Source organism: Cupressus sempervirens, chromosome 10 (genome assembly GCF_028749045.1).
Source record: "Cupressus sempervirens isolate cs-2001-9-10 chromosome 10, ASM2874904v1, whole genome shotgun sequence".
NCBI classification, from domain to species: Eukaryota; Viridiplantae; Streptophyta; class Pinopsida; order Cupressales; family Cupressaceae; genus Cupressus; species Cupressus sempervirens.
The window spans coordinates 656841390-656913478 of NC_143127.1; positions in this window are offsets into that span (position 1 = coordinate 656841390).

The following is a 72089-nucleotide window of genomic DNA, read 5'->3' on the forward strand; positions in this document are numbered from 1 at the left end:
GACTAGACAAACTACCCTGTAACCTAGGCATAGCAAATGGAAATAAAAGTAGCCATTAATGGTACAACTAATGTCATGCATCGATCTTGTCATGTTTTAACTTAAATTTTATTGGTGGAAGTGTATGCTTTTGAGGGGGGCTGGTTTGTAAAGTTTAAATTTAAAATATTTTTAAAAAAACTTACCTCATTACTCTCTCCTTTCTAGCCTGTGAATTCCATCCTTTGGTCAATGTGAATGGGGGCTTGTTGGGGCTTGTGCCCAGGTGTGGGAAGAATGTTATGGGCAGCTAGCTAGGAAAGGGGAGTAGATGGGTTGGGGGTTGTTAGGTTGATTTATAGTTTTAAATTTAGATTTTTATTTTATTTTATTTTATTAGTTTGTTTTGTATTTTATTTTATTAGTGTAGTTTAATGTTAGTTTAGTGTTAGTTTAGTTAGTTTAAGTTTTAATTAGATTTAGTAATTAATAAAGTGTGTTAGTATATGTTAATATTAGATTTTTATTTAAATGTTAAGTTGAATGTAGTTAGTTGTTAATATCCGTGTTTTAAATATTAGTTGTAGTTTTAGATATTAATTAGTTTTAATTTTTATTTTTTTAATTTTTTTATAATATTGATATGTTTTAAATTTTTGTCATTAAATTTTATTTTTTTTTAATGTTAGAATTTATTTTAGTTTTAGATGATAGTCAGATTTAATTTCTTAGAAATTTAATTAATACATTTTAGTATTAGTATATTTCATTATTAAATGATTATATCATTTTACTATTTTAGTAAATATTTTTCTTTAGATTAGAACAATTGTAGTTAGTTGTTGATTATAGATTTAAACAAATTCTTATTAAAATAAAGTCTATGTAATTATGTGTGAGACGTTATTTTAGTTAGCAAGTTCTTTTATTTAAATGTTTGGAATAATAAGATTTATATTATTTAAATGGACACTCAAATCAAATAGTTATATTGTAATTGATATTTTTCTTAATAGATATTTTACTTGATTAATGTTAATATGATTTAAATTTAATTGTAAAATATGTGGACTACTAAGCTTAGTACTTTTGTTCTAATGATGTAATCTTTTAAGGGTAATTAAAAATAATAAAGTGTTAGGTCCTTTAATTAATTGAATTTAGTTTGTTTAATTTAATTAATTGTTTTAGCAATGAACATTTAAATTTATCAATCTATTCCTTCATGATGGTTTTAAAGACTGAGTTGTAGTCTTAAGTTTTAATAGGAGATCTCATATCCATCTTACAGTGTACATGTACTTTAACTTGTGGTAATGAACACATCTAAGCTAGTGAATTTAATTATTAACCTTTAAAAAAAAAATCTTGTGTTTTTCCCTTGTATTTTGGGCATGACATTTTGGTATTAGAGCCCATGTTTCAACACTAGGAACCTAAAACCACTATGCTTCTAAACTTAAACTAAACTTTAAATTGTGTAGGATGCCTCCTGTTACATGAAGCAACCAACGAGGCAGAGGTCATAGGGCAAGAGGAAGTAGAGAAGAACAGGAGGATGGACCACCACCACCACTGAACCTAAATCAAGATATTTTGGATGCCCTTCATACATTGATTGGTGTAGTCCATCAAAGGGTACTACCTATAGTATAGCCAAGGAAACAAATTTCCATAGTGGAAGTAGAGGGACTCAGAGGAGGCAAGGCTGGAGGTAGAGAGAGAAGTAGGAGTCCCCCACAGAGGCAGGTAGAGGGGTAGGGTGAGCATGAGGGTGAGTCGATACATCAAAGAGGACCACCACTCAATAGACCTCCCAGGCATATAGGAGATGATATCAAGGAGTTGATACAACTTGAGCTACCATTCTTTACCAGTTCCACAGAGGGGATAGTAGTAGAGGCCTGGTTATAGAGTCTACAGCGGTGCTTTGGATTACATCCTCATGGGAGTAATTTGAAGGTGCATCTAGCAGTCCATCAGCTAAGAGGAGATGCCTCCAATTGGTGGCATCAGGAGGAGACTATAGGAGGAGTGAGGATGGATATCCTCACATGGGAATCATTCTTGGAGAGATTCTAGGAGAGGTACCTGTCTATGCACTTCAGACAAAAGCAAATAGAGGAATTTCATTATCTATATCAGAGGGGTATCACAATATCTTAGTATGAGAGCAGGTTTCTCGAGCTCCTTCCTTATGTTGAATACATGAAAGATGAGAAACTATGAGTGCATCACTTCATTATGGGACTAAATTTCTCACTCTAGGGTCTAGTTTGTTTGGCCTTCCCTACCACCTTTAGACAGGTAGTGGAGATAGCACTAGTTGTTGAGGATACTCGGGGTAGACAAGAGTCATAGGATTTGTCTTAGAATCAAAACTCTACCTAGCAGAAACCCCATTGGAAAGGGAATCAAAACTATATAACAAGGTCCTCTAAGGGCCAACAGTCTCAGTAGTAGAAACTATAGCAGTAGCAGTAGAAACCTTCACATGGTTATTAGGGCTCCAAGCCCAAGCAGTAGCAGTCACAAGGTTCCAAATAGGATCAAAAGTATGGGCCACACAATCATAGTTAGCGAAGACTCAACAGTCTTCCAGGGGTAGATACAATGGATCTAGTAGGTTAGGAGGCCCACAGTAGTTTGGATCACAAGGTGCACGATATTATACCTAGGGACCATGATACACTTGTGGTGGCATGGGTCATATAGCTAGAGAGTGTTCATAGGGATAGTCATCTAGTGGTTGGAGAGAGGCTTTTTCAGAGCTAATATTTGGAGTCATGGGCAGATCCCACAGATTTTTTGTAGTGGTTGAAAACTATCAAGCTGAGCATCAAGCCATAGTTATCGAGGCTATAGGTATTATACAAGGCTATATGGTTGCAATTTTATTTGATTCTAGAGCTACTGACTCTTTTATATCTCCATATGTAGTAGAGCGATGTGGGCTAGTAGCAGTTAGATAGGATGTTAGTTAGGAAGTAGAGTTAGCCTCAGGAGCCAAAGTATCAGTTAGTTCCATGGTGCATAATTGTCAAATGCAGATTGGAGACATGACCACAATGTCTAATCTACACATTACCCCTCTAGGTTCTTATGATGTTGTTCTTGGCATGGATTTTCTTTATGCTTACAGCACCAAGATGGATTTTTGATAGAAGAAGATGGAATGTGTGGATGGAGATGGTATCTCTAGAGAGATCTTCAAAGTAAGGAGACTTGTATCTCTTCATATGATTTCTACTATGCAGCTTAGACGGTGCATGCGAAAGGGATGTCAGTTGTTTTCTATCACCATTAGTGATGAAGAGGAAGATTCAAAGGGAGAGCCATCCCTTGATGATTTTCCAATCCTACAAGAGTTTTCAAATGTGCTTCCTTCAGAGCTCCCTGGTATGCCTCCACCTAGAGCAGTGGATTTTCATATTGACCTTGTGCCAGGAGCCAAGCCAGTATTGAGAGCACTATACAGGATTACTACTCGTGAGCTCAATGAACTAAAGACTCAATTGGAGGAACTCTTGGAGAAGGGGCATATTCAACCTAGTGTGTCACCTTGGGGAGCACTAGTGATCTTCGTAAAGAAGAAAGATGAATCGCTAAGGTTCTATATTGATTATCAATAGTTGAACAAAGTGACCATCAAGAATCGATATCCTCTTCCCAGAGTTGATGATCTCTTCGATCAATTACAAGGTGCCTGAGTATTTTCAAAGATTGATCTAAAGTCAAGTTACCATTAGTTGAGGATTGTGGATCATGATATCCCCAAGACTGCATTCTGTATGAGGTATGGTCACTACAAGTTTACTGTGGTACCATTTGGCCTCACAAATGCTCCATCTCTATTCATGAGTCTCATGAATGGAGTATTCTATACCTTTTTGGATAATTTTTTGGTCATATTCCTTGATGACATTCTAATTTATTATCATGATGAGAAAGAGCATGAGGAGCACCTAAGACAAGTATTGTAGAAGTTGAGAGAGAATCAGTTGTTTGGCAGCTTGTTGAAGTGTGCATTCTATAGACCTGAGATACATTATTTGGGTCATGTCATATTAGGTGATGTTGTCTCAATAGACCCATCAAATATTAGGGTCATCATGGATTGGCTAGCACCCACCAGTGTCACTGAAGTGAGGAGCTTTATGGGACTAGCAGGATATTACCAATGCTTCATTACAGGGTTCTCTAGATTGGCACAATCAATCACATCTCTTTAGAAAAAGGGAAAGAAGTAGGAGTGGACAAAGAAGTGTGATAGAGCTTTTCAAGAGCTCAAGAGAGCCCTCATGAGTGCACCAATTTTTGCAGTACCAAATCCTCCTGTGGATTTTGTGATGTGCACCAATGCATCTTTAGATAGTATAGGGGTAGCCCTTATGTAGGATGGACGACCTATTCCCTTTAAGTCTAGGAAGTTGAAGACTCATGAACTCAATTACCCTACTCACGATGTAGAGCTTGCAGTAGTGGTTCATGCTTTAGTAAGGTGGTGACACTTCCTTCTAGGTCATAGATTCAAGCTTCATTCTGACCACCAGAGCTTGCAGTACATATTTACTCAACCGAACCTTAATGCTAGGAAAAGAAGGTGGATGGAATTTCTTTGTGAGTGCAATTTTGATGTTCATTACATCAAGGAAAAGGAGAATGTGGTTGCAGATGCATTAAGTAGAAGGTGTCATGAGCTTTCATCTATGACTACTTGCACTAAATTGAGAGAGAGGATCCTATAGCACTTACTAGCAGATTAGCTTTATGCAGAAGTTAGTCAGGTAGTGCATTCTCAGAGACCCTTAGAAGGGAAGTATTCAGAATATTCCTTGGAGTCTGATGGACTTTTGCATCATAGAGGACATATGTATGTACCTTCCATTGGAGTTTTGCATGAGCTCATTGTACTTGAGGCTCACAAAGCACCTTATGTAGCACACCCCAGTGTTAAGAAGTTACATGCAGATCTAAGATAGTTGTATCACTGGCCAGGCATGAGAGTGTAGATTGCTAGTATTGTTGTGAGATGCCTTGAATGTCAAAGGGTGAAGGCAGAGCACCGTCATCTCGGTGGGCTTCTTCAGCCTCATGAGATTGTAGAGTGGAAGTGGGATGCTATATCTATGGATTTTATTGTTGGTCTACCCATGTCATCTCATCACCATGATGTCATTTTGGTGATAGTTGACACGTTGACCAAGGTTGCCCATTTCTCACCCATGTATGCTACATAGATAGAATGAAACATAGCCCAGGTATTTTTGCGAGACATTGTCAAACTTCATGGCATTCCTTGTAAGATCGTCTCAGATAGATACTCATTGTTCAATTCATCCTTTTGGAGAGAGTTACAAGTAGCATTGGGCACCAAGCTCAATTTCAGTACAGTGTACCATCCTCAAACTAATAGTCAAATTGAGCAAGTGAATCAAGTTTTGGAGGACATGTTACATATGTATGTGATGGATCATCAGGTCAAATGGGAGGAATACTTACACCTTGTTGAGTTTGCCTATAACAATGGGCACCATTCCTCCATAGGTATGTTGCCTTATGAGGCCTTATATGGAAGACCTTTTAGAATGCCCTTGAGTTGGGATAGGATCAAGGATCAAGTATCTATTGTTCCTCAGTTAGTAAAGGAGATGAAGCAGCAGGTGACCCTGATTAGACAGTGCCTAAGAGAGGCACAGGATAGGCATGCTAATGTGAAGAGGATAGATCGAGAGTATCAGGTTGGTGATAGAGTTTTCTTGAGGGTGCGACCACACAAGAGTCCAATTTGATTTGAAAAGGGCTCTAAGTTGGCACCCTAGTTCATTGGACCATTCAAGATCCTAGAGAGGATAGGACTAGTTGCATACCATTTAGCTTTGCCACCTGGCCTGTCATGTAGCCACGATGTGTTTCACATTTTAGTACTTAGAGGATACATTTATGATGAGTCTCATATTATAGATTAGGATGCTTTGTAAGTGGATTCAGATGGGTAGCTAGTGCTGGAGCCTATCTATATTATTTCCTAACAGACCCTAGCTCTTTGAGGCTGAGAGCTGGACTAGGTTAGGGTCCAATGGGATTGTTACGATGAGGTCATGACTTCATGGGAGGATACAGCACAGATGCAATCTCAGTACCCTTATCTTTTTTACGAACTCCAGGAGCAAGTTCATGCCTAGTGGGGGAGGATGTGAGGCCTCACCCTAACCCATCATAGCATAGTTGATACATTATTATTTTGATACTCATTACTCAATATGTCAAGACACTATCAGATACACTAAACATATTATGTTATTTCATGTTGTTTGATGTTTACTTTCAGATATTTGATTTCTTCATTTAATGTTTTATGAACATGTATTTTGATGAAGTAAGTGAATGCAGAATTAACACTTTGATTATGCAATTTTAATGATTGATAATATGAGTAGAACGAGATAAGCAATTGATTTTTTTTGAAAAATTGATGTTTTAATTTGTGTTTTCCCTAATACATTATATACATAAATGCATGTGATTTTATTGAACTACTGATGTGTGCAATGAGTGTGTAGGATATTTTAGCCAAGAAATATAACAAAGAAATGAAACTAAACCCTATGTACTATTTGTGGAAACCTTGTTGTTCATATTTTATTTGTATCACGAGATGTATGAATGTATCATTCTGTAATCGGCAAATGTTAATATTTTTTAATAGTGCTTTTATAATGTCACTTGACACTTGTGAATTATATATGCACTCTAGCATGATAGTTAGGGTTAACCAAGTAACCTAAGGATCTAAGTTAGTGACCTTTTTGCTAATCAATTTTTAATCAAGATTAATTACCCCTAATCTGGATTAGTGTTTAATCTACATTCTATAGGTTATCTGATAGTCCTAAAATTTCCTAGCTTTTGTTAAGTCCCTATTTAATCCTAAAGGCCTAAAAATATGAAATCTAAGTACCCAAAGGGTATGGGTATGGGTTGGGGGCATTTTCCACCCCCCTAGCCCCTTTTGTTGACTTTTATGGTCACTCAAAAACTCAATTTTTTCTTTATTGCGAAAATTGATTGATTTCATCATGGGCTGGTGTCGTCAACTCTACCTTGAGGTTAGCCTTAGGTCTACTTGAGTTTAGAAGCCTCTAGAACTTTTGGGCAAGTGGGGGAGTTATTGCATTTTAGAGCTGGTTGAGTTTAGGATCTTATTTAGAGGCAATTTCGAGAGAGTTTGGAGTGTTCACCCAACCTCTAGTTTTAGAGGGAACTTCAGAATTGAAGTAGGAGAGGAAAGCAAGCTCTTCTCAAATTGGTTCATTGCCATAACCTAATATTTGAAGGTAGGAATACTTCACCTCATTTTGTTCATGTTGTACTTCATATTTTGATTTTATTGTTTATGTATGTTTGTGTGTGTGTGTTGAGTATGTCAGGAGGGTTTGAAATAGTTTTTTATTAAAATGTCTTTCCTTTATGTTTTGTTCTGAATTTTCAAAGGGATTGTATGCGTGTATTGGCATTACTCACCCTCAGATAGGGTAGAAATGGCCATGTATGAGGGAAGGTCTTTAGCTGGACTCCAACAGTGTAGAGTCTCTTCTTAGGATGAGAAGAGGGAGAGAGGGTAGGGTGTTATAGGCCCCTACTCGTCAGCACAAACCATGTATGAGTTTTGGAATGTAAGAATGAAGAACAAAATTTCTTCAACTATAGCCTCGAAAGGGCACCTATTAAGGTGTTCTGTCTGATGTCTCCTATTGGAAAAATCCACCTTCTCCCTAGTCTGGTTCACTTTTGAACCTATTGTGCACACTCGAGATGGGAGTGAATGTTTAATTTTTTGCCTTCATGTCTTGATCGGTTGTCTCCTGGTTAGTTTTTGTTCTCTCCACAATCACCGTGATGTATTGCAGAATTCAAAATGGATCCCTTGTAAGGGCCAAGAAGGAAATTCAACTTGTTATTTATATTTAGTTATGTTGAGGAGATTTCTCCTCGAGATTGAAAATCCTGTGCAAAAATGTATTAAAACTTATTGTTGAAGTGGAAATGATGTTGGATTTTCTTACTAGTTCTTTCTCAGTAGAGCCTTTGAATCAAGTGGTTTAATATTTTTTTTTAAAAAAAATTGATTGAGTAATATCATTGCTTATGAGGTTCTCGTATTTTCAGTTATATGCACGTGTATTGAAAAGTAGATAAAATGGTGATGTTCAATTATGCAAATTTCAAGTTCAAATATGTTAAGGAAAAAGTGATATGGTTGGAACTTCAATTTAAATTTTGTGCTTATTAGGAGATAAAATTAATCTTATATTATTGTGAATCACAAACTATTTAACTCTAAGCTATAAACCCATTTAGAAAAAATATATATATACCCCTTGAAGAAAAAGATAAATTGCATTGAAAAATTAACACTTAGCTAAATATGTCTTGAATACATATATACATATATACATATACATATATACATATATATATATATATATATATATATATATATATATATATATATATATACATATATATATATATATATATACATATCTAACTCTTAAAAAAAATTGCATTCAAAAAAAAAAATAACACTTAGAAAAAAAAAACTTTGCATCCTAGAGCCAAAAAAGCCTTTAGATTTTGTATGGAAGAAATATTTATTACTTTCTTGCAACAGAGCATCAAAAGATTCTTTGAAATATTCCTTTTTGATATTCTTGTTAAATTATATAATAAAATAAAAGAAACAAAACAAAAATATATACATATAAAAGAAAAACAAATATCCTACCGAATAAGCTTTATAACATAACTACACTACCTTGTAACCTAGGCGTAGCAAATGGAAATAAAAGCAGCTATTAATGGTACAGCTGATGTCATCCACTGATCTTGTCATTTTTGAACTTAAATTTTATTGGTGGAAGTGTAAGCTTTTGAGGGGGGACGATTTGTAAAGTTTAAATCTAAAAATATTTTTTTAAAAACTTACCTCATTACTCCCTCCTTTCTAGCTTGCGAATTCCATCCTTTAGTCAATGTGAATGGGGGTTTGTTGGGGCTTGTGCGGCTAGGAAAGGGGAGTAGATGGGTTGGGGGTTGTTAGGTTGATTTATAGTTTTAAATTTAGGTTTTTATTTTATTTTATTTTATTTTATTTTATTAGTTTGTTTTGTATTTTATTTTATTAGTGTAGTTTAATGTTAGTTTAGTTAGTCTAAGTTTTAATTAGATTTAGTAATTAATAAAGTGTGTTAGTATATGTTAATATTAGATTGTTATTTAAATGTTAAGTTGAATGTAGTTAGTTGCTAATATCTGTGTTTTAAATATTAGTTGTAGTTTTAGATATTAATTAGTTTTAATTTTATTTATTTATTTATTTTATAATATTGATATGTTTTAAATTTTATTCATTAAATTTTTTTTTTAAATGTTAGAATTTATTTTAGTATTAGATAAATGTAATTAGTATGTTAGTTTTAGATGATAGTCAGATTTAATTTCTTAGAAATTTAATTAACACGTTTTAGTATTAGTATATTTCATTATTAAATGATTATATCATTTTACTATTTTAGTAAATATTTGTCTTTAGATTAGAACAATTGTAGTTAGTTGTTGATTATAGATTTAAACAAATTGTTATTAAAATAAAGTCTATGTAGTTATGTGTGAGATGTTATTTTAGTTAGCAAGTTCTTTTATTTAAATGCTTGGAATAATAAGATTTATATTTTTTAAATGGATACTCAAATCAAATAGTTATATTGTAATTGATATTTTGCTTAATAGATATTTTATTTGATTAATTTTAATATGATTTAAATTAATTGTAAAATATGTAGACTAGTAAGCTTACTACTTTTGTTCTAATGATGTAATCTTTTAAGGGTAATTAAGAATAATAAAGTGTTAGGTCCTTTAATTAATTGAATTTAGTTTTTTTTAATTTAATTAATTGTTTTAGCAATGAACGTTTAAATTTATCAATCTATTCCTTCATGATGGTTTTAAAAACTGAGTTGTAGTCTTAAGTTTTGATAGGGGATCTTGTATCCATCTTACAGTGTACATGTACTTTAACTTGTGGTAATGAACACATCTAACCTAGTGAATTTAATTATTAACCTTTAAAAAAAAATCGTCTGTTTTGCCCTCATATTTTGGGCATGACAAAATTCAAGTTCAGAATGCATTAGTTAACTTAGAAGCATCTGTTAATATTATGACAAGAGAAGTTTTGTCTCACTTAGTATCATTGGCCTTAAAGCAACCCCCATAATGCTTCAGCTTGACGATAGCTCTACTGTAAAACTTGTAAGAATTTGGCTTAGGCCAGAATTCACCCAAGAACTAAAGAACTCAACACAAGTACATAGTAGACCAAAATAGATAGAGTATGATCAGAATGACGATATTCATTCAATAACTGGTTGAGAGTACACTAGGAGTGCCTGAATATAAAGGCCTCGGGAGAGCTTCTAGAATGCATAGAAGTCAGCATCATGATATGTCATACAACCAGGCTCATGTCCACTGTCATGCACAAAAGTAAGGGCAAAAAATACACAAATTTTTTTTTTTTTGAACTATTTAAGATGATAGGGTCAACAAATGTTCATTGGATTAACTAAGATTAAATAAGACAACATGGTCGAAAACGTTTAAGGGGTTTTACTATAATGGAACTAATCATGATCAAAAGTTACAACCTTAAGGATGGTCTAATTAGCTAGGTCCTTTTTATTAAATTGATGACTAGAACGTCATCACAGTTTTAATCCTTTACTACAGGCTTAATGTCATTAATTAACTTCTTTCAACTTCATTCTAATCTACGTTTTAAAGCTTTAGTCCAAAATCTATACTAGCCTTAGAATTCCCTCCAACATACTTATACAATCTAACTAATTAATTTAGTGTTTGCTATAAAATTGATGACTAGAAAAATTTCAAATAAAACTACAAGTTACTAAACTTCATTCAAACTTTATTATAATTTAAGGCACAATATAGGAATGTCAACATTACAATAAATCTAACTAATTCAAAAAATAGTATCAAACTAGTTATAAAACATTGAACCTATTTTAATTAAAATGTCCCAATATCAACTTAAACTTCTAAATTGGAACTTATAATAATCTACATTTAAATTTCTATTCCATACTAACTTTGTTATAACATTAAGGTTAATGCTTAACTATCCACCTAAGCATATATGCAATACATAAGATCTTAAATTAACCAAGCTCGTAAAAAAAACAATTTAAATGCTCCCTAAACTCATAATCTAATTAACAAATTAATAAGAATCTAATCTAAGCTAACCATAAAATCTACCCACAAAATAATGATAACAACTACTACTCATATTTTACACTTAAAGTAAAAACCTTCAAACACTTATCAATTAACTAACATTAATTTCTATTAACTCAATTTAACAAATATAATACTAAATTAAATTACAATGAAATCTAAGCCATCTTAAATCTAAAACTTCCATAATACTAAGCTGAATAACAACCTATCTCCAATACTAAACTTATTAACTTAACATAATATACTGACATAATTGACAACTAACCTTAAACAGAACTATAAAAATGGCAAAACATACTAACCTAAATCGTAACTAACAATATAATAAAAAAAAATCAAATGCTAAAACCATAAACTAACCTAAATCTACCAACACCTAACACCTAAGCCTATTGGGTGTGCCTCCACATAAAACTCTACTCACAGGGATGGCGTGTTGCCCCAGGTCTGCGCGCTACAGACCTGGCTCCTTGCCCTTGCGTGGGGGAGATCCCAAGCCAAGGGAAGCGTGCTTGGGAGTAAGGCACGTGGAGGTGAGTAGACGTGCCCAGTCTGAATACAATCTTTCTTTGTTTTAAAAAAAAAAAGACTTGCCTTGCTGCGAAGGATGACAAGACATTGTCATGAGTGGCAAGTACGATGGCAGGTGGAAGAAGAGCCCACGACCAGCCTTAAATAGGAAGGTGAGAAACAAATAGTAAGAGGTGTGGGGAAATTTAGTAGGTGAGCTTCCTCTCTATATTTAATTTAAATTTATTATAAGGGTTGTCATGGAGTCTTACGCAAGTACCTAGCTTCTTGTCACAAGAAGATTTAATGCAAAAGTTTTATTGGTGGAAGGATGTCAACGAGATTGCAATAAATATTTTAATTTTAAATGCACTAGATTATATATATATATTTTTTTTTTAAGATTTAATAATGATGTTTAGTTGAAATTCAAAATAATAATATAGAGAATATTCTCTGTGACTAGGGGAAATTAGAATTTCTTCCATACATTTTCCAGAGGGCCTTTTTAGACCTGGAAGTGCACATTTGTTTTTTTTTTTTTTTGAAAGCCAATTTTGACTAAGGGTTGGCATGTTTTCTTGCTAAAGTTCTTTGATATGCAAGATGAATTTAAACATTTCTAGAGGCAATATGGAGCTATAATCCTCTTGATCAAATTGATTCAAAAGCATGCAAGTATTATAATCCTCTTAATCATATTGGTTTTGTTCTTTATGAAACTTAACAAGGAATTATGATCCTATATTCAGAATTCAAAAGGGTGATGAATCATTCTTACCAAATTTAGTTGTATTACTAATGAAGCTTAACAATGTATGTGATAACTTGGTGATCACAATGTAGGATTATTATTACATGCTATTGTTCAAAACATTGAAATGAAACTTCAACACATCCATTTGCCTTTCATTATCATAATTGAAACTCAGAATTTCCCAATTTAAGACATTAACTTTCATTCTAATTTTCTCACATACATATGCCAAAGTTTGAAAATACATAAGAGCATTTCAAGAAGAATTTCATAATCTTTTTCTTTCCTCTATTAATCATCCTGGTTCAAGGCTCCATCGGGAAAGAACCAGTAAGAAAACTCGATATCTTTGCCACTACATCAAATTCCATTACGATTTACATGATATTACAATTCATTGAGTTTTCTTCAAGGATTCCACAAAAGAACTTTTATCAAATGCCTTCATTGCATCAAGGATAAACATGGAAGAGACAAGAACCAACATGGAGATAACATCACAAGGAGATAAGCAAATTGAACAAGCATTTCCACCCGGTTGCACAATAGGTCCAACAATGGACCAATATAGGGGAAAGGTGGATTTTCTCAATAGGAGAAGCCAATCACCATACCTTCACTTAGCCCTTTCGGGGCTAACACATCAAGAATTTCCATTCTTTCTCAAGGCCCTTTTGAGGCTATATCCACAAGGATTTTCATTCTTTACCACATTCAAGAATTCTCAATAACAACAAGGTATGGGATGACAAGTAGGGGCCCATACACCCTACCCTTTTCTCCCTCCTCTCTCCATGAGAGGAGACTCTACACTATTGAGGTCCAACTAATGCCCTTTCCCCAAGCATGGCCATTTCTTCCCTATACAAGGGTGAGTGTTGCCAAATACATCCCCATGAAAATCTCTCAAAACAATCAACACACCAAGAAGGCATAGAATAACATCAAAGAAAACAAGGTAAAATCCCTCCCAATACCACCCTCAACACACAAGCAAGGAATGCATATCTACACAATGTCTCCAACATGATTCAACAAGATTCCAAAACATGAACACACCCAAGAACCATTCATGGAGTGAAGAACTCCTACCTTCATAAAAGAGTTATGGCAATGGTAGTTTGAGAAGAGCTTCCCTTTTCTCCTTCCTCAATCTTCAAGGCTTCCTCCAAAACTAGAGGATTGGGTGACAAAACTCAAGTTTCCTCCAAAAGCCTCTAAGTATGGTCTCTAACCCCACTAAGCTTCAAGTAACTCAAGATGGAGGTTTGGTTTCACTAACCCAAGTAAAGAGCAACCCATTTTCGAAATCAGCCTATAATAGGGTTTTTAAGAGACCCTAAGAGTCAACCTAGGAGGCTAATGGGTTGGAAAGTACACCCACCCATACCCTTACCCATAGGGGTACTTAAATTTAATGCTTCTAAGCCTTTAAAGGCTTATTAGGAATAATTACAAGTTAGAAGAATAGTAAGATCAAATTACAACCTTTAAAGAATTACAATATGAATTAGCACAAAATTAACAAGAAATTTAACTCCTTTTCTTCCATTGGGTTATCTTGGCTAATTTTCCTGCACACTCATTGCACACATCAGTAGGTCCAAAAAAAAATCACGTGCATAATGTGAATATCATGCTAAAGGAAATTATATATATAATTTAAAGCATCTACTTCTTAATAATTAGTTGTTTATCTAATTCTACTCATATTTCTAGCCTTTCGACTTGCATAACCAAATGTGTTAGCTTGCATACATTTTCTTTCATCATTATACATATTTATAAGCATTAAATGGAAAAAATCAACTAACTGAAGTAAGCATCACACATCACAAAATAGCATAACAATGTTCAATGTATCCAATAATGTTCTGACATAACAAGCATGAGTATCAAAATAACAATGTATCATAGGTGCTAGGATGGGTCGGGGTGAGGCCTCACATCCACCAGATATGAGTTATCCTCCATTTAGCATGGGATTAAGTGTGATGATGTAAGGATAAGCCTACAATGGTGTAGCATGCAAATCAATGGTGTAGACAACACGTGCTAAATGAGGAGTGTGGATAATTGTGCTATCATCATGACAACTCAATGAATGATGTGAACTCTTGTGTTGTAGACACCATGTGCATAATTAGAGTTGCATAACTCAATGGGAGTACACAAACTCCTAAGTATCTCACCTAAAATAATAATAAAATAATGCAAAATAATTAAATAATGTATTAATCTAAGTAAACTTAAGTAAGTGTAACAAGTAAATACTTATTTACACCAAAACCCCCCCTTAAGTGCAACTTAGGGTAATGCCCTTAAGATTACAAAATCTAGGATGAAATGCAATATGGGTCCTGACTACTAGGCCATGTTAGGTACCCATGTACATAATGATATGCAATCTCCCATAAAGCAGGGAAAGAGGGAAAACCTCATGGGAAAAACCCTCCCCCAAAAAGAGAGATAAATAGGGATGCATGGATGGATGGAGTAATCAAGACCCCCCCATTATGACATACATCTAGTATATACATAAGAGAATGATGAGAAGAGGCAGAGAGACAGGATGGGCTCCCCCCCCCAAAGAAGAATGTTGAACAATGATTGCTCCGATGAAGAAGTTGATCCAAGACTGTAGAATGGTGTTCCTCCCCTTAGGAAGAAACAATGCCAAGGGTAAAAATGAGATGCTTCCACTATGTGTGGAAAGAATCCCATGGAAAAGTGATGTCTCTGAAACCTACTCAACTGGCTGAAGAACCTGTCTCAAAGAACTGTCTATCTCTGCAACTGATGAAGAACCCTGCTGCAATTGCTAATCATAAGTATCCACAATCACTTCAACCTATGAGGATCGATTATGTAGAGAATGAACAAGAGAGTTTGGAACCCTCATGACAACTGAAGAAGGTAATTCTGGATCAAGAAGAAGATGCAAATCATGAATATTGTCTCCCAAATTTGTCACTAAACCTATATCTGCAAGACTGGATGTGCCCTGTTGTTCTGGACCTATCACTGTGGCGATGTATGCATGTGGATTAAACTAATGAAGTAACCTCTCACTATAACTATCGAAAAAGCCCCATGTGTCTGAATCTGTTGAAGCACTATTGCCGATGTCACTATCAGTATCCACACTATATGATGTGCGGAGAGGAGTAGAGGACAAGCTTGGTGAACTTTCCTCAAAATATACATCCTTCTCCACAAAAATTTGATGTGTCTCAAGATATAGAAGTCTGTATGACTTCACACCATCTTCATAACCAATGATAGTACAAGGCTGAGATGGTTGTGCCTTGCATCCTCTAGAAGATCTCTTTGCCCATGCAGGACAACCGTAGACTATGAAGTGTGTCACAATAGGTTTTCTGCCACACGATGCCTCAAAAGGAGTTTTGCCATCTAAGGCTAGATGAGGAGAATGATTAAGAATGTAAGTGGCACTTTAGATTGCTTCAACTTCTAATGATGGATCTAGAGACTTGGCATGAATCATGCAACTTTCCATAGACTTAAGAGTGTGGATCCTCAAAGCTACAACATCTATCTTATGCGGACTGAATGCTGGTGGAGTCTAAAGATCAATTCCTTCATGTTTGCAAAAGTCCTTAAGTCTTCTGTTCACATCCATGTTTCCATTGTCCATGCAGAGTACTTTGATGGCCTTTCTAGATTTTCATTGTACATGAGCCTTCAAGTCTAGAAACTTGTCCAACACTTCATTCTTGTTATGCAAAAAGTAGACCCAAGTGAACCTTGAAAAGTCATCAACTAAGGTGAGTATGTAGCGACCCTGTCTTAATGCAAAAGGACCTACTAATACCATGTGAACCATTTTTAGAACACCAAGTGCTCTTGAAGACTTCCCTCTTTGAAACTTTCCCTCTAAATGCATATCCACTAAATCTTTTGAACATTCACCCTTAGAAAAGTTGATTTGACGTACACCTTTCACCATGTGTTATGTGCAAAGTTGTTGAAGATAGCGGCAGTCAAAATGACCATACCGCTCATGCCATAATTACATATTTGAATTTGATTGTGATAACAAGGCCTTTAAAGGAGACTTGGGTACAAAATGCAAGAAAGAGTACAACCTCTTGTTATCATTCACTTTCCCCACTGTAACCAAGGAATCATCTTTAAGACTATGCATTTGAACTAAATCTAGAAGGAACTAAACTCTATGTCCATCTCCGAGGAGAGTGATTTGGTAGATTGATAGGAGATTTGAACTTAGGTTTGGAACATAGAGAACCTTTTGAAACTCTCCATTTTCCATCTCCTTGTTTCCTTTTCCTTCCACTTCCATTTTGCTATCATTCCCCATGAAGATGTGCAGTACCTTTGAGTGATTCAATGAAGAAAAATCCTCCTTTGAAGAACCCATATGATATGGGACACCTGAGTCAAATATCCATTCCTTTGAAGAGTTTGCATTTTCCATGAATGCTTGCTCTTTCCCCTTTGAATCTGATGAAGACCCTTTATCCTTATAAGCATTAGGAAATGAAACATTATGTTTCTTCATGATGTTGGTCAACTCATCAATGTTTCTAAGATAACACTCATGCTCTTCATGACCCATTTCTTGCAATAAGCACTCTTATTTTTCTCCTTATTGTTGTCCCCTTTCTTGTTGGAATTCAAGGACTTTCCTTGTTGATTGGATTGTGGTGTTGTCTTTTCTGCATCCTCTGATTTACTCTTCCATTTCTTCTTGCCCTTTCCTTTATTTGAAGACTATCCAACTGAAGGTTGAGAATCCTCATTGTTGGCCACCAATGCTTTAGACTAAGGTGATTTGAGAATCCCCGTTGATTTCAACTTCTTTTCTTCATAATCCAACAGTTTAGCATATTCATCAAAAGTGACTTTCTTGTAGGCAAACCCTAAGGTAGTCTTAGAGATGTTAAAAGAAGATACAAATGTGGAATATTCTGATGGCAGCTTGTTATGAATGAGATAGATCGGTTTGTCATCTTTGATAGAACTCCCATAATCAGTAAGCTTTGTCCTCAGTTCATTCACCTTGATGATGAAATCTTGTATTGAGTCATATGACTTAGGATCTAAGGATACAAGCTCATCTTCAATTTTGAACACATCCTCTTCAAACACTTTACCATAAAGGCTTTCAAGGGTATCCCAAGCTTCCTTGGATGTAGTACATTTCTTAATTTGATAAATGATCTTATCATCTACCCCCAAACATATATCACCTAGGGCTTTTGTCATGTCCCCTTTTCAAATAATTAAAAAATAATAATCTTTGCTAAGGCAGGCAGGCCCAAGAAAGTGAAGTTTCGAAAAAAGGGGATTAATCTTTGGAAACCGTTGGACTAATAAATGAAAATTATTATTAAAATATGTTTCATTAACCTCTCTTGGACGTGAGTTACATTTATGCCCTCTTTTAAGGGGTTTGGAGGCATTTTGGGGAGATTCCAGAACTTGATTTTGCTCATTTCTTTGTTATTCTTCAGAGGCTACCAAACCTGTGGAGAAGGAGACCCAAGAACGGGAGTTTGCAGGTTTCCAGGGAGACCCAAGAACAGGAGTTTGAAGGTTTCTAGGAAGGCTAAGGATGGGATTTTGAAGCCATTCCATGTGCATGCTCATACAGAGTTTGCCTTTGTGCTGAACAGTGCAGATTTGTGGGTTTTCGGGTGTGTTTTTTGTATGAGTTTGGTGTTTTCAGTTGAGTATTTCATATCAGTTTGGGTTGCTGATATATTTCAGAATTTAAGGTGTTAAAATAGAGCTGAATATATGTATTGGGACGTGATTAAACTTCTGACATAGATTATTAGTGTTTTTGTGGTGTTTCCGGGCATTTTTGTGTTAATTTCGAGAGCTCGATGAGCATAGTTTTTGTCCTACATTTGAGAACTGTTGTGTAAAGGCTATACGGATCTGGAAATTTCATTTTTTAGGATGTTATGCTGCTGAAATTTCTGTAAAAATTTCTACTTTTAGATTTATTAATAATTTGTGAAGCTGTGAAGCTTTTGGCACAATTTCTGGCATACCCGATTTGGGGTTTCTTGAGAAATTTGGTGGATATTTGTGATATTAGTTGTTTGATCTTGAAAATATGATTAGAGGTTGGAAATATCATATAAAATCAGAAAAGGGACATTTCAGTGGTATCAGAGCCATGATCTTGCCAGCCTGAGGGTTTGTAGAAGTTGCATGTCAGTTTTGACAACTACCCAGATCTTGCATTTCAGTTTTTAGAACTACCCAAATCTTGCATGTCATAATTTATGGTTGCATGTTGCTTCTAATCAGATGCATGTCAAAATTTATGGTTGCATGCTACTTCTAATCATTTTCATGTTAGTTCTTGGTGAATTTGGTGGTTGTAGAAGTTTGCACGTCAGTTTTGACAACTACCCAGATCTTGCATTTTTGACAACTACCTAGATCTTGCATGTCATCATTGATGATTGCATGTTGCTTCTAATTAGCTACATGAAAAAATTTATTGTTGCATGCTACTTCTAATCATTTGCATGTTAGTTCTTGGTGAATTTGGTGGCTACATGTTGCTTCTAATCAGTTGCATGTCAAAATCTATGGTTGCATGCTACTTCTAATCATTTGCATGTTAGTTCTTGGTGTTTGAAGAAGTTATATCCTATTGGGGTTACACTCTACTTTATCCAGAATGGACAGGTATAGTACAGAGTCTCAGAGGACACGATCTTGGACAATTGATATCCAGAGTCAAAATAGTAGAAAGGATGGTTATTTAGACATTTGAGATAAAATTATGAAAATAAGCCATGACATGTCTAAACAGTTGATTGAGCACCACCGTATAATGAATGACATGTTTTCTGACCCAACTAAGGTGGATAAGTTGACTGGATTTCTATTTGGCAGATTTTCTCATAGGGCAGATGACACAATTACCAAGAACTTGCATGAAGAGTTTGAGAAACTATCTGATAGCCAGGTAGAGGTCTCAGATTCTACTCTGCTACAGGAGGTGGTGGGAAAGGATATTACACAGATTGATAGTAATGGTCAACTTGATACTCAAATTGAGACAATTGTTTACAAGTTGTCAAAGGGTGATGCCACAGGTATTCAGGATGGTATAGTTACAACAGGCAGTGACTACAGTGTAGTGGGTTCAGATGATGATTATGAGGATGTTGTTGTGCAGGATGGTGAGATACCTGGTAGAGATGAGCAGACATTGAGCATTCATGATTTTGCTGAGAAAGAGTACCAGGCACAGTTAGATGCTTCACCACATGAGGTTGAGGCTGGTAGTACTTCACATGATTTGTCCAGCTAGCTGAAGGTAAACAAAGATAGTATTGTGACTTCATTATCTCATCATGACAGGTATGTGGAGTTAGTTGGTATTGGTCATATTACTCAGGTGAGGATTTTTCTTGAGTTACCAGTTGATTCTAGTTTACGGATATGGACTCGAGATTGTTATATTGGCATTTGGGATTCAGTTGACTAGAGATCTTTAACACTTTTTGGTAGCAGTGTTTTTTTGGGTGCTATCATGGATTTGATTAACAGATTACATGGTGTTGTCTTTTCTTGTGCCAGTATCTTGTCTGATGTTGGTATTAGTTTTTATACACCGATGTTGGGCTTTGTTCATATTTAGAATGTGTTGATGATATTTCATATTTGGCAGTGTGTATAGATGAGTCCTAGGATCATATTGGCATTGATGACATCCAGGAGGATGCAGTGGGCAGTTTTGAAGACTTAGTTTCCTTGGGTATAGAGGAGTTGGACATCAATGCTAATGTTTTTGATACTCCATATGTTGATATGAGCTTTAGATTTGATTCACAGGATATGGATGGTAATACTCTAGAGACTAGTAACTTTGAGGATACTCCTTTAGACAGTGCATCAGAGGAGGTTTGTAGGAGACAGTCAAGCCAGTGCCATCATGTGTCTAATCAGTTGAGAGTTAGTGACCGAGACATTGCTATCACTTGCCAGCATTTTGATGTTGCTCGTCAGTTGTTAGCAGTTTATGGATGGGGTTCTCCTACTAGTGATGAGTAGGAAGGCAGTTATCTTGCCTTGATAGAGATCCACTCTTTATGGGAGGCTATTCAAATTTTGAGATAGAATTATATGCAGTTGGTAGCCGACAGAGATTATCTTATGGAGTGGGGTAGTACAGCATATGATGCATTTTTGGTCAAGGAAGATGAGGTGAGTGAGCTTACTGAGCAGCTTGAGGTGACTTCTGAGATTCTTGAGAGTACACGGTTGGCTCTCAAGGAGTCATAGTTTCATTTGGCTAAGGTGACCATGGAGTTAGAGTGACTATAGTCTTTACCTAATTTTATACAGTCACAAGCTATGGTGTTTTGTGATCTGAGGATGTCCATGGCCGAGATTGTCAGAGATAGTAGAGATGGGGATGCATCCATCCTTGATACTAACATTGGCATACCAGGTTCATTCCCACTAGAGTCGGGTTTAGTTGAGTTGGGTGTTGTAGCAGATTGTTGTATGCCTGACAGGGTGGTGGCCTCTAGTATTGAAGGCATGGAGACTAGAGATGTATCAAAGATCATGTGTGATGTTGGTGAGTCGGCAGTTGGCATGGTTCCTGCTAGTAATACTACTCCCTTGGTGATATCTTCGGAGGTAGTAGTTAGTTCCAACATGGTTAATGATCAATTGCAGTTAGTTTCATCTGGATTATAGTCTGAGCCACTGATTGAGATTGGCGCATTCTATCGGCATTACACTATGAGGTACACTCATCAATTTACCTTTGATGACCATATTGATGAGATGATGATACAAAGATGTACTTTGGTTCCTAGTGCTTGTCGTTAGTTATGGGATAGTTTGACACCTCAGGATGAGGGTTGTGATGGGCATGACATGGTGATAGGTTCTATAGTTGATAGCTTGATAATACATGACTTAGAGCAGGAGTTTCAGAGTGATGCTTCAGCGAGTGTTGTTATTGATTCTACTCCTTTGGCTATGACATCTCCTAACTTAGCTGGTGATCAGTCACAGTGGGTTGTATCACTTTTTCATGGTGAGTTGTTGACTAAGGTTCATTTTTTTTATGAACATTATATTGCAAGGTATGTACATCAGTTAGTATTTGATCCTTGTGTTGAGGAGTTGATGGCAGGAAAATTTGGTTTGGGTTCCAATTCTTGCTATTTATCTTGTGATGGCTTTTCACCATCAGGGGTGCATGGTAGTTATGGTTATGAGATAGTGGTCGGTGATCTACAGAGTTGTGTTGGCTGTAGGCATTGTATAGTGTGTGGATTCTCCATACTTGGTACAATTTCATTCGGCAGCATTCACCATTGTTGCAGAGTTGGATTGTACTTTCCGTATAGGCCAGTGGAATGCATTGATGGTATTTACTGTGTTGGTAGTCAACTTTACTTGGGTTTTGATGTTCTAAGAGTTTGTGTCTCATGGGTTTTTGACTGTGGAAGTTGTGATTTTGGAGTTTGGTGGAGCTATAATTGTCCGTTTGATTATGGATTCCTCTTGGTCATATTGCAGAGGATATTGCAGGAGCCTGTGTTAATTGGTAGTAATATAGTTCATGACTACATTTGGGATCCAGGTGGATTGATTGCTTTATTGTTCAGCCATTTCTTGAGGACAAGAAATGTTTGGGAGGGGAGGACTTTTCATGTCCCCTTTTCAAATAATTAAAAAATAATAATCTTTGCTAAGGCAAGCAGGCCCAAGAAAGTGAAGTTTCGGAAAAAGGGGGTTAATCTTTGGAAATCGTTGGACTAATAAATGAAAATTATTATTAAAATATGTTTCATTAACCTCTCTTGGACGTGAGTTACAGTTATGCCCTCTTTTAAGGGGTTTGGAGGCATTTTGGGGAGATTCCAGAACTTGATTTTGCTCATTTCTTTGTTATTCTTCAGAGGCTACCAAACCTGTAGAGAAGGAGACCCAAGAATGGGAGTTTGCAGGTTTCCAGGGAGACCCAAGAACGGGAGTTTGCAGGTTTCTAGGAAGGCTAAGGATGGGAGTTTGAAGCCATTCCATGTGCATGCTCATACAGAGTTTGCCTTTGTGCTGAACAGTGCAGATTTTTGGGTTTTCGGGTATATTTTTTGTATGAGTTTGGTGTTTTCAGTTGAGTATTTCATATCAGTTTGGGTTGCTGATATATTTCAGACTTTAAGGTGTTAAAATAGAGCTTAATATATGTATTGGGACGTGATTAAACTTCTGAGATAGATTATTAGTGTTTTTGTGGTGTTTCTGGGCATTTTTGTGTTAATTTCGGGAGCCCGATGAGCATAGTTTTTGTCCTACATTTGAGAACTGTTGTGTAAAGGATATACGGATCTAGAAATGTCATTTTGTAGGATGTTATGCTGCTGAAATTTTTGTAAAAATGTCTACTTTCAGATTTATTAATAATTTGTGAAGCTGTGAAGCTTTTGGCACAATTTCTGCAATACCCGATTTGGGGTTTCTTGAGAAATTTGGTGGATCTTTGTGATATTAGTTGTTTGATCTTGAAAATCTGATTAGAGGTTGGAAATATCATATAAAATCAGAAAAAGGGACATTTCAGCTTTCCTATCCATGGCTACCCAATTTGAAATATCACTTGTTGATACATTATCACCTGCTAGTTTAGGAAGAGTATCATCTACAAATTGTGAAACTCCATTATGCATTAAGTGATACAACATTTTAATTGACCACGAAGCATAGTTATGAGGAGTTAATTTAGGAAACTTAAACTTTCCCATAATGCAAAAAATAAAATAAAAGTGCAAAAAAGAGAGAACACAACACCAAGAACACCCCCCCTTTTCACTAAATCAGGAAACCCCCCCAAAATAGATGCTTTGGGCATTTATCAGTAGTGTGATTACAATGGGCCACTTTCCAATATTGGCCTTTGTGGACTTCTAATTTTTCTTTTTACAGCTTCTAAATAGATTACAAATCTGAAGCTTTACAATGTGCTATAGTTCTGAAGCATTACAATGCAAAGAAAGGCCCTATTGCTGAAAGTGACAATTTTTTCCATACATCTCTATAATTTGATGCTAGATCTAGAAAGTAGATGAAAAAATACGCACTTTCAAAAAAAATGGAACCTATTTTTGACTCCAGATGTGCCCGTATGGAGCATTTGAAGTTGCAAAATGCAGGATTATCTAGGTACAGTCACCAAAAAATGTAAGTTCTAAATAATCCTTGCACCAAAACAAGAAAATAGCTACACCACTAAAAAAATTTAAAAATTCTACTCAATTTCAAAAAAAAATTGCACCTGATTTGTAGTCTGGATGTCCGAGTTATGGCCTCTTGAAGTTAGACTACAAAAACCAAAATCAATTTGGAGAGGGGTTGCATCAGCAAATCATGAGCTTAAATTTGATGGTCATATGGCCATCGCAGCAATTGTATATGGCCCTAGAATGACAGTCAAACAACCGTCAAAATTAGGTTATTGACTTGATGATGTGAGTGACCTCCAAGGCTACAATGACATCAGGATGACGTGTTGATGACATCACAATTGTATGGATCATACAAAAATTTTGTGTGGTTGATGATGTGTGCTAACTATACAAGTTGATTAGGTTGTAGACATGGCAGATGATTTAGATCTGACATGTCTGATGAATAGGTGTCCAGCATGGCAGTGACATGGCTTGCACCATTCGACCTGATAGGAGAATGACTTGTCACAGTATAGCGTGGAAAAATTATAATAGTCCACATGTTTTCTTGTGCATAGAAGGAAATAATTTTGCATGGATTTATGTCTACAATGGAAGAAAGGGCTATAGGTAGGAAGACGTCTGCATTCACAGTGCCAAAATTTTAAGATAGTCTTTGCCTGTTATCGTGGGTAATATCCCACATGCATGGGATCGTGGAGCACGCAGCAATTTAAAATACACTACTCTTTGAATCTCAACCAAAGCTGTGGCTTCCAAAGGAAGAAGAGTATCTGCCCGGCAAAGTATGTCGAAATAGATGTTAGTCAGTACTGGACTATAATGTGTGTGTGCCCAATGTGTGCCCAAATTTAAAATGCACAGGTATGGTCGCGTGTAGGTGATATAGCCAAATTTAAAAAGATGAAACCCTGTGAAATTAAATATCCACCAACTAAAATCGCATAGCTGAGCTAGGGTGTCACTGTCCAGTTCGGTCAAAAAAAATTCTCTGCTAGGTCAATTTAAAAATTTTCAAAAATACCAAATCTGGAAATAAATTACAGAGAACAAATAAATGCAGATCTGAACAATAAATAATTAGATCAAATAAAATGATCATACCCAATTGCAAATCGCGGCCTTCGGGTTCTAATTTGTCAAAAAAATTTGCCTCATGATCAACTTTCACTCAATATAGGCAAATTTATAGTCAATCTTTACCAAATCGATGCTCTAGATGCAACAGTGAAGTTAGATCTGGCTCTACACGCTACCAATTTTTGCAGATCCTCCAAATTTATGTCAAGGTGATGAAGCATGAACGGTCTCAAATAGCTATGTGATGAGAATCTCCCTCAGCTCTGATACCATGTAAGAATTTTGCTCGGGCCAGAATTCACCCAAGAACTAAAGAACTCAACACAAGCACACAGTAGGCCAAAATAGATAGAGTATGATCAGAATGATGGTATTCATTCAATAACTAGTTAAGAGTACACTAGGAGTGCCTGAATATAAAGGCCTTAGGAGAGCTTCTAGAATGCATAGAAGTCAGCATCATGATATGTCATACAACCAAGCACATGTCCACCAGATATGGGTTATCCTCCATTGAGCACAGGATTAAGTGCAATGATGTGACGATAAGCCTACAATGGTGTAGCACGCAAATTAGTGGTGTAGACAATATGTGCTAAATGAGGAGTGCGGATAACTGTGTTGTCATCATGACAACTCGGTGAATGATGTGAACTCTTATGTTGTAGACACCATGTGTGTAATTAGAGTTTTAACTCAATGGGAGTACACAAACTCCTAAGTGTCTCACCTAAAATAATAATTAAATAATGCAAAATAATTAAATAATGCATTAACCTAAGTAAACTTAAGTAAGTGTAACAAGTAAATACTTATTTACACCAAAAAAACCAAATGGAATGGTTTTATTAGATGCTTGGGAATTTTATGTGGACTTTTCCATTTTATCCCCTATGTCTACCTTAGGTGGCTATCCTATTATCCTAGGAAGACCTTAGCTTTCCATTTTTTATGCCTTTATAGCCTACCGATTTGGCAAGATGATAATTTCTAGTGGAATAAACACAAAGAAATTGACTTTGTATTCCTTTACTCAACCACTCCAGTAGATGACAAGGTTGTATGGCTTGACTTGGGACACAAAAAATAGAATCTAACTCAGTCAATCAATGTGTGGTAATTGATAGGAAGCCATTTATTGTATCACAAGAAGTGGATGATATCATTACAGCAATTTTGGCTATTGAGTATGGTGTTGACTCTTTCCCATGTAAGGATAGATATGTCTCCTTGTAAAATTCCTTCCACCTCCAAATGCACCTCATTATTTTGAGACATCTAAATATCTTTATACATTGCTACCTCATGAGATTAACTCACCTTCTTTTTCTAAAGTAGCCATATTAGATAAAATCTCCAAACTTGAAGTCAATCTAGGAAAATAGTTGAATATCAGCAAAACCTTTTCTCTAGTCCATCAATAAATTCCTCTCAAGTTGCTATAGGAAAACCAAAAATAATTTATATGGGACTGCACTGACATAAAAAGGGCTTGATCCTAAGATTTGTGCTCACAGAATTTATATCAGTCCAGAGAACCAACCTATTAGGAAACCTTAGAGAAGGATTAACCCAATCTTAAGAGATATAGTGAAAACTTAACTACAAAAGTTGGTAAATGTGGGGTTCATTTATCCAATTTCTAATAATCAATGGGTCTCTCCTTTGGTCATAGTGCATAAAAAGGGAGGCAAATGGATGGCTTATATGAACTATAGGGAGCTAAAGTTAGAAACTAAGAAGGATTATTTCCCTTCCATTCATTGATCAAGTCCTTGATTCCTTGGCTAGTAAGAAATACTTCTCCTTCTTAGATGGTTTTAGTGGTTATATCCAAATAAAAATAGCACTTGAGGATCAAGATAAAACTAACTTCACCTGCCCTTGGGGAACCTTTTCTTATTTAGTTCTACCTTTTGGCTTATGCAATGCACCTGCTACCTTTCAATGAGATGTTATTAGCATATTTTCTGATATATTTGGTAATTGCATGGAAATCTATAGATGACTTTATTGTATATGGTTCCACTTTTGAGGAAGCACAAGCTAACTTGGAAAATGATCTCAAATAATGTAAAGATAATAATCTCTCTTTGAATAGTGAAAAGAATTATATGATGATGGAAGAAGGAGTCATTTTGGGGCATTATATATCCTCTTTGGGAGTTCAAGTTGATCCAGCTAAGATTGAAGTAATTAGCACGTTGACAACTCCTAAAAAGAAGAAAGATGTTAGAAGATTCCTTGGACATGTTAGTTACTATAGGAGATTCATTAAAGACTTCAGTCAACTTGTAGCTCAATTATATAATCTCTTGAAAAAGAATGTTGATTTTTCATGGATTTCAGAATGTAACAAGTCATTTCAGTAGTTAAAATAAGTGTATACTACAATGCTTATTTTATGTGGACCTGATTGGAGCCTTCCATTCCACATACATACAAATGCATTTGATTACATTGTAGGAGTTTTCTAGGGTCAAAAAGAAGAATTTTTTGAACATGCAATCTCCTATATTATTAAGAACTTACAAGGGGAAGAATTTAACTATGTTGTCACTAAAAAGGAGCTGCTTGCAGTGATCTATGCACTCAAAAAATTCAAACACTACATAATTTGTTATGATATATTTGTCCATACAGATCACTCTACTATCAATTATTTGATAAATAAACCTAATATTTATGGGTGCATGGCTCATTGGTTATTTCTAATGCAATAATTTGATTTAACTATAATAGACAAGCCAGGAAAAGAAAATGTGGGAGCTATTTTTCTTTCTCATTTACATGTTCTAGAATATCTTACAACAATTGATGATAGCTTTCTAGAGGAACATTTGTTTTCTATGTTAGAAACAATAGTCTGCCAAGATAACTGAGAGGGGGGTAAATTGGTTATCCAACAATTAAAATATTTATCTTCTTTAAACAAACTTAACCATTCAACCAAAGTAAACATAAACCATAATAAGATGCACATAGATAATTACACCAAATATATCAACTAAGAAAACTCTTGATTAGAGGGAAAACACCGATGGGAATGATGCCCACAAGATGATGTACTAATATAAATATTCCTTGTTAGAGGATGGAACCTATTAGGAGTTGAATACAACATTTAGTACATAGAGTCCCTATTAGGAGACTTTAAATCCCTATTGGGAGATTCCAACCCTATTAGGAGTTGTAATACAATGTATGCAAGAAGAGCCCACCACCAAAACATGCAATTTCAACTACAATAAGAGCTCACTACTCAAACATGCAATTTACAGTTATGTTCTTATTTCCTTTGTTCTATTAACCAAACCAAACACTATCAGACCTTATAGACTAGGTCCCAAACCTTGGATCCAAATATCAAACCTCAGATCACTTAGGAAAGCCTCGGCAATGAAGTTTCCTTCACTTCCACTCCCCTCTGCTCAACTTCACATTCTGCTCTCTTTGCTTCTTACAAACACTTCTTTATCTCATCCACATATATATCATGATTAAGGAAAATGTCCTTCCTTTATACTAAGTCCATAAAAAAATTCCTTGAGTTGGTCGTTAGACCTTCTCAATTAATCATTATAGGACCACATCAAGAAAACATTACACTTAGTGATTACATTAATCTTCCACCTTTCAACTTGAATAAACTTTTGTACACACAATATTATGATGAGTGAACTTAGCCATGTCATCACAAAAATTTCTTCTACACATCCTCAACCTCAATTCTTAGAAAAATAATTCTGGTAAGAGATGTAACACGTTTACCAAAACATGCCTCTGTAAACTCTATCTCAGAACAGACATCACCAAAACTTATATAACTTCTTCTAGACTTATCATTTCTTCATTTGTATTAACTACATATACAAGATACTCAGAAGTATCTCCCACAACCTCAAATAGTGATAATAATCAACTAGTCATCCATACCAACTTGATCTTTCCAATGTTCTTCTGTCAGATACCACAAGAAACTACTATGTTGACATCAATGACAAACTCAGCCATGAATGTAACATATCTACAATACTCCCCCATAGGAATATCATCAACATTCATGCTTCAACAATATCTCAACACAAATATCATGGTATACTCATATTGCAAACTACCTTCATACAAGTACACCTACTCATTTCTCTTGTATGGAGCATAGATTGTTAGCAAGGAAAAGTTTTAGCTTTTATGGGATTGTTGGTTGTATGTTTTACACTAGAGCTGATCAGGTGATTTGAAAGTGTGTTAGGGAAGATGAGACTTATAACATCTTGAAAGCATGTCATGATGAGCCATGTAGAGGACACTTTGCAGCTAAGAGAATGGCATTCAAAAAATTTAAAATAGGTTATTATAGGCCCACTCTACACAAAGATGTAGTAAGGTATAGAGAAAAATGTGATAGATGTCAAAGAATGGGAAGGCCTACTAAGTCTAATGAAATGCCCCTACCACCATAGGTAATTATCATACCTTTTGATAAATGGGGAATAGATTTTGTAGGACCCATGGAACCTTCATCAAATGGGAAATCATACATTTTAATTTTTATTGATTGTGTTACTAAATGGGCAGAAGCTACACCTATGAAACACATTAGGGGTTATTATGTTGCAAAGTTTTTGTATGAAGTAATATTTACTAGATTTGGTGTCCCTAGGGAGCTAGTAACTGATCACGATGCCCAATTCACTTCTAGTTTGATAATATCCTTCATGAATGAATATACCATTAAGCATGGTACACCTTCACCCTATCATCCTCAAGACAATGGTCAAGTAGAAATAACAAATAAGGAAATTGAACCCATTCTGAACAAAATAGTAGCTATCCATAAAAAAGATTGGGTATTTCATGTACCTAAAGAACTTTGGGATTATATAAGGAAAACATGGAAGAATACAACTAGTCTCACTCCCGTTGAGTTACTCTATGGTAAACAAGATGTCATTCCCATTGAATTTTAGCATCAAACACTAAGGATAACTTATCAGAACTCAATATTGATCTCACTAAAGCTCAAAGAGGAGGAATTATGTAGTTGAATAGCTTAGATGAGTATAGGAAGTATGTCCTACATAACATTGAAGTTATCCAATAGAAAAGGAAGAGGTGGCATTATAATTTTATTAAAGATAAACAATTTTTGATTGGCAATTGGGCACTACTATATGATTCACAACATCAACACACTCTAGGTAAGTTTCAATCAAGTTGGTTGGGGCCATATGAAATAATATCAGTTTTTGAAAATGGTGTAGTAAAACTTTCTACTATTGATCTTGTTCATTTCAAACTATTGGTGAATGGTCATAGGCTTAAGCTCTATCATAAGACATAAAGTAAAGAGGAGTTCTTGTAGCAATTTGAGTCGAAAGAACCTTTTGCAACCATAGAAGCAAGGTTTTCTACCTAGCCTGCCTCATCTCTTTGACTCCATTCAAAGACTCAATAAATTACCTCACATTCTCCATAATAAATTCAGTCCACCGTCTCTTTTTTCCACAATTCCACCTCATCCTTACTTCAACATTACCATATGTAGCAACAAAAATTTTATTAACTATATTGCCAGGTCAATATCATGCATTCGTACATATAATTATTATGTTTAATCTCATAGTTTAGTATTATAATGTATATAGTGATCTTCACTTATGCATACAAGGTGGGACCCACACTCTACTTTAAGTTTACGAGGGGAGGAGGGATTGTGTTGAGTCTTTAATTTTGCACATATTGTTTCACTTTTGTTGTTAATTCAATATTGGCATTATATTTAAAAGGCATTAAAAAGCATGACATGTTATAATTTCAAACTTAAAAGCACAACTTCTAGATGTGGCACTTATTCATACAAGCAAGAGGTATGAAAGAATGCATTTATGGAATGACAAGGACATGAGTAAGTTAAAATGATGACATGACATGATTGAGGATAGCTACACTTGAGTATACCATTTTATTTGCTTTATCTTGCCATTTCTTTCGAGAAAATTTTCAAATATTTCTACTCTACAAAAAATTTTATAGTCATTTCTCTGCCAAGATTGTGTTGTTCCTTGTTGTGGGTATTAGCTCAATTGGTGATAATTTAAGGATACAATCAGGGGTATAAATAAGATATAACATGAACAAACAATTAATGACATTATACTACAAAATATATATGTTGTCCTTTGTTTGAGAATTGTGGGTAGTTGCAATATTTTCTAAAGCTCATAGCATGGGATGATGAAGTGGCATTCCAATTTATGAATGCTCTAAACAATAATGTCAATATAGTAAAGGGTCTTAGAGTGGAATGCGGTATAGATATAATTGATGAAGTCTCTATTTTATCACTAGAAAGGGAAATTTTTGAAGATTTGGACCCACAGTCAGCTAGGGCTCGATTTAGCTATACACGGATAGGAACCTAGAAGTTGATATAAAATAAGGTACAAGAAGAACATATGTGCAAGAAACTTACAACCAATGTGCCATCTACATCATGGAATATATCACCTGTGAATGTAAGCATCAATGGTTGCATGACATTCATTTTATGTTTCTTAGTTTCCTTCAACATGAGAATATGGAAATGAATCTTCCACATTTTATATTTAGTTTTTTGAAAAAGAGAGCCACTTATGTTGAGGAAGGTAAGACCAATTTCACAACTAATCATTATTTAATTAAATTATTAATTGAAAAGGCTTTGAGAAAATAAATATATTGTTCCATGGGAGAATTTCTTATTAATGGATGAATATTTTCCTAAATTTTGAGGACCTAGAGGGTTAGGAATAGGAAGGAGGTTTTCTATAGCATTAGGTACTGTAAACATTGTATAATGGGCTAGCTCCTCTAAAAACCCTAGGTCATCTAGGAAGAAGAAGAAGAAGGTAGAGAAATCACCATCTATTTCTACCACAAGGAAGGGCAAGGAAAACTATGTTTCTAAAGAAAATCCTATCACTCCTCAACCCCAAACTAGTGTTACAACTAGGTCTTTTGCTGAAAGGTTCAAGAAAGAACCAGTCCAAGAACTAGTAGGAGAAAATTTAGAACAACTAAAGGAATTAGGGGATGTTGAATATGTTAATATCACCTCCTCATCTCCTACTAAGAGGATGAAATCCCAAAAAGGAACTCCTACAGCTTCTATTGAAGGAGAGTCTTCAAAGAGGAGAAAGTAGGTGTCAAAAATCTATTTGAAACACTTGTAAGGAGGAGTGAATGGATTGATATAAACCCTAGTAACTAATATTGCTACTGTTAAACCTATTCATATTGATATTCCTTAGGTTGGAAAAGAAACTCCTAAAGTTCATAAGGCAGAAATGTTAGAAAAAGATTTAGAAACTGTTCCACAAAATTATCAACATAATTTAGGTCAAGTCCAAGGTGATGAAGATATTGTTCATATAGAAGATGATACCAGTAATAATGAATCTAGCCCATCTAATTTTGCATTTAGGTGAAAAGGGAAAAACTTCTCATGTTGTGCATGACTTTGATGATGATTCAATTTTTGTTTTAGATAATAAACAAGAAAGAGCCACAAATAATAAAGTTAAAGACATTGATGAGGATTATCCTACACTTAATGTGAATATTGTTGGTCAATTTATGGAGAAAATAGTTAATGAAGGGTTAGATACTTTAGTTCAAGTAGCCCAACAAATGGAAGTAGACAATCCTTCACAACAGCTAGCAATTGATAACCTTGAAAGAGTAATGGTTTTATGGAACAAGAATCTAGTTGATGAACCTAAGAATAATGAGCCACAAAAATTTTATGGTCCTGGGCGTATTGATGTTGATAATCAAGGACTAATTCCTCCACCAGAGTTTATATCAGCAAATTTTGATGAAAAAGGCCAAGTGGTTGGAAGAGAAAAAGAAATTGCAGCATATTATTAATAACTAATAGAGGGAGTTGTTGGATAAAGAGGAGGATATTATAGTTCTAAAGGATAAGGTCACACAAATCACTGCACCGATACCTAAACTACTTCAATGTAGGCCTCCAGCATAAGTTTATACCATGTTCCTTAAGGAATAGATTTTGAATTATAAAATGACCATAGTTGTTCAAGGCCTTGGTACTTCTTTAGATACACCTCATGAATTGTATTATGCATTCCAACAATCTCCTATACTAATTAAGAATTTTTTTTGTGAGTAATATATGCATAACTTGGTACTCCCAAATGATAAGGATTGGAATCCCTTGATGCATAAAGGAGAAATTTAGCTTAGAGAATTCATATCTTAGGTCCAAAATGAAATTAACAGAGAAAATAAAGTTGGTTCATATGGAGAAGAGGAAATGGTATCACCATTGTATCTTAGGCCTGAAGCAAAGGATCTGAGAACTTATTACTATGATTGGCTTAAAGTAGCAAAAAGAAAAGAAGGGAAGAAACACATTAGACCTCTTAGGCATATTAATTTCTTATGTGGAATTTGAAGTATTACATGAAAGAGAGTTGCAGTTTGCAAAGAGATCCATTATCCATAGGTGGATAAGACTTCCCTATTATTTGTAAGTCCAAGAACCACATTCTCCTCATAACTTTGTTATGGAAAGTAGGCGGGCTCCATGGTATCTAATGTTGGATTAAACTAGAGATAGTTTTTGGATTCCATTGACCCCTCTACTCATGGATTCACTATTAGGTGTGAATGAATATGTAAATGAACATGATAGGGATGTTGAAATACATATTTGGGAACATCTAAGAGATTATAAGGGGTACTATTGGAGCTCGTAGAAAGGTGGAGTAGGAGAAAGAATTGCATCAAATTTTAGGATGAGAGCTCAGGTCATAAACCATATACTTGCTAGAGGACCAGCAAGAACTTAAGTTGGGGTGAATGATGAGGCTATAAAATAGTATAGTTTTGTAGGGTTTTATGGTTATTTAAAAGGTCTTTTCTTTTTTACATTCAAAGACTTTTTATTATATACTTTGTATAAACCTATAATTACTATGCTTTATTATAGTTTCGAAGACATCATATGGTTTCATAAATATAATTCTTAATTTAGAACTTATATTTGATAATAGCATCATGTGTGTATATATTTATAGATTGAATACTTTCTTCCTTTAAAAAATTTATGGGGTAAGTTCCTATAGCCATATACCATGAGAAAGGATTAGTCTATCTATGCATTTAATGCTTTCTATTAGTTATTGAGATGGATATATGTTTTGATATATGGAATGTGTACTAATCTCTTGTAGGAATAAGTTAAGGAGGACTAGAAGGAGAAAGATCAAAGGAAGTAATGACAAGTTCATGTAGTTGGTACCAGCGGTTCAGCTAGAATGGGTCAATGTATCTATTAACTACTTGTGTACAAATCCATAAGTTGTAGCATGCTACATTTTATGAAGACTTGTTCAATTGAGAATAATGTTCTCTACATTGATTAAAGATGTTGAATCCTTGCTTGTTGGAGAATCCTAGATTTTGGGAAAGTTAGTTTTCCTTGGATGTCATAAATAAATTGTAGTTTGAGCCTATGAGTTAGTGGAGGAGTGATTGTAATTCATAACAACATTCAATATATAGTTTGTTATTTTCATTTTGTACTGTTAACAGCTTTATATCAATAACAATGACATTGTTATTTCTCAACACTTTATCTTGATTTTGTAATCACTCACTCATCCAAAGGGGGCCACTTGGTGAGTCAATCTAGTTAGTAGGAGTAATCATTTCATTTCCATTAGAATAGATAGAACTATGTTGCTCCTACAGTAATTGGCAATAGAACTATTGGTTGTTCCTACAGTAAAGGAAAATAGTGTATATTTTTATTTGTAATTAAATTTGCATACTTAAGGTTAGTTTCTTAAATTATGCTCTTAGATTTAGTATTTCAAGTTCTATTAAGTTTGGTACTTTCATTATCATAGGTTAGTAATGACAATTAGAAATTTTTAAAGAATATATTTTGTAGATAATTTCAAGTCTACATCCCTGGTTGATAAATTAAATGAGTTTAATGAAGTATTTGGATGTTACTTAGGATTTCAAATCCTTGAGTATAAAACTCTAGTTTCCAAACTAATCATTTGACCAACAAGAGAGCACTTTATACTCTTAGATTGGCATAATGGAACCTTTATCATTGATGTCAATGGGGGAGAATAATACAAGAAAAAACTTATATATGAATGAGGGAGAGTAATTAAGGAAGAGTACCAGTATAAGGAATTTATTCTAAAGAGTAACTAATTTTAATGGGGAGATTTATATGTGTAGGTGTGGGGGAGAAACTTTTAGAAGATAAATATGTTTTCAGTTTTATATTCTTTCGTTTATGGTTTTTCATCATATGTTGTCATAAATGAAAAACCAAGTCATGAATGCAAGACATAAGAAACTTAATCATCCCCAAAAACATGTTAACAATCTCTCCCTTCAATATTAATGATGACACATCTCGCATGTCCTCATTTTCAACATTAGAGTATGTGCACAAATATGGGGGACCAAGAAGGTGCAAAAAAATAATCGATCCCCCATTTTACATAGGATTTGTTCCCTATGACTTGACACACCCAAGGCTTAGGCTTGGGAAATGAAAAACATAGAATGTATGACCCATGCCCTATTAAAAATAAAACATTTTAAAAATATATAATGAAACCTAATTTTTTTCAATTGAGTCATAATGCTTGATATTTTTTTACTACATAAACTGCATACACCTTCAGTGGAGCTCAATTTTATGTGTAGATACATTTGATTAATTCAAAAATATATCCATCACATAGAGGGGGTCAAAGAGGTCAAAGAGGTCAAAGAGGTAAGTAAATTTACAACCTATGTTTCATTGTTTTATTAAAATTGGAGTTTTATTTAGGTATTAAATCAATTTTCTCTTTGTGTCAAGCTATTAAATTTTTATTTCAAATATCATTTTAAGATTATTTTTATTTTTATTTCCAAGATGGAACAATCCTCCTCAAACGAAAGTCTCCACCTTATCCTGATGAAGAAACAAATAAAGAATTTAACAAAGAAAATAAGCACCAACCTCCTTCATTGATATAAAGACCTCTTCCTGGAACATAGGAAACATTGATGAACCAAATAGATAGTGGAGAAAAAAAAATTACAATATTTTATTAGGAGGTTAAAACCATTAATTAATATAAAGTTTTGAAGGGCAACACTTTCCAATTCTATAGAATCAATCTTGACCTACATAGGCTTGGTTAGTGGGAAACTTAACCTATTGCTAGATTAAAAAAGAAGAGAAAATATAAATTATGCAAATATTTCATCATATGAAGACATAAAAAAGAAAAAAAAAATTGAAAGGATATATTTAAAAGCTATTTGTAAATCCAAAAACATATGAGGAACTAAAGGATACTTGTAGAAGTTTTCTGATCCATTGGTATACGCATAATGAAATATATTTTTTAATTACGACAAATGGTGGATGGTTTTTTAAACCCCTCCTTGCAACAAACGCAAGGTTCCAATATATTTCTTGAGGAAACTATATTGTGAATTTATCCTCAAGGACATACCCAATTATTTTTTACTTTGTAGACTCTTAGGTTAGAGGTAGGGGGTCATCATTTGATAAACTAGGAGAACATTATGACCCTAATGCATATTATTAGGTGGCCATTAGAAATACCATTAGAAATGCATAGATTAAGCATAATACTCTTCATGTCATTCTAAAGGAATGTGTAGAATTTAATGCACTAGGCACAATTAGTACTCTAACAGAAACTCTCATTCAGTGTGCCATTTCTTTAGTGGATTATAGGCATGGTCAACCTTCAAGGACATATATATTTCTTTTATGTGGATCTATATGTACATTTGGTTGTAATGATGAACACACAAAAGATAATGGAAGATGAGTGATAATTTTTTTAATACTGCATTTGGCATTAATAGACAGGTAAGTACTTACAAGTTCATTTAATTTTTTATTATATTTAATTTATAAATATATACATAACTAAATTAGTACTTAATGATTAAGATCAAAATTTAGTGCAATAGTGTTGATGGTAGTGGTAATGTTCCCCCAACCTCATTTTACAAACGGCATCCTCAATCCCAAGGGTATATATCTAATAAAGTAATAGAGCGATTTTATTTGAGCACTGTTTAATTATATGAATTTTTTTTTATATGGCTTTATTTCAAAGTGCACCAATAGAGTTGATTAATTATCACTAAGCCCCTACACACTGGCCAATGTTTCCAAAAAAGAGTTTACCAAAGAATGATTCCTCCTAACTGCTAAGCAATTGGTAATCAAATCTTAACTATGTGTGTCCTAGCTAAGTCAAATAAGTGATTGTTAATAAGAAAGGCCTATTGAATATGTTTCATTATGTGCTAGGGACTAAATCTTATGGTGTTCTAAGAATAACTATCTAACAAGAACAAAGAAAGACAAAAATATAAAATAGGGCATAGAGTTTCTTACCTAGAACTATATTTCATTTTTACTTGCTTGTTTATCAATAATACATGCTCAAATAAATTAGTAACCTACTCTACACATATACAATCATAAACCATTAACATATAAAAGCATCAAAAAAACTATTCCATTAATGGAAATAATATTTCATTCTTACATAACTTAAGCCAAGGACAAAAATACAAATAGACAAAAAAGATCTCATTGTAATCAAAGACAAAGAAGACAAGATGTGAAGCACAAAGTGTATCCTTTATTCAAAAGTAGCTTGATGGGGGTTAGCATTATTGGTTTGTTTATACACCATGGACCCAAAAGAGAATCAACTTCCACTCAAATTACACTACTAAAAGAAAGAATTGAGAACACTAAATGAAAATACTAACAGAATATGGACAAAAAAAAACATAAATTTTGTTGACCCTTGAGAGGTCAAACAAACTTTTATTTATACACAAAGATCCCCTATTATATATCAAGATCTACAAATCCTAGCTATACCTATTTATATTATAGACAAGTAGGTACTACCTCTACAACTATATAATATTTTTATATTTATATTGTTGAATGGGATAAGAGAGAAGAAGGGGGTGATGGCCTGTATTTTCACCATTCTAAATTTTTGAGAAATACTATGGAAATTTAGGTGAATGAATAAAATTAGGGTTTCCATGTCTTTATTTCTAAGGATTTCCTAGAGAAACCCTAGATTTTTTACTTGTGCCCTAGGTCGAGTAATTTTTCTAAGTCATCTTTTGTAACCCAAATTTAAATTGAAAATGTTTTAATCATGTCAACACTTAGTCAAAAAGACTTTATCCAAGTTCTGATTTTAATTCTCCTAAGTCTTATGTCCTAGCAGGTGTTCATAAATGAAATAAGAATATTCTATATTCCCTCCCGATCTCAAGATCAAGTGTGAGTGTAGCATTGTAAGAAGGTTGTGGTCATGTTCCTATCTTATGCCTAGGATTAAGAATGTAAGATGGTAGGTCTTTTTGGTTAAGTTAAAGATTTCTCCTAATATTAGATCTAAGGGTAAAGTGCATCATCATAGGTTTAAATATGTATGCTCAAAATAAGGCATGATGATACACTCAAAGAGAGAACATAAAAGCATAAGCCATGTTGTAAGGATTTCCTAAAGATACGATCAAGGTATTGAGCATAATTTCATAAAAGGTTTTCTATTAAGATTTTTAGTCTGCTGAACTTGCATTCTAAAGGAAGGCATATGATCATAAGTATGTCTTAAGGGTTGTTATGATGCTATGATCTAATGACCAGTGTAAGGTCATAAGTCTATTTTTAAAGGTTCTCAATGCTACAACTAATTGTTAGATTTAACATCATAAGATTCATTCTGATGCTTCTTGAAGTTATAGTTCAAGGTAAGTGAACGAGTGAAGGTCTATTTCTAAGAGGTTATGATGCTACACTAAAGGATACTGATAGTTGAGCATAAGTTTGTGGTTGAAAGGTGACATAACTTTTAAATCTTTTGACTATCCAATAAGTTGTTGAGTGTAAGAGTAGAGGTCTCCCACAGTTAAGCTTGCAGACTTATAATAAAAGGGAAATCTAGTTGAGTGTAAGAGCATAACCCTAAAAGACAAAAGGTGTATAAAGAGGAATTATAGAAATATGAAAAGGACAAGGGTCTCAACCAATTAGATTTTTGGCATAAAATAAGAATTCTAAGCTAGATGCTAATGTCACCAAATTTCTGAAACAACACTCCAACTATAGAATTTGAATCCCCATGCATTCGGGAATTTAGTGAAATAAATGGAGTTTATGGGGCATGTTATCACATAAACACATTCTCTATAACAAAAATAATACCAATTGCTAAAGCCAAAATAATTATTGAGTTGCAAAGCACTTGAATTTTTAGATTGCAGATATATTTCTTGAGAATTTTAAAATCTGGAGCTTAGTTGCAGTAGAGAAAAAGTCAGAAGAAGGAGGTGATGAGGCACAATCTTATGAGGTGGAAATTTCTCAAGAATCATCTTCAAAGACATGAATTTCGAGGCAAAGAAATCCTTACAAGTATGTTGATGAGTGGGCTCTTTCTAGGATCATCAAATGAACATAGTTTTAGTGATCCCTACATAAATTATAGAGATGTCATCTATCCAAATACAAATGAGTATGAGTTTTTCATGTTCTTCTTTAGCAACAGATTCAAGAGGCCACTAGCTTCAAATCCACCGAGGAGGAGCTTAGCGAAGCTTATTTTTTCTTGAGGTATATGTAGATGTAGATATATTGAAAGCCCTAATAAAAGTGTATAACCCTACAACCAAGTATTTCCATAAGAAGGATGGGAACATTCTATGCACATTGGATCATGCATCTTTCATCAAGGCTTTTTGACTTGAGGGGAAAATGAGTGTGGAAGTAGACATCCAAGACTTCCAAGAAAAGTTTGAAAGGAATATAAGACTTTATATTGGTAAGGAGATGATTCACCACATCCCATATGATTTGAAATAGTAGGAGAGATTCCTAAGAAGGTAGACAAGATGCTACTAGTTGACAAGTTTAAGAACTATATGCAAAATACATTTTATGGTCTGCATAAGGCTCTAGGAAGTGATGGATCAAAAATGGTGTGTGGAAGGCCCTACCTCATGGCTTTGAACATCTAGGATCCATTCACTGATATTGAATATGACTATGTGAGGTACATTATTGAGAAGATGCAAGAACAAATTATTACTTCTTAGAGGGGAGAATTTGGAAAATTTAAGTTTCATCAATACTCATTGTTGATGCATCTCATATTGCACAAAAATGTTGGCTATTTAAGTATTGATTTCATTGACCAAACATCAAACTTAGATGGAGCCTTTCCAATGAAACTATGGGCTCAGGTTTGGGACAGACATTACCGTCATTCTTCTTCTATTTCATTCTTTAATAATTTTAGTTATGTTGTCATGAAAATGTTGGGCGCCCTACCAGATAAGCTCCCTAAATTTTTAAGAAGAGTATTAAGGCCAACATGGTTAAAGTATGATGCCAAATTAGACCATAACTAGGAGGATTCTCTTCTATTTCAACATGTTTTAGTTATGAGATTTTGTGCATGCCCACAACCCTCGCATATACTACCAAAGTATATACCTCTTAGGTTGGGGATTATGAGTTTTTTATGGAAACTTATTATTATGGATAGGGAGTAATTAGGCCCTAAATTACACAAGGGAACATTCTTATATAGATGTTTCAAGAAAGGGGATTTTACAATTTGGAAAGAGTCAACTGACCAAATTCATCAGTACTTAAGGAACTACAATTTGTCCTTTGCCCCATATAAAATCTATGACCTTGAGAGTGTGATTAGAAATACATTGAAAGAAATAAGGAATTACACTATCCCCAATAATATAGAACTCCTTCAGGAAGACTTTATTGGGAAATAATCTAATTGAAAGTGATGTAGAAGATAGACTGGGGAAGTTTGAAGACATTCAGAGGGTAGAGAAAGAGATGAAGAAGAAGGATCCCAATTTTGAGGATTTTTGCATAGAGGTTACATATCCTTTTGGGCCTGAGAAGATGTTACAAAATTATTTCCATATAATGTCACAACTACCATAAGATTTGGGAGAAGAAGACCAGGTGGATCTAGATTCCCCTAAGCCAAATTTGGAGTTGGAGGAAAAACAGGAAGATCAACTTGAAGCTTATGCTTGGGTGGCTAAAGGAAACAAAAGGAAGAAAATTTTCCACATGCCAGAAATGGTAAAGGAAAGGATACTGTAGCTGATGCCTGGCAAGAACCACTATTTTCCTTATATGAGAAAATTTTTATACAAGAAATATTTAAGGTAGTAGAGAGCTCCTTAATAGATTTACAATCAATTGCAGCAAGGTTGGATGGTAGGATCATCCAAGTTGAAAAGTTCTTAGAGGATGATGATTTTATCAAGTCTCTAAAGATCAAGAGTTTCCTATAAAAGGTAAAATAGAGTGAGTTAACTCTAATGCTAAAACCTAGAGAGAGTGAAGAGAAAACAAAAGAGCTTATTGAAAAGCTTTTGTCTTTACCTTGATAGTGAGGCTATGACTATTACTTAGGCCAAAGACCTTGTGCAAAGAAGTGGTATGCTATTGTTCCTAGGATGGGATTTGGGAACATCCTTTTTGCTAGATCAAATTAGAAGACAAGATAAGGTAGTGCCTTATGAAGCCTTTGGTGCACAAGACCTATAAAGAGGCTCAGGTTTTAATATAGATAACAAGACATTAGTTCTGTGGAGTTTTTCTCCTAAAACCAATAAGCCTAGGCTTATGGATATTCAAAACATAGTTCAAGGAAGTGCCATCATATGGACCCTAGATTTTACCACTAGTAGTGATAGTTCAAGTGCTTTCAAGCACTTCTCCTTCATGATTGAAGAAAAATTAGGGAAGATTGAAGATCAACATGCTTAAATCTTCAAAGAATACATAGACATGAGAAATTTGTATGAGGAGGAACTCAAAAAGAGTTATGTATTTGGACAAAGGGTGAAGGAGCTAGAAGAGAAATTAAAAGTGCTAGAGAATAAAATTACCCCCTTGAAAGAATAGCTCAAGAAAATGGAGTGAAGTTGCATAGAAATGAGGATTGATGAAAGAGAAGGAGCCACTAAAGAAATGACTCCCTTGAAAAAAGATAAAGTAGTTGGAACTGAACAAGAAATTATTGTAATGGAGATTGGGGCTCCTACCCAAGACAACCAACTAAAAGTGGATGCATTAAAAGGGATGTTGAATCATAGGGTGGAAGTATTAAAGAGGGTATCCCAAAATGTTAATAGCATTTTCATATCCTTGCAAGGTGTAGAGCATACATGCAATGAAGCCCTAGCATGGTTAACCCCTATCTTTAATCAATGGGGTTCATATATTTAACTCTTTGAAAAATTGATTATTCTAATGGCTAAGAAGCTAGAGCTACCAGACAAAATCTTCATAGTGAAAGAGGCTTTGGAGTTAGTTAAAGAATTGATTGGATTTTTATAAAGAAAACTACAAGTGACACTAGGTAAAATGAAGATAATGAGTGAGGGTTTGGATGAATTCATTCCTTCCATTTTTTATAGTGATAATAAGTTAAAAGATTGGTAGGAATGGTCAACAACTTTTGATCACATTTTCACATTGGAAAATGTTATAACAATATTTGATGAAAATGTTGATGAAGTGGCCTTCTATGAGTTGATTGATGTTCTATTCAAAGTGGAAGTTGACATGAACCATTTTTTGGTTGAACCAAGAGTCATTACATATGCCAGTTGGAGAAATTTTTTTGGTGACTAGGAGACTGATAGAGGCACTAACTAGCCTACCAAAAGTGAGATATATGTGTCAAAGGGAGTTGGAGAGATCAAGGCTCTACCCATAAGAATTAGTTAGAAGATAGCTATTGAAGGAAATGAAAGCAAAATAGAGGAAGGATAGGATCATAGCATGGTGTCTTATCTTTTCATGTACTTGTTGTGGACACACTTGCATTTAAACAAAGACTATACTTAAATACCAGATATGCTAGCTATCAGTTTTGAGCTAATTCCCATAATTTTCAAGTTTAGAGAATATTTATAACTTTTTTTTTTCCTCTACATCTTGTTTTTTATGTCATTCTTTGACATGTGTCTTCCCAATCCGTTGCTTATTAAAATCCTTATTCTATAAAAAGATTTTCAAGATTGGGAAGGAGGGTCTGAATTCTTATTCTATGATGATACATATCATTTTGAGTTGGTCCTAGGTTTTGTGTTAAGTATTTTATGCATACAGCTTTCTTTTTATAGAAGTTTGGAGATTAATGGAAGTCTAGTTTTGATCCTATATCTATGTCATAAATTTTATATCAAAACTATCTATTATTTTAAAAGTTAATAAAGGAAAGTGTTGCAAGGTATTTATGTCTCAAAAATTTATCTCCATATTCATGCTTTTGTAATTTTGAGAATGAACAAACAAGTTTCATTTTATTCAAATGTTATTTAATTAGTTGTATATCATTTTAAAGTTGCTTTTAATTTAAAGAATTAAGTAAATGCTTCTATGGAATGATAGGATCATTGAGGGTATGAAAGGGATATGATAAGTATAGGATTTGGAGATCAACAGTTGATACATTTAGTTGCAAGTCAATTAAATAGATCTAAATGTTAATTGATATGACTTTGTTTTTCACAATGGATTAAGGCATTGGTCTTTAGGTTGAAGAAAGTCAAATAATGTCAATATTATTTTAGCATGAACATACTTTATAAATAAAAAATCATTAAATAAGTATTTTCATAATGGAGTGTAAAGTTGGTCATTACTTGTTGTATGAATCTATCAAGCTCATCATTCGCTACTATTGACTTGTCATTTAATTTTCAATTTCAAAAAGTTTCAAGGTCAAAATCTATTGTGAAGGGTTTGTATTACAATGCATTATTCATAAAAATTGCCAAATCCTTAGGTTAACCCACCTTGGTTTAGTAGAACCTAAAGTGTAAAAAGCATAAGTGCTTTATTAAGTTAGTCTAGGCCCAAATAATATATACCCAACATGGGAAGTAGCTAAACCCTAGGTAATATGCCATTTGGTGTTTCCCTAGTTTCAAATGCAAATCTGTTAAATCATAAACCAACAAGGGGAAGAGAAGAAAAGAGATAATTTTGAGCACTTAGTCTCTAAGAAGGATCACCATATGTGTGGATGTCTATTCTGTCAGTTTTGTTGTTCCTCAAGCCACCCACTTTATAAATGTAGTATTAACTCCATGTCTCCTATACCACCCTATACCATCAACCTCAAATACTTGATTGAAACCTCAATTAGTGGGAATAGATTTATGTTATATGCCTCAATATTTGGTTACATTAGATTTGGATTGTACCCTCCATCTCTAAAATAGTACCTCAAACATTTCTTTATTCAAGGTAGTAGACAATAGCCTCTAGGTAAAACATCAACATTGTTCGTCAAATGATTGAAAGAATCAACAAATTGTTGGTTATAGGGTCTAGAATTATAGGCTCTATAGAATAATGGATCAAGGAACCAAAAACCCCATCACCCAAAGGATTCCTTGAACTTTTATTATGCTTCAAAAATTTCATTAATGACCTCCTCATCAATGTCTTTAATAAAATTAAGGAGGGACTTTTCCTCTCCCATTTTATGGCCAATTTCTTCCACTACACTTCTCATTTTAGTAGCAACATTTCTAATATTGAAGTTCTCTATTACAAAATGGGTGAGCTTTATCATCACCCTTCCATCAAAATCTCCTGGATGCTAGAATCTTCTTGTCGAGTGCTCAATAGATTATATGAGTAAAGAATATATATGAGCATTTCCTTATATGGACCATTGATCCACCAAGGTGGAATCTTACATGTATTTTGTGAGCTCATGGATTGGGCCTTGGAGGGTCACATCCTAGGAACAAAGCATCTCTATTATGGGCCTTAATGTTTTGATCTTGAATCTCAACAAATAATATAGGTCCTTAAGGATGTCTAATATTTCCATCCTTAATCCTTAGGTCCAAAATGTTTCGAAGCAAGTCACATTTATTGGTATTCTAGTCAACATCTCCTTGGAACCAAAAAAATATCTCACTCAATTGGTGAACAATATCTCTCACTAAAAATAATTCTAATAGGAACTCTTCAAGAAAGTCTCATGTAATTGAAATCTTGTCAAAGATCCATTCATTTACTACCAACACTTTCTTCCTCACCATCCAATTTTATTTTTCTTTCCCTATGGTAGTGGTGCCTCTAATGTCAATGTTCTTGATATTCTCATTGAAACCAGTGATTCAAGATCTTTGAGGAGCTTATCCAAACTAATTAACCTAGCTTATGTTGTCTTCTCCTTCCAATATTATTTATCATACCACTCATGAATGACATAGTTGGTATCATCAAGTAGATTAAGTTTCTCTTCCTTATTTCTCCAACCCATGGGAATCTTTGCAGTTACATAATCTTCGAGTTTCGCATCAATTACTTCTCAACCTTTTCATGGCATAGTAATGCTTACAATAACCTCCCTAGAGTTCACTTTGGATTTTATGGAGTATCCATGCCCTCTTTTGTGCCTTAGGGGAAGGTTCCAGAATCCCTAATATCAACTCACTTAGTGATAGTAGGAGTGTCACATCATTTGATATATTCCTTTATTATGACTCCATGAGACATTGAGGTGGTTCTTGGAGTGCTTAGATAATTTATTTAGAACCTAAATTTGCATCCATTATTGCCCTTGGTGATTCTAGATCTTGTCCTCTATTTATTTATTTTGCGGTTGATCTTTGTGGTACTTTTATTGAGACCTCCACATGAGGTCTAGCCACTTCATGTTGTGCACCTCGTCCAACTACTAATACTCGTCATGGTCCAAGAGGTAGTGTGATGTTTTTTTCCCTTGATGGTGAAGTAAGATGAGTGTTGTCTTTTAGGGGTGCAATTGTTCCTAGTGGTTGGATTTTTCTAGTAGTAGCATCTTGTTCCTTATTGTGTTTCTTCTATTTTAATTCTTTTCTTTAGTACTCAAATGCTTCTATATACTTCCTATGAAATTAAAAGTATTTTATTTTACTATAGTTAACCTCTACTCATTATCTACTCTCTTTGTTATAAGCCTTTTTCTCCACATTATGTTAAGATTCCTCTTCGTGGCACCTTTATTAGAGTCTTTTAGCTTCATATGCATCTTCCTTTTGTTTATTCTACTTCTCACTAGAGTCAATATTTTTCCTCCTTTCAAAGTTTTACTTCTTAGTCCTTCTAGTTGCATTAATATTTTTTCTTGTATATTTATCTAAGCATCCTCAAAAAGGAGTTCATTTTCCTTAGCCTCCTTAAAAAGGTGTTAGTGGTCTTTAGTTGTTAGGACATCATTGATGTTCTTCTTTTATGGATTCTATAGATCCACAATCTTTGGGGGAGATCTTTGTATTAGTACTTATACATCATCCCATAGTGATGAGTTATCTTCTTCTTATCCTTCATTGGGATAATGACTAAATGCATCCTTATATATTTTATATTTTTTTTATTTTTCCTCTTCAAGTGATTGACTATAATATTGTCTTCTACATCCACACACCATCTATATTAAAATTAATGGGTGTTATAATTGGTGGGGTTTATCTAATTCTAGAAACATATCACTTAGAGTTTTAGCCTTGAGTCCAATGGGTATGCCTTCCTTTGAAATACCAACTTTTGAGAATAATCCACTTGCTCCACTAATTTCTCCATTATTACTTTAATAGGGGCTACAAGAAGGGGATAAGGTTAAGTCAAGAGCTCCCCCTTCTTCTCTTTTCCTTTCTCTTGGCCTTACAACTGATGGGTGGATGATTCCAGTGGCAAGAAATCCTACATCATAGACCATTTTGGTGGGTCTATCTATACACTTGATGGGCATTCCTTTTCAAATTAGGTGTGGCTCCATTCTACTACATCCTTGGAAATATCTCCAATCACAAAATTGTTTAGGGTTTCTGATTCCACCATAGGGAGACCCATCTTATCTATATCTTTGCTTTTATACTTCATGGACCCACATCTCCTATATGTTGTAAATATAAGAGGGGTAACTAAGAGTTACTACAAAAATAAATCCTAGATCCCTTAGATGTTAGTACAAAATGCAAATAGATAACTAAATATTGTTAAAGCTCAGTAAACACATATAGAATGTTGTAACTCGGTAATAACTAGATTAGCTTGGTAAATTATTAACATATAAAACTTTAGATGTTATCTGTGATTACCATTACTTTAACTTAGTTTCAAACACATAAAATAAAATAGCATGAACACATTTGACACCAGGATTTAATGTGAAAACCCAATTTGGGAAAAACCACCAATTGCAACTAGTTACTATTTTTCACTCTTCTAAAGTAAGCCTTGTTAGGAGCCAACCTTGTTAAAGGTTACAAAACACATTGTTAGGTGTGATACTGTTAAAGGATTTAATCACCCTATTAGGAGTGGCCTTTTTAGAGGCCTTGAGAATAATTCAATGGAATTTCCACCTTGTTAGAGGATTTGCAAATAGTTGTTAAGCCAACTCTGTTAGGAGATTTAGATCACTACTAGAATGGTTAGAGAGTAACAATGAGATGACCTAATTTGAATGCAACTAAATTTTTGATTATAGATCTCTATTTTGTCTTGTACTTGATCCTTCCTAATGGAATATATCTTTACTGATCCACAAGGATATTCTACTTTTTCTTCTCATCATTAAATCTTCAATAACATCTTCATTAAATGCACACATTGAAATCACTTGACTTTATACTTATATCTTTCACTCTGTCAAGTTAGCTCAAATACAACTTAGAATAATCAATATTCATCACCTTAGTAAACTGGAATCAATAGATAAATCAATTAAGCTTAATATGCCAAAATAAGAAAATCATTTATTAGCCAACCCAGCTCAGTAGAAACTAACTCAAAAATGATTTCCTTTGTTAACCAATAGAAGCTCAGTTAACACTACAAACTTGCAAAAATCCTTTGGCAAGTGAGTGAGCTCAGTTAGCATTGGTTCCATCCAACTTTCCTTCATTAACCAAGTGAGCTCAGTTAACACTCACTTTCTGCAACTTTTCTTTTGACACCTAAGTGAACTCAATACATGCTACCTTCTAAACTAGGCAAACACGGGAATGCTTGGTAGACATTGAGAACTATCTTCACTACCCGAGTGAGCTTGACATATATTGACTAATAATGATATGACATTTGTGTAAAATCAAAGACAACACACAATTAATCAATTGTATCCAACACTATATATGTAACTCACTTCAAGAAGGACCATAATATTTAGGTGTTCATTTCATTCTTTGAGTGTCACCTATAATACCTTTGCTGAATCTAAAAATCATTGTAGTAAGGCCTCTAGATATACATGGTGCTTTCCACCCCCAGGCATCAACTTTTTTATATGGTCCCTTGGACAAAACTTTCCCCATGATAAGTAAAATCAATTCAATTTGAGGGTTCTAAAATTAACCCACCTCCCAGAAAGCTACAAGGGTACAAGTATAACTTTCACAAGTAATAGGCAAATACACCATATGTTATCCCCAAGTGATAATGATGTTAATGTATGTGTAAGAGCCATATCATTTGTTATTTTGTCATTGATGTCAAGCTTTTATTGGTTAGACATTATGCTAATTCAGCAAAGTGCCATGTCATTAGATTGATGAAGAGGATTTGAAGAAAGTAATGATGTAAGTGTTCATAAGTGTATGGTATTCAATGGGAAATTGAATGAGTTAGACTCTAATAGTATAATGATGGTTTGATTACTTTACATGATCTTAATAAAGATTCATAAGTAAGATAGTTTGGTCGTGAATGAAAGAATATATTATTAACCAAGCTACTACAGTTGTTACGAAGAACATGTGAAAAAAGTGAAGGATTTTAGTGTTAATCAAGTGATTTTAGTGTTAACCAAGTGAAATATTAACCTAGTGAGTTGTATTGTTCACCAAAATTTTGTGAAAATTAAGAATGTTTGAGAAGTTTCAAGGTTAAGGATGAAGTTAGTTATGAGATCAATGACTAGAGAAATTCAAATAAGATCTAATGAAGAAGATTTATCAATTTGAAATGGAGCACAAATTTCAAGGTTTAAATTTATTTCCTAAGTCTAGATTCAATGAATTTGAATTTGATGGAGATCTATGGTTGTGATTAAGAGGAAAAACTTGGAAGATTTTGGAACGAAAAAAGTTTTATATTTAAAGTGATGGAAAAGATGTTTTTTTTGCTAATCTTTGTTGATTATTGCTGATGCAAATTAAAGTGGAAGAAGAAATAATAGGGTGAATTAAGCATAATGGTATTGAGAAGATCAAGAAAAGGAAGTCTTAAGTAAAATTGTGGAGTGTGTCACTCAGCTAGAAAGGGATCAAAAGAAATAAATTGAGTGAAGTAGATATCTAAGAAAGCAAGGTAGTACTAAAACCTAACAAATCATTTCACTATTACTTTCTTACCATTATAGCGAAAAAAATCTTAACCAAGTGGACATAAAAATCTTTTGAACTATAATGTTTGTAAGTCCTTTAGAATAGGCTACTCTCTTGAAATATCAAGGAGTGATAAGGTCTAGATGATGTTTAGTGTAAATATTCTATCAACGTCACGTTAAAATGTGTATGTAAACTTTAACAAGGTTGGCTCCTAGCAGAGCTTACTTTAGGAGAGTGAAAATATTTGGGTTTCTAGTTCCAAGGTGGTTTTTACCTTTATAGGGTTACCAAATGAAATACTAATGTCAAATGTGTGAATGTTTATTGTCTTGCATGTTTATTTCAAGTTAAATGTTTAATGTTGCAACTTAGTATATTAGGGAATAGTAATTCAGTTTGATGTAAAGTTTTTATAAGTTTGAATTGTGATGTTAGATCTATTTACCAAGTTATTTATTTGAAATTTGAAGTTGGTAAAAACGTGTTTTTCAAGCATGTAGGATACCTAGATATAATAGATTCAAACCCCCACGACCACCACCACCACCCAATTTATCTAACAATTGGTATCAGAGTTAAGTTCTTGAAGGAATAAGTTTGAAGGGACTTAAGCTAAAGATCCAAAGATATATAAGAGAGAGGTACCAAAGATGAACAAGGAAAGTTTCTCCTCATAGAAAAGCAAGATGAGGCTTAATCTATCTAGGATTGGAGAAATGCACTATATTATATGGAAAACCAATACTCATCTCTAATTGGTCATATGATACTTATGATATGAACTAGAAGAAAGAATAGAATAGTCTTATGATTTGGATTTCTTTTGTATTGAATGATATTGAGTTTGATGATGTCAAAGATTGTGGTACTGCTAAAGAAATGTGGGAGAAGCTAATGCTTTTGCATGGTAGAGATTAGAATATATTGAAAGCCAAAGCATAAACTATTAGAGGCAAATATGATGATAAAGATTAAAGATGGAGAAAATATTATTTAGTATGTAAACTAAGTCAAGGAACTTGTGAGTTTTATTAAAGCTACTAGAGGTGTCATCAGTAAAGAAGAACACATAAGTAAAATTATCAGAATGTTACTACATGTTTATGCTATAAGAGTATCTTATATTCAGGAATTCAGAGCTGGGTCTAGTAATGATCTTACTCTTGATGGTTTAGTTGGTCATTTGACTATGTTTGAATTAAGTAATTATGATAATAGTGTACCTAATATTGAGAATTCTTTCAAGTCATCACTAACCATTGAAAGTTCAAAGAGTGAAAAGAGAAATAAGGATGAAAGTGATTCAAATTTAGTGGAAGATGTAGATGATATTTAAGCACTTCTTGAAAGGAGGCTACCAAGAGGTAAACAAAAACTCAAAGGTAAACTACCCCTAATATATTATAAATGTAATAAAGTTTCTATTTTTTCTACTAGATGTCCTAATAAGAAAATGGGTTAAAAAATGATAAGAAGGAGCACATATATAGAAAGAACAAGAACTACAAGGACAAAGGGAAGAAGCTATTTTACATTGTTGAGGATGAGAAGGAAGAGGAAGTAGTATATGTTTTTTTAAAGAATATCCTAATGAGGACAATTATGAGGAATAGAAATCCCTTATTTCTCATGTTAGTAAAAGTGATGCATGGACTGTTGATAGTGGATGTTCACATTACATGACTAGTTATATAAGTAAGTTTGATAAGATAGAAGAGGATGATTGTGAAACTATTAAAATTGGGAATGATGTTCCATGTCCTCTGAAAGGTAGGCATTCATTGATGCTAAATGATAAAATTGGATGTAAGGATGCATATTGGGTTCAAGGACTAAAGTATAATCTATTGAGTGTTGTACAGTTTAATAATATAGGTCACAAGATAGAATTTCCTAATAGAAAATTTAAGATCTATGATGATAATGGAAATTTGATTAGTACTTGAGAGAAAACAAGAGGTAATCTATTAAACCTTAATCCTACTACAATTACACTTTTTTTGCAAAATTTGAAGATGTGTGGTTGTGGTGTAAGAAGTTGTGTCATGTTAACTTTGAGATTATAGTCAAAATAAGTAGAAAGAAGAAAGTGAGAGGCTTACCAAATCTTCATAAACCTAAGAATACTATGTGTAAACAATGTCACCTTGGTAAGATGACAAAGTCTAATTTTTCAAACAAACGAAATTCAACTAATCATATTTTGGAGTTACTTCGTACTAATTTTTGTGGTCCAATGAGAGTTGAGAGCCATTATGGAGATAGATACTTTATATTATTTGTTGATGATTATTCTAGAATGATGAAAATGATGTTTTTGAATTTGAAATATGATGCTTTTCAAATGTTCAAGTGGTATAAAGCTTGAGTTGAAAAAGAAACTAATAAATATTTAAAATGCCTAAGATCTTATAGAGGTTTCGAGTTTATGTCTCATGAATTCACTAACTTTTGTATTGAGAATGGAATTAGGAGATAATAATCTATATTGAGGAAACCAAAACAAAATGGGATTGCTAAAAGAAAAAATAGATCAATTGTTGATTGTGCTATATTGCTACTAACTGAAAAGAGAGTTGCACACATATTCTAGAGACAAGCCATAAGTAATGCAGTATATACTCTCTATAAGACCCATCCTCATAGGTACTTATTTAAATTTCTCTATTAAATCCCCATATGGGAGAGTTGAATGGATATAGGAGCATGACAACATGATGGTATGGGAAATTGTTATGGCTCTTACTAAAAACCATGTGCTCAGGACATTATGATAAATTTGGGCTATCTTATGTATATTAATTTGATGGTCATTGTGATAATATAATTTAATACTTAACCTTTTAAGAATCATTAGAAAATCAAAGATAAAGATTATCAACTCACTAGAAGTGCCCTTAGGGTAACTCAATATTAAATATTAAAAGTACATTATGGTGTGTTAAGATTATAAGGGTATTATGTAGAAGAGGTTATACTTCTCCTTTGAGGTGAGTTATTTGGTTATTTAAAATTATGTTTTAAATCATAAGCATTGCATGTGCTCTCTAGGATACATTTGCACACATAGGTGCTATAAATAATTGGATTATTATGATGGAAATGAATTAAGGTTTTATGGTTTAGGTGTTTTAATGGAAATTGATATCAGTCGATAGATTCATGTTTTGATACCCTACAATTCAAGACTTGATACATTAATTGATTGTTTAAACATTGATTTATATTATTGATGCTATGTGATACAATACCTTTTGATAATTTTATTTATTATCAATACCTTGATGATTATGTTTATATGCATTCAAATAGTTCATTTTGATAATATTAAAACCTTGTGTCCTCCTTGTTTGCATTGTTGCAAATCTTCTAGTGAAAGGAATAGTTGTAAGTTCATTTACGATGTATTGGTATTGCACAAGGATGCATATGCATATCAATTTAAAGGCAATATTATTTTTATTTTGAGAAGAATGTTGTGATGAAAAAATGTTGTACTTCAATAGTTACTTTCATTGTATTCATTGATCTCAAAGTTGAAATAGAGGAATTGAGTTATTCATGTGTGGAAATTGATATTAGACACAAGAGTATGTAAATTTTAGTTACTTATTATAGTAAAGGAATAAATTGTCTCATAAATATTCTTGTCATTTCACACACTTTAGATTTAATATTTTAGTCAATCAAAATAATTAGCATGTTCATTTTTTAAGATGGATTCATTAACATTGATAGACCCAACAAGTAAATCAATTAAATCAAACAAAAGTTTTCTATTTGACCAAGCAATTAAACAAATTAAATAAATTCACAATAGAGTTTAATAGAAGTTTTGTCTATAGTCAAACTAGGCCATGTAAATTAATCCCTCTTGTTGTAAATATGAGCTAGAAAGAAAATAAAGTGCAAAAAACTTTTAAAAGAAATGGGCAAATTGTTTTCCCAAAATATTTATGGGAGAGCACATTTTGCTCTATGGAAAATTTATGGGGAGGACAATTAATTCACATTCAAAAAAATATAGAGAGAGAGAGAGAGAGAGAGAGAATATTCCCACAAATATTCCCCTTTCTTCAAAATTATAAACATGTGTATCATAAATATATTAGTCCTTAAATGCCCTTCAAAAGTCTTCATCACAAAAAAATATTTTTTTTATATTTATAAGTTGGGAGATGGGGATGTAACCCACTTGGGGCCCACATCCCATCCTCCCCATTCTTCTCCAAAACTCATGTTGGCATTCAAAAAAATTAATGAGGAAACATTAAGGTGTAGGGGATATTAGTTGGTGGGCCCTCCAACCTTCCTTCTTCCATTTGAATGCTTCTTAGGCACTCTCATCTCCATGCATGCTTTCCCTTGTAGCCCTTCCCACTTCTTTGGCCTTTCTTGGGGTGTAGAGAGGATATAGGGGCTAGGAAAGATAGGATAGGACATAGGGACATTAGGATAAATAGGATGTAGGATTAGGTTAGTATGGTTAGCATGCAGACCCCGCCACCAGTGACACATGTCACCCAATTAACTCGACATCTCAGCCACTAGCTTAGTGTATGGTACCTGCCACATAACTAGTGCCAACTCAACCAATGACATCATCCCTTTTGTACGACATGTGGACTGGTCATATAGCTGATGGCATATACCACATTAGCAGGGGCCCTTTTTTTGTTGACGTTAGCCAGTCACAAGCCTAAATTTGATGGTCATTTGATTATCATTTTTAGGCCAAATAGCATTGTTGCGATGGTCGTTTGATCATCAAATTTAACCTGGTCCCTTGATTCAATTTTGATTTGACAATCCAACTTCGAGAATCCATAACTCAGTCATCCACACTCCAAATCAAGTGTGATGTTTTTTGATATTGGGTAGAATTTCCTGAACTTTTTAGTGGTGCTATTCTTTTCTAGTTTTGGTGCACAAATTTTTCAAAAATTGCATTTTTTGGTGACCATACCTGTCCAATCCTACATTTTGCAACTTCAAACGCTTCGTACCGGCTCATCTAGACACATTTTTAGGTTCTATTTTTTTTAAGTGCTTAATTTTTTGTCTACTTTCCAAATGTGTAATCAAATTGTAGGGTTTTGTGGAAAAAAATATCACTTTCATAATTAGTTCCTTTTCTACATTGTATTGCTTTGATTACTTTTCAAAATTGTTGTACATCTGAGCTACAGTGCTTAGTGATAGATTTGAGCCTAAAAAGGCAGTTGTTAATAGTAAAATTAGAAGTCCACTTTTTACATTTTCACAAGTGGCCTATTGTACATGCACTACATATAAAGTGCCAAAAGCATCATTTTTTGTGGGGTCTTTTGATTGAGTGAATTGGGGGGGTGTCTCTTGTGTTCTTGTGTCTCTCTTTTGTGCTCTTTTTCCTTTTTTGCATCATGGGTACACCTAAACTCCACTTCTAACTTCACACAATTATGCTACATGGAAAGATATGTGTGGAGTAGATTAATGGAAAATTTTCTAAATCTATATGTTGATGGTATAATCACAAAACCCACTAATGCTACAACACTCATTGATTGGAAAATTAAAGACAATCAGGCTTTAGGAATTATCAAGATTTGTGTTCATAGAGATCTCTTCTTCCACATTTCTAGATTTAAGGAAGCCAAGCCTACTTGGGGAAAACTTGAAGGGTTGTATGGTAAGGTGGATGAGGAAAATGGATACCAGATTTAGGATGATCTACTTCTCTTGAATACTAAGAATTTTGACACAATTCAAGATTATATCAACAAACCAATGAGTTGAGAGCACTACTTAAAGATTGTGGTAATCCCATGAAGGATGATCAATTGATTCATCACATCTTAAAGAGGCTACCTTCAGAGTATGCATCTTTTGTGTCGAGTTACAATACTCGCAGGTTGACCATGGGAAGTGCCTTCACTAAGCCTACATTTGTTGTATTTTTAGAAATGTTAATGTTGGAACAATCCAAGTTGATAGATATGGGAATTCTCAAATTATCAAAGAAAAAAGCATTGGTGGCTAGCAATGAGAACCAATCAAATCAAAGTGGCAAAAATTCTACCAACAACACCAAGAAGCAGTGGAAGCAAAAATCACAATCAAAGACACAACAATATTCCTCCTCATAGCAAGGCAATTCTTCTTCCAACAATAAGGGAAACAATGACAAGAAGGACAAACTATTTTATGCATATTGCAAGAAACTGAATCATGATGAGCATCATTACAGGACTAAGGGAATCGATGAGTTGGAAAACCTACCTAGGAAGAAAAAAATCAATGTGTCAAATTCTTCCAAGGAATCAACTCCACCCACTTCAAAGGGAAAAGGGCAAGCACTTATGGCTAGTTCAAGTTCTTCAACAGAATGGATTCTTGACTCAGGTGCCTCCTATCATATGGGTTCTTCAAAAGTAGACTTTTCTTCACTGAAGTAGTCTAAGGTACCACACATCTTTGTGGGAGATGATACAAAAATGGAAGTTGAAGGGAAAAGAAAAGTTTAGATGGAAAATGGGGATTTCAGAAAAGTTCTCTATCTTCCCAACCTTAGCTCTAATCTCCTCTCAATCTACCAAATCACTCACTATGGAGATGGAAATAAAGTTGAGTTACTTCCTAATTCAATAATGATGCACAATCTTAAAGATGATTCATTAGTTACAGTGGGTAAAGTCAATTATCACAAAAGGCTTTATTCATTCTCCCACTTTGTGCCTAAGTCTCCTTCACATGACTTGTTGATGCAATCTCAATCACAAAGCCAATTATGGCATGAGTGATATGGACATCTTACCTTTCACTATCTTTATCAACTTTTCTCAAACAATATGGTCAAAGGTCTACCTACACTCAACTTTTCTAAGGGTGAATCTTCAAATTGTTCAATGGATATGCATCTAGAAGAGAAGATTGATAAAGGGAAGTCTTTGAGAGAATCAGTCACTCTTGAGTTGGTTCACATAGTTCTAGCAGATCCTTTTGCAGTAACATTAGTTAGCAAGGGTCAATACATCCTCAATTTCATTAATGACTTTTCACACTACACATGGATCTACTTTCTTGATCACAAGAATGAAGTGTTTAACAAGTGTCTAGCCTTCAAGAGTCATGTTGAAAAGAAATCAAGAAAAGCCATCAAGGTTCTTCATATGGACAATGAAAGTAGATATGTGAACTCGAGACTTAAAGACTTTTGTGAACTTGAGGGTATTCATCTTCAAAATCTAGTAGCATTTAGTCTATAAAAGACAAGTGTTGCAAAAATGAGGATTAGAACTTTTAAGTATATGGCAAGTTGTATGATTCAAGCTAAGTCTCTTAAGCTTGAAGTTGAAGGTATAAGAAATGCCAATCACATACTTAATAGGTCTCCTCAAAATGCTTTAGATGGTAAGACTCTTATTGAGGCATGGTGTGGCAGAAAATTGGTTGTGAAACACTTCAGAGTCTTTGGTCATCTAGCATGGGAAAACATATCTTCATGGGAATGCAAGGCACCACCACCACAGCATTCCCCTAATTTGAACTTAAGGGGGGGTGTTGGTGTAAATAAGTATTTACTTATTACACTCTATTTTAGTTTACTTAGGAAAATGCATTATTTTATTATTTATTAGTTTGACACCTAAGAGTAAGCAACTCTAATTCAACACATGATGTCTACAACACTAGATTTTACATAATTAACTGAGTCATCATGTTGACAACATAGTTATTTGCACTCTTAATTAAGCACATGGTGTGTACAACATAATTTTACATGCTACAGCTTTGTAGGCTTATCCTCTCATCATCACACTTACTCCCGTGCTTAATGGAGGATTACCCACACTTGGTGGACATGTACTTGGTTGTAAGACTTATCAATGTGTTGAATCCTAGGCATTCTAGAAGCATTCGAGAGGCCTTTATATACAGGCACTCCTAGTGTGTATGTACAGCTTTGAGATATTCATTCTCATATTGATCATACTCTTTTGGTCTATTCTTGTGCTTGTGCTTGAGTTCCTTGATCTTGGGTGATTTTTCCCTAAGGCAAATTCTTACAAGGTAGGGATGGAAATATAGTAGTTATTTAAAAATTGTTTGGACTTTAGTTTATTAAATGTTATATATAATAGCTAGTTTAGTGATTAAAGTAAGTTGTTAAGTAGTGTAGTTAGGTAGTAAGAACAGGGAGATTGAAGTTTTAATAAAGCTGATTTATTTTTTCTATGTTATTTAGATTTTGAGTTATATTTTTTGTTAATTTTTAATATATTTTGTTAGTTATTAGCTATATGTTAGTTAGTATGTAAAATTAAGTTGGTATTGAAATTTAGTGTGGTTAATAATATAATTAGTAAATATGTTTTAGTTAGTTAGTAAGTAGAACTTGTATTAGTATATGTATATAGGTTTTTTTAGTAGTACTTGTAAGATAGTAAAAGGAAATATTTTAATTAGCTATCAAGCATATTTATTAGCTGGTGGATTTAAACTTTATTAGTTAGCAAAATTGATAATAAATAAAGTGATTAAATTTGTAATATGTTTACAAATTGTTATGTAAGTCTTATGAGGAAAATATGTGTGCATATAGTCTATTTGATTTTCGTGTTAAATTTAATTGATGTATAACAGTGATAGTAATTACATTTATATTACAATAGCACTTTATTACTTGATACCTCTATTAAATCAAAATGATATTCCTTTGTAGGTTTAATCCAACTTTGGCTTGTACAAGATCTTTTCAGCATTCCTATACATTACTCATATGAACCTTCAAATTATTGTCCTTATATCCTTAACATGATTACAACATAGAAATATTCCATTTGAATTACACAAAAGGGGAAATGGTGAGGAATCATGATTATTCCAATTTAATAATTAAACTATACTTTGGAAACTTAAGACAAGGAAACCTTATTATCAAGTGTTCCTGTAGAAATGGAATGTCAGATTCATCAAACCTTTTAAAGAAGATCTTAACAAATGACAGTGTATTTTAGTGAAATATTTAGTTGAATTTAATAGTATGTTTAAACCTAGAAAATGAAAATAAAACTCTTAAGTGTACTTTAACCTCATCATCAAACTATTAACTAGATCAAAAATATAAATTTGAAACCTAAACCCTACACATGTTGAACCAAATCGTGGAACCTCAAAACTCAAAAACTTATAACATTCTCTTATCATTAACCCTACTAAATCTCATTCAAAGTTAGTGGATGTGTAACATAGTTATACCCTTTTTTTAAAAACAAGTGGTTTGGTTTTGCCCTAGTTTTCGTGCATGACACTATCAACTAAGTTTAGTTGAAGAAATAAACAAGCAAGACACCATATAAACTCTAGTAGGGTCATACACTAAATGTAAGCTATTTCAAAATGTTTGGTAGTAGGTGTTATATCCATAAAGATACAAGGAATGGGAAATTTTATTCCAAAGGTGATGAAGGCATATTCCTAGGTTACTTTACTAAGAGAAAGGCTTACAAATGTTTGAATAATGCAAATAATACAATGATTAAAAGTGCAAATGTGAGGAGTGATGAGTTTGCAAATAAGAATGATGAAGAAAGAAAAATAGAAACTATTGATTATAACAAGTTTGTATAGGTTTATGAAGATGAACATGGTACAATACCTGAGTAGTAGCATAAATCTATCAAGTGTCAACCTACATTACCTGAGCCACAAATAGAATAACCTAATTAGGATGTTGAGCCCCAACCGAGTAATGATAAAGTTGGAGATCAAAGAGTAGAACATGTCCTAGTAAAGTATATGAGAAGAAACCATTCACTTGAGAAAATCATTGGAGATAAGAGTGTTGGAGTCGTGACAAGAAGTAAGTTGAAGGACAATACTTGTTTGGGTGCTAATTTTGAGCCAAGAATTTTGAAAGATGCCCTTGATAAAGAAGACTAGATCAATGTTGTGAATAAAGAAATAGACAATGTTAAGAAGAAGAAAACATGGGCACTAGTGTCTAGACCTATAGACAAGAATGTAATTGGAACTAAGTGAATTTTCAAAAACAAACTAAAAGATAACAGAGAAGTTGTGAGGAACAAATCTAGATTAGTTTTTAAAAGTTGTGCTCAAGAAGAAGGTATTGATTATGGTGAGACTTTTGCATCTATTGCAAGATTATGAGTCATAAATCTTTTGGCATATTAAACTTACAATAAAATCAAGGTATATCAAATGGATGTTAAGTCTTCATTCTTGAATGAAATAATAGAGGAAGCGGTATACATTGAACAACCTGAAGAGTTTGTGGAGTCAAATCAAAAGCACCTAGTGTGCAAGGTGAAAAAGAACTATATGGACTAAAGCAAGAACTAAGAGCTTGGTGTGAAAGACTACATTATATTTGGTCAAGATTGGATTTGTCAAAACAAGTGAGAACAATAACATGTACTTGAAGAGTGAAGCTAAAAACAAGATACTCATTGATAAAATATTTGTAATGATATATTATTTGGTGGTAATGATTTGTTGTGAAAATCATTTTCTGATCATATTTGAAAGGATTTTGATATGTCTATTTTTGGTGAGATTAAATATTTTATTCGTTTGCAAGTTTATTAAGAAAAATATGGTATATATGTGACTTACTCTAAGTACATAAAGGAGATTTTGAAAGCATTTGGTATGGCTAAGTCAAGACCAGTTGACATGCCTAGGTTCACTTGATACAAGTTATCTAAGGAAGACATTGTTATTGAAGTGAATGAGACACAATATAGATCAATTATTGAGAAGTTATAGTATGTTGTGCATAGCAGACCTGATATTGCACATGCAGTTGGCATTGTTGCAAGGTCTACCTATAATCCTAAGCAAACAAACATGACTATTGTTAAAATGATATTTGGATACCTAAAAGCTACATAAGACTATGGAATATGGTATAAACAAGAACATGATTTTGAACTTAGAGTCTACACTGATGTTGATTGGGTTGGAAATATTGATGACACTAAAAGTACAAGTGGTGGACTTTTATTTTAGGAGAAAGACTAATTACATGATTGAGCAAGAAACAGAGTTGTATATCATAGTCCACATCTAAAGTTGAGTGTGTTGTTTCTGCTATTAATTATTCAAATATAGTTTTGATCAAGCAATCATTAGAAGAAATGCAATAATAAGTTACCAAGTCAATTACTATCTATTGTGATAACACAAGTGCAATAAACATATCCAAGAATCATGTGAAGCATGTAGAAACTAAGAACATGTCTATCAAGTATCATTACTTGAGGGATCAAGTACAAGAGAAGCAAGTAAGATTGGAGTGTGAAGTCTAAGGAGAAAATTGAAAATAAATTCACTAAGCCACTGCCTAAAGATGATTTTGAGCATCTAAGAGGTAAGTTAGGAGTCCTTCCCCTATCCAAGATTCACTAAGAAATGATGCATGCTTCATCAATTCATGGATGATCTAATGTATCTTTTGGAGTCAATGCAATATTTCACTCTTTGGGGACTATTTCCTAAAGTTTCAAAAGAGACTATAATGAAACTAATGTGATAAGTACATGCAAGGTACAAGATATTACTACAAAGTTTTATAAGTTTCTCATTGGAACTTATAGTTCCCTTTGGCATTGTTGTCCAAGGGAGAGATGAACTAATAAGGGAATCTATAAGAAGGAAGATGCAACAATAAGGAAGATGATATCATAAGGGAGAGGAGTTAAGATGAAGAGATGTTGTTGAAAAATTGAAGTACACCCAAAGGGGGAGAAATTGTCATAATAAACACCAAGGTGGAAAGGTTGAACCTATTGCAAAGAATCTAAATGAAGTTAGAGAGGTAAAGAGATTTATTTTTATCAATACATACATGTGATAATATTATGATGTAATGTTATGTAATGTCATGTCTTATGTTATGTATTTCAATCAATGCCCAAGGGGGAGATTGTCAGCCCCAACTGATAATATTGTTAATATATGTGTAAGATACATATCAATTGTTATGTTTTCATTGATGTCAAGACTTAATTGGTTAGACTTTATGCTAATTCAGTAGAGTTCCATACCATTAGATTGATGAAGAGGATTTGAAGAAAGTAGGATAATGTAAGTGTTGATAAGTTTATGGTATTCAACGGGCACTTGAATGAGTTAGACTCTAACAGTATAATGTTGGTTTGCTTTCTCTATATGATCTTGATAAAGATGTATAAGAAAAACAATTTGGTCAATGAGTGACGGAATATAGTATTAATTGAGCTACTAACTGAGCACCTAAGAGATAGGTGAAGGATTTTAGTGTTAAACAAGTGATTTCAGTGTTAACTGAGTCAAGTATTGACTGAGAAAGTTGTAATGTTCACTGAGCATGAATATAAAGAACAAGTTTAGAAAAGGTTAATCTAAAGCTAAAATTTTGTAAAAATTAAGAAGTTTCAAGGATAAGGATGAAGTTAGTTATGAGATCAATGACTAGAGAAATTCACAAAAGATCTAATGGAGAAGATTTATCAATGTGAAATGGAGCACAAATTTGAACTCTATTTTTTGAGCGTCTAGATTCAATAAATTTGAATTTGATGGAGATATGGGATTGTGATTTAGTGGAAAATTTTGGAAGATTTTGTTGGCTCCCGATATGACAAGATTTTAACTACCTTATGAAGTGAAACTTATACCTAGGGTGTAGATAATTCCCATGAAATGTACACCTTAACGAGCCAAAGGACCAACTCATCAAGAAATTCATCTCTTTCCACTTTAAACTCTGCATAATTTAGGCAGGTGTAATGAGACTAATTCCATTTTCTCATAACAAAATTCTTATTTTAATCCCTAGCAAAGAAGATAATTACCCTTATTTATTTTAGAATAGAGAAAATAAAAGAAATGAATAGTAGTTACTTATCCACCCTAGTAATCTCTAGACTAAGTGAGGTCAACATCTTTTGATCTATAATCTAACAGAAGGTAAAATTGATTTTGATTTATGTTTTTTGACTTTGTAAGCTTCAACGTATGCTCAACCACTTCAACATATACTCAAAAACTTTATCATGAGCAATACTTTTGTCCATTGGGGTTTCTAACAAAAACCAAACACTAAAATTGAATATTATTCATTTACTTTGTAAATGAATATTAATACACACTTTGTATCCTCTACTTATCAATCTCTTCATTATATGATATGACTAATCATGTCATGCCAAGAATTTACTTAATCCATTAGGTATATAGAAAAATATGATGCAAGATATAATTGTAAATGAATTACAACTGGGACTCAACTTCTTTGTCACTAAGTCATAGAGAATTAGAGAACATAAAAAGAGACAAGATCCAAAATATGTAACTCTAGGAATCACTTCATTTGTATTAATTTGCTAGAAATTTATACATTTGTAGTATCAAGTCTGAACTTTGAAATGACCCAAAATAGACTTAGGCTGTCAACATTTTATTTCATTATTTTTGCCTTTACAAGAATATCAAATATTACACAAGTATTGGACTGATAGAAAAGGAATATTTCATTCACAAAATTAGAATTTGTACCCTTCATCCCAGTCTCGGTAATCCTTTTATAGAGAATGATTGCAAAAGGCTTTAGACATGGGAATATGACACATTTCTTCTTATAGTTGGATAAAAAATATTTGATACAATAAGAGAAAGTGTCAATATCAAAACTTTTCAAATAGAAAAAGAGAGAAAGGAAAATAGGAACAATGTCCAAAATATGTAGGTGATAACCTAGACTCTTTAGGATTAGTCTTAGTTTGTAATGTAGGCATCGTCATAGAAAATTTATTGTAAAGGTAAAGCATCCAATTCAAGTGACTTGTCCTTCCTCTATTCGCTCTTCATGATCTTCATCCATCTTTATCTTTAATTTCCCTCAATTGGCATTATAGGAGCTTCAACCTTGTCTTTTTCTTCCAAATTAGGCACTAAATGTGTACCTACCTCATCTAAACTATATTTTTTACCCACTCATTGAAAATAGTATCATTAGTCCATTGAAACTTATCTACTTTTTGTTCTTGCACAGTTATATCCATCCACTTTGCCTTCAACTATTTTACCTTAGCCCCAAAAAACTCAAAGGATATTTAGCTTTACAATCCCCTCAACTATCCTTGTAAATAAATAATTATCATAATTACTAAGGATATTATTAATTATGTTGGTAAGAGTGGCATCTTACTCCTCCACCCACTCTTCATGGGCCTTTAATGTTTTTGCATCTTTTAAAATACAAGAAAAAAGATCAAAAATCATATTGATATATTCAAAAAGTAAGATTTTATTTTTCTCTACAAAGATTCCCAATTGATGGAAAATTCTAGCAAATATGTAGCATAATTATATGTTTACTCAATTAAATATTTTCCTCTACTTGTTTGTTTCACCACTCAAGAGATCACATCCATCTCATTTTCTCGGCCAATCCATTTATTTGAAATATGGTCTAATTGAGTCTTATCCTCTTTGAAAAAAATTGAAATACCAATGATCTTTGATAACCAACAGTAAAGAAATCTTATATTTACCTTGTTAATGATATGCAAAACTATTTCCTATATTTTCTCCTCATATTTTTGGACAATATTTACCCCAAAGGCCTTGAGCTTGGCTTTTATTCCTACAATCCTTCACTAAATTTCTCTTCAAGGATTATTGGGGTTGGGAGAATTTCAACAATGGGGCTTGAAAGGGGTGGTGGTGCAAGTGATGATGTAATTAGTCTCTAAGAAGATTCACCAATTTTAATGCATCAAGATGGCTGACTGTCAAATTGGGCAAGTCTCCTCATTAGTTCACTACTTTTCTTCCTCTCTACATCATAAGCTTCCATGATCTTTTCATTTCTTCCTCTCTACATCATAAGCTTCCATGATCTTTTCATACTTAAGCCTAATCTCATCCATCATTTCTTTTTCCTTCAGGGTTGTAACCTTAGCAAAAATTATAGCTTGAAATGTCATATCTGTAGCCTCAACCCTTGAAGTATCACCTACCCTACTTATCATCAAACTCCTAGTGAAATCAGTACCAAAATCTTCAATTTTTCTAGATCTATCCCTCTTCTGAATAGACCACATTACAAAGGAAGAACAATCGTCACTATATACCATTCCCCTTGAATTTGATGGTGCCTTCTCCTCTGTCCCATAGGAAGTTTTGGTCTCTTTTCAGATTACATGGTTCTTATATCATCTTTATCCCCTCCTTGAGGGTAATCTTGGTGTATTCTTCTAGCATCGCTTTCTTCATTTCTTATCTGATGATATATTCCTCCTTAGCAAGTTTCTTTTCATGACTTGCCTCACTTCTTCTCTCCAAATCAAAAATATTTTCTCTCCAAGAAAACTAAACAAAAGCCCTAGACTTTACAAAATTATCATCTTTCAAAAATCTACGACAAACTTGTTTTGAGATAGGATCCAACTCTTTCCCTCTAAAACCCTCTATAATGAGGTCCATAGTTGGTGTTGTAGGCTCATCAAGAACTTAGTTTCCTCTATCTTAGTAGATGTGACAATAATGTCTCCTTGGCTACCCAACTACATCAATTGTTTTTTTGGTACCTTCTCAATTTTAAAATACATTAGGGACTAGGAGGGTGAATATACTTCCTCACTTGGAAAAAATGATTCCTCCACACTTTTCCACTTAGGAGAAGATCATGTTGGGGAATCTTTACATGCATACCTCTTGTATGTTGGAGTTAGGGCACACCTGCTATGTGTGGTGGTAAGGGACTTCCCACAAACCTTTTACCTGTCTGACTAGTACCCTCCTTGGGTTTAATCATACTGTACCCTATTGTGAGGCCTCATTCGACCTATCATAGCATAGATGATATAACTACATTATGATACTCCTGACTAATGTTTTGGTACACTTTTGAGCCCTTATGGTTATGGTATTTTAATATCTACATTTTGACAATATGCCCTTATGTTTATGAATTAGGCCCTAATTGATATATTTAACGATTCCATTTCACGTTCTCAATTTTCACATTTGTTTTGATAGAAATTGAATCATAAAAATGTTTGAAATGTCAAATTGTAATGTTTAAGTGGAAATTAGTGGTAGACATTATAATATTTCAATGTTGCAATATTTCATGTGCTATTATAGTAGGAAAAGTTAATTGAAAATGATGGAATATAAAAATCTAATGTTGAAGATGATAATGATTTATTGCACTTATTTATATATTTATTGTATGATTTTCTCAGACTACTGATGCTTAATTTTAGTGTACAGGAAATTAACCATGGATTAACTGGAGAATCGAGGCTCAAACCCATGTGAACATGACATAACCAAGGTTGAATCTATGGAAACATTTGAACCTAGTGTAATGTGTTTTATTTTGTAAATGTGAATTGTATGTGTGTGATGGATTTAATTTCATGATCAATTAGAGATGTTCCATTATGAATTGTAATGTGTCACTTGACACTTCTATTGTCCATGTGGAGATGACATGTCATTTAGGGTTTTTCAAGAAGTAACCTAACCTAAACCTAACCCCAATGTAGTACCCAAGCTAACCTCACATGGAAAAATGTTATGAGAAGTCTCCATCCAATTGAAATTTGAATTCCAACTTCCTCATGACATTAGGGGGTCAAAACATGGTTCTAGAGGGTTATTTTGGTGAAAAATAAGTGCTCACATGATAGTAGTATGGGTTAGGGGTCTAAATTTAACCTTTAGTGGGTCTAGATGACTTTAGAGACCCTCCAAACAAGTCACATGCAAAGCATTTCGAAATTAAGAGTGTTACATGACTCCTTCCACACCCTCTTAGTTGGTCAAGGCTACATTTTTAGAAGGAGACAATGGTGTAAGTAAAGGAAGCTTATGTTATGACCATTTTTAGATAGTGAGGGTTTTGGGATCCCTTTTAGAGGACTTGGGATGAAATTAGTGTGTTGTCTACCCACTCTCTAACTTTAGAGACAGTTAGAGTTTTGAGACTTGAAGGGATAGAAAAGGGAGCTCTTCTTCAACTTTCATGGCCATGTGCAAAGGACCAAGGTTGGTGCTTCTTTCCCATGTAGTATTTTTCTTCAAACTTGCATAATGGTGTTGCATTCATGAGCATGAAGGAGTGTGAGTTCATATTGTAAGTATATTACATTGTGTTGTATTATGATGTAGCATTCATGTAAATGTTGGAATGGTGATTCATGTTGTAGAAAGATTGTGATATTGTTGTGTTGAGATGAAGTGTTGTTGTATTTTATGTTCTCTTTGTTTCTCCATTTGTTTATGTATGTTGTTTATGGGTGTGAGGACTTTACTCACCCATTGGGAAGGGAAGAGAAGTCTAGGGTGAAGGCTTAGTTGGGCTTGACAATGTAGTTGAGAACCTTGGAGTATGGGCTCCATTGTACACCATAGTCATTCATATCTTGCTTTGGGAGTGATAAGGGAAGTATAGTGAGAGAGGAAGTTTATGGAGTATGGGCTCCAAGAAAGCTATAGTTGATGGTCAAAGGGCATGGAAAAATTTTATTGCAGATATTGTTTGATATTGCAAGTCCCCTCTTTAAAAATCCCACCTTAACCCTATGTTCATGGTTCCATTTGTGAACCATTGTGAAAACCTTTGGATGGGATTGTTCAAGTGTTGTATTGTGGTGTTTTAAGCATTTTTAAGATTGTATGTTGTATCCTATTTAAGCCTTGTTATCCCCTAGCTTGAGGGTGGTCTCTTTGAAGGCCTATGGTTGGTTGGAGAGTATCCATGGTTCTTGTTGTTTTTCTTTCATAGATTTGTAGGTTTTATGCTCATTAGATCCAAGGAAAATATTTGGTGCCACCCTAGGCATTGATGTATCAAAGAAGGAACACATTTTTGTATTGCATTGAAAAGATGAAATCTACGTTGATGTTGTTGTGCATTACATTTGTAAAGATGAGGTCTCCATATTATGCACATCATTGTGAAGTGTGTTTTAATGAAAGAGATGAGAAATTTGGAAGATGGCCATATGTAATTGCATTGTAGTTTCAATACCATTCATTTAGATCTATTGAAATGGGAAAAATATTGTATCATAATAGTCATAGTTGGATGGAAATAGGGATTCATCTCCAAGAATAATCCATTGATTTTTTCTTTTTGACACTCAAGGGATAAGCATGCTTATGTAGAATCATACTCATTTGAATCATGAATCAATACAAGTGATTACATTTTGAAGAATCATTAATGAAAAGAAATTTCATTATGTATTAGTTCAAAAAGAGATGTTATTTAAAGTTCCATTATTGATAGGAAGGGTAAATTTATTAGATCCTTGTTTGATCATGTTTTCAATTCTTTTCATGCATTAAGTAATTGTTCAAGTGATTTCTAAATAGATCCATTGAAATAGGTAATTGCATTAGAATATAGAAGTAACATCAAATCCCTATCAATCAATATTCATAACTTCATATTTGAGTAGAGAAGAGAAATCAAATCAATCACAAAGCATAAACTACAAGAGAAAATGAGCTTGTAGGGGTCACTATATTGGTGAATAATTGCAAAATGGAGATTGTTGCCTAGTGACCAACATTGACTTGGTGAGTTTTTTATGAATATGCGGGTTGGTGTGTCACCCAAAGTTTACCAAATATAAGTCAAACCCATAGGCCTATTGCCAGAGGATTTATGTCATCAAATTGTGTTTCAAAATGAAATAGCCAATTAGAAATATTTTTAGAACATGGCAAATTAAACACTTTTGCTTATGATTTCCCATGTGATATTTTTGGATGGCCTCAATTTTCCCTTGTTTATAAAAAATGTTTTAGGAATGGGATGACATTCACCCCCCAAATATACGGATGCATGTCCACACAAATTCAATTTTACCATCTATATTATGCATGGTCTTATAATAGATGAACCATATTCACCTTGGAAATTCTAGAATATAGGTTTTTCTTACGCAAGCTTTTCCAAATATTTGGTATGCCCTATAATATCCTTACGGATTTCACCACAAAAGAGTGGTATAAATACATTCATGGATAAGTAGGTTGTCTCAATTCCAATGAGTATTTAGTAGAAAAGTCTCAATTTCTCATTCTGTCGAGATCATTGTTGGGCAATTCGTGAGTGTGACGACTACATTTTAGCCAAAGGTAAGTAACTCAGGCTCCTATTTGTTTGTTCTTTGTAATTTTAGTTCATTCTTATATGTAGTAGATACAAGTTAGACTGTTAGTGATTAGTTATCAATTGGGACCAGTACAGTAACTAGGGAGACTTAGGACATCTATATTTTAAAGTGTAGATTGTACAACCAATGAATACTATTTAAATAAATATATGTGATAGACTATAGTCAATTTTCAATTTTTGAATAACTTGAATTTTATGGCAACCTATATTTCTTTGGAGATGTTGAACATGAACAAGGGTAAGAGTCCTACATGTGGTGGAAGTCAAGAAAGGCCAGCCAAGCACACTCGCACCTTGGCATCATATTTTGGTGGAAAAAATTAGGAAGCAACATCATCACAAGTGAATTTATGAGATTCCCAACCACTACAATCTCCAATTCCACTGGCACATATTGAAGAAGTTGGTGAACCTAAAATATCTTATCACAATGAACTTGTACAAGATATTCAAGTAAATAGCCAGAGAAGCCAAGATCTGCAGGTCAATAGCCAGAGTAGCAAGAATAATATAATAAACATGGATGATAGTTCCAAATATGGTGATGGTGCATGACCAAGGAAGGGAAAAAGGAAATACAATGCAAAAATTGGTGTGAAATATAATAGAAATTGGCATTGGGATGTATCATTTAGGTATTTTTCAAATAGACTGTGCCTCAAAGTATCCATTCATTGAACCTGTACACAATCCAAAAGAAGGTGAGCCTCTGGTAGAATGAAGATGTACAATATACTCAAGGATAAATAAAAAGGAAAAGATGTTATAGCTAAAAATTGACACCATAGAAAACTATATGGGTAAATTTTATGAGAATAAAATCATAGATGGAGTGGAAAAATCAATTGCAATATGGAAAACCAAGGAGGAATGTCAACATATTAAGAATTCAGAAATCTTAGAATTTCAAGTAAAAATGCAAATGAAGCCTACTGAAGTAAAGGGCTCCATGGAATCTCTTATATGAAAAGGCAATGGAAGTTCAAGAAATGGGTAAAGTTCTTCAGTTAAGTGTTGTCTTATATATTTTAAGCAAAGGGTGTCCCATGATAGACTACCCATCATTGATTACTTTTTCACACTTTACAAAAGTTCATTATTATGTGAGGAGTCACTAGTCAGTAAACAATGGATGTGAATGGGTAAGTTTTCTTGCTAAGGTTGAAAAAGAAGATATCAAAGCAAAAATTAAAGAGTCAAATTTAATTTCATTATCTTTAGATGAGGTGACAACAATAGACAATACTTCTTGGGTATGCATGCATGTCTATACTATACACAATTTTGTCTGCCAATCCAATCTACTAACTATTATTAAAATGAAGGATAATTCAACAGCAAAAAACATATTTGAATTAGTAAAGAGTTTCCTAGTTGAACATGGAGGTATAGATGAAATAAAAATTGCCCAAAAGTTGGTGTATGTTGGAGTAGATGGAGCTTTAGTAATGCAAGGCCACAAGAATGGTCTTTTTACAAAATTAAAAGAATTTTTTGCACCTTACATTGTTGGCATTCACTGCATGGCCCACAGAATGAATCTAATTTTGGAATTGTCAGTAACTCTCCACAAATATACAGAGTTGAAGTTTTAATCAAAGAGATCTATAAGAACTTTTGTTGAAGTCCTAAACAACTTAGGGAATTTTAATAGTTTGTTGAGGGCCTAACTAATGGGAGAAAGCTACTTAAGGATAATGATACCAAATGGATCTCTTTGGATGGACCAGGTCATCAATTTCTTTCTAAATATCCATCGTTACTTGGTATAATGGAATCAACTTGTGATGATCAAGGTGGTCAATGGAAAAGGTTAAGTAATGTAGAGACACTATTAATGTTAGAAATCATTGTCCCCATGCTAGAGGACATGTAAAATATAGTGAAGAAGATCCAACAAAGATATGTGTACATTGCAAAATACAATACACTGCATAAAATGACATGCACAACCCTCGATAATATCTATAGAAATTCATATTCATTTTCTATGGATGAAAAACTCTCAAGGTGGATGAGAATCACAGATTTGGATAATCCTAATAACTTTTTAAAGATTGATGCAAAGGGGGAATTATGTGCCAATATATAGGGTGTTGAAATACCAGTGCAGTACTATAAAAGGCTCATATCCACGAGAAAAGGAAAGAAACCTATGTAGCAAAAATTTATTGTTACAAAGGAAGTGTTTAAACAAATTGTTGAGTCTATAATGAATTCTGTGAAGGATATTTCTTATAATCTTTCCTTAGAAATTAGAGAAAGATTGCCTCAATGTGAATTGCTTGAATCAATGTGTGTTGTGTTTCCTCATTACTAGAGTTTAAGAAGTGCTAAAGATTTTTGAGATAAGTTAATGGTTTTGATAGATCAATTTTGTAAAAGAAAAGATATTAATGGGGTGACTATAAATGGATTTTTAGATTAATCTCATTTGAGAGAACAGTCGTGTCATTTTTCGTATACAATAATGAAACAATATGATCTTATGTAAAACCCTAGAAAAGAAGGATCAGTAACCAAACTTTGGACAAATCTAGCTCAGAGTGAAGTGTTGCAAGATTCAATATCAAAAAATTTCAAGCTTCCTAAATTATGTTTGACCATGATATTGGGGTCTATGGAGGATGAGAGATTTTTCAGTGCTTTGTGGTTCCTAAAATCAAAGGTAAGCAATAAATTAGACAAGAATTTGGAAAATTGTCTAAGGTTGTATACATCCATATATGAAATCAATACTTTTCCTTATGAAAGGGTACTCAAATTATGGATGAAGAAATGCCAAAGAAGAGGTTTGGGAAACATTTCAAACAATGAGATTAGTAACTCAGGTAGTGGTGCTAGTAGTGGTAGCATTGATGTTGAAGTTGAGGATTACTATCAAGATGACGAAGGTATGCCTATTGGAGAAAACATGGAGCATGATGGACTATTTGAACTTGATGCCAAGGAATCAGAAGATTCAAATGATGAGATGATATGGCAAGTTTAATAGTTACAGTATGATGTGTCAATTCTGAATTATTATTTGAATCTAATCATGATTCATCAATCATGCATAATAATTTATATCATTTTTTAAATGTCTAATGTAAAATAAACAAGTACATTTTAAGTTAGATGATGCCATGATTCATGAATCAAGATTCATTAAAATTTTACCATTACTATTATTTTTTATTTGCATTATTTGCTCATATGATACATTGTTATGGTATAATGACAATTCTTTATGATTTTTGTGAAAAAATAGCAAATCAAATGATAAAATTCAATGATTTCAATTTTCAAAAGTTAAATTTAAATGCCCAATTTCATAATCATGAGTTAAAAGTACTAAATTTACAACTATAATATTTAGCAAATGACCCTAAATTCCTTTCTATACAAATATAGAAATAAGGAAGAAACAACGGCTTCAAGTCATTTTGCCTCATGGGAAGAGTCTTAGACTCATAAACTAGCATCAAATTTAGTATTAGTTACATTTTTTGCCTTTTCATTTGATAGGCCTAGTAAGCAAAAT